The 60,948-nt window shown below is 33.4% G+C and overlaps 3 protein-coding genes across 3 annotated transcripts; 2 read left to right on the forward strand and 1 right to left on the reverse strand.

Annotated features, from left to right (window-relative positions):
- Nucleotides 1-2,775: 2,775 nt before the first annotated feature.
- Nucleotides 2,776-19,972, reverse strand: LOC139526835 (hemicentin-1-like). The gene is made up of 9 exons (XM_071321984.1): nt 19,731-19,972; nt 16,514-16,795; nt 15,381-15,638; nt 14,856-15,122; nt 14,313-14,420; nt 11,267-11,298; nt 4,310-4,480; nt 3,578-3,642; nt 2,776-3,117 (listed from the first exon to the last, which is right to left on the reverse strand). Exons 1-7 carry the CDS (start codon nt 19,960-19,962, stop codon nt 4,445-4,447), a joined length of 1,215 nt encoding a protein of 404 aa, XP_071178085.1. The 5' UTR covers nt 19,963-19,972; the 3' UTR covers nt 2,776-3,117; nt 3,578-3,642; nt 4,310-4,444.
- A 9,826-nt stretch (nt 19,973-29,798) lies between these two features.
- Nucleotides 29,799-39,323, forward strand: LOC139528562 (uncharacterized). Its single transcript, XM_071324595.1, has 7 exons — nt 29,799-30,360; nt 31,295-31,362; nt 31,841-32,152; nt 33,414-33,529; nt 34,776-34,959; nt 37,635-37,739; nt 38,673-39,323. The coding sequence occupies exons 1-7, from the start codon at nt 30,329-30,331 to the stop codon at nt 38,771-38,773; spliced, it is 918 nt and encodes a 305-aa protein (XP_071180696.1). The 5' UTR covers nt 29,799-30,328; the 3' UTR covers nt 38,774-39,323.
- Nucleotides 39,324-42,838: 3,515 nt separating this feature from the next.
- On the forward strand, nt 42,839-60,592 carry LOC139528563 (uncharacterized oxidoreductase YjmC-like). Its single transcript, XM_071324596.1, has 11 exons — nt 42,839-42,986; nt 45,850-45,930; nt 46,374-46,435; nt 46,828-46,881; nt 52,145-52,243; nt 53,460-53,525; nt 54,419-54,479; nt 55,849-55,949; nt 56,666-56,761; nt 57,472-57,582; nt 60,445-60,592. The coding sequence occupies exons 1-11, from the start codon at nt 42,884-42,886 to the stop codon at nt 60,484-60,486; spliced, it is 876 nt and encodes a 291-aa protein (XP_071180697.1). The 5' UTR covers nt 42,839-42,883; the 3' UTR covers nt 60,487-60,592.
- Nucleotides 60,593-60,948: the final 356 nt, after the last annotated feature.

Here is a 60,948-nt window from a genome sequence, read left to right on the forward strand (position 1 = left end):
TATCTACAATGTATCTGAATTTAGTTAAAACTGAAAATTTTAGCTTTTCTGTACCTATTATCTAAGTCCGTAAATTTGACAGCAAAGCACTCAACAACCTGACATACGTTAAGGAAGAGAAAGATTGCATTGATTAGATCTTTGCTCTTACAACATTATTGAGAAGTATATAGAATGAAAGACACCTCTATATACATGATATATCAACTTTATCGATTTCAAGAAAGCAGTCGACAGTTTACACAGAGAGACTCTTTGGACAATCCTTATATCTTATTGAGTACCACACAAGATCGTGACAATGATAAAATGCTTTTAAACCCACGTTGCATGTGCTGTGATACTAAACAAGCAGGAAACTTACTGGTACGAGGTCAAATCTAAAGTACGACATGCTGAATCATGTCACAAATCTAATTCCTGGTTACCATTGACTGGGTGATGAGGAAGACCACGAGTGGTAAAAAAGAGGCATCCCAATGTCAATGTTTATACACCCGAGTGGGCATTGCCTTTGCTGATGATAAAGCACTCCTGTCATTAAAACAAGACCACATGCAGGAAAATATAAATCGGCTCAGCCATTTGCAGTCAAAATTTCACTACAGTTGAACTCGATAAATGTGACTTAGCACAACCTCAAATATAAGAATAAAAGACTTCGACCTATTTTTAAGTTCAAACAATACAACAGAAAAAAAAATAAGACTATTAAGTTAGCAGTTTAAAGATCAAGTCATTTAATATTCACTGAACTGCTGGTTTTCCCAATGTCAGTGTACATGGGCAAAGCAATGACACATTTTATCTAAATTAGTGACCGAGAAGATACTAATGTTTTTTGGTCAGGTTCTTTTCCCGTCTGATTAGGCGACTGTTTCACCCGAACCGTTCGTTGTGGCAATGTTGCAGTTTGCATTTGGTTGCTAGTTATGGAATACCGTTTCACAGATGATATCAGATATGTTTCTTATGTCGTTAAAACAACCCCCTTCCCTTTTCACGAATTTGACCTACCGAATCAGACCGTTAACCGGATTTGTAATAACATAAGCAACACGACGGGTGCCACATGTGGAGTAGAATCTGCTTACCCTTTCAGAGGCACCTGCGATCCCCGCCCTCACCCCTCCCCCAGTGTTTTGTAGGGTTTGTGTTGCTTAGTCTTTAGTTTGTCATTTTGTGTCATCTTTACTATTATTTGTCTGTTAGTCTTTTTGTTTTCAGCCATTGCGTTGTCCATATAAAAAACGAAGATGTGGTATGATGGCCTATGAGACAGCTCTCCACAAGAGACCAAAATGACTTAGACTATCCCTCTGGTATCTTTCGTCCCTCTTTTTAAACCTATTTGAGCAGTTGAGTTATGGTATTTCAGTATATATTTTTATTTTATTTTATTTATATATGATATATTTTCGGTGTGAAACCGTCGACCATGACATCCGAAGACTTTGTTTGGCACCTGACGTTAGTCTAGCAAATGGCGTAGCGATATGAAATTGTATTGACGCAGCATTTCCTCTTTGAGCTGATATGATATGCAAGGGATGTGACTCTGCTGTTGTTCTAATGCATAGGATTGTCTAGCATTAGACCGTTGACGTATTCCTGAATACATTTTTTTCTCTTTTAGTCATATAAATGTAATATTTGAAATCTTCAAGTACTTATCACCATTGGTTTTCATTTTAGGAATTTGGATCTTTCTGGTGAAGAAAAATCGAGAAACGCGTTTCATAACAATAATTTTTTACATGTTTTATTTCATTGTATTTTTTAGATAAATCTATAAGCTTAGCTATAGCAATGTAGTCAACGTTTAATATAAAATATTGCGTTGGTCATTTGATGTCATGCTCTTTTCACTTTTTTTCGATTTCATAATATCTACAATTATGTTTCATATGTGATATGAAGAGGAAACTGTGTCATCAGGAAATGGTTTTAGCATTTCCTTCATGAAATTACTTGAACAATAGGAAATATCCGTTTCCTAGCTAAATATACCTTTTCCTGTGATCGTTGTTTCCATTATAATAAAACACGACCTTATTCAAAACCTAAACACATGTGTTTGTGTTAACTATTTAATGTTTTATTGCATTGGAAACACATACAGCTGTGGTTTATCTATTTAAATCTTAATATATAGATATAAGAAGATGTGGTGTGAGTGCCAATGAGACAACTCTCCATCCAAATAATAATTTATAAAAGTAAACCATTATAGGTCAATGTACAACCTTCAACACACAGAGCCTTGGCTCACACCAAACAAAAAGCTATAAAGGGTCCGAAAATTACAAGTGTAAAACCTTTTAAACGGGAAAACCAACGGGAAAATATATATAAAAAACGAGAAACGAGAAACACGTATAAATTACATAAACAAATGACAAGTACTGTACATCAGATTCCTGACTTAGCACAGGTGCAAACATTTGCAGCGGGATTAAACGTTAAATGGAACCAAACCTTCTCCCTTTTCTGAAAAAAATAGCATAACATCAAAACATAGAAAACAACACGATAAAATATCAATTTGAAGGCTTAACTCAATCAAAAAACGTAAATTAACGCATTATCTGTTTAGCGTGATAGTCAGTCAACTTCAATATCTTTTTGTTCTGTGCTAATTGGTTGTTTTCTCAATGACTTAACCAACATATTTCTTTCCATTCAGATTACTGGCCAAAAACCATACATGTATTGATCTATTCCAACATAATTTGGGATATAACATGTTATACTGTAATAATATGATGTATTAATCTAGATATCATCACGCTGTAAAGCTGACTCAAATATGAGACATGAGATCGATAAGAGTACAAATTAACATAACAAAAATTATGTCTTTCAATTATCTTTATTGTACGTGTGTTGCACACACTTCGTGACTTAAACATCCTCGTCATCATCACTTTTGTCGTCGTTAATAATTACAGAACTACGTGAAGAGCTGCTTTCAGAGCTACTGGGTAAAGGGTCAGCACGGACGTCAAAGTCTATGTGTGCATACGGTGTTCTATGCTGTGCACCTCTGATAACAAACGTGTGACCATTTGGAAACGGATCAAACAACACTTCTATATATTTCAATTGTTTCAAAATCTGCAAAAGATAGAAGGAAAGATACATTAGATAATCGTTTCTTCTTATATATAATTATATGTTAACGTGTTCTATTGCTACATCAAAAGGTGAAAAAAAGAACACTTTTATATGTGTTTTTGTCTTACTGTCTCATTTCCACAGAACAGTAGACAACAATCAGATTAAAAAGTCGTTTTCAACTCATAAAGAATAAAAAGTTCTAAAACTTAAGGAGATTGATTATACGTCCTAACCCTCGAATCTTTTAAGAAAGATTTATTTTGTGGAGGTTTAGATTTCACTTTTACAAAACTGAAAAATATGTAGAAATATGAATTACATTATATAACTAACGTATTATATCGTGCCAAAAACGTACCGGACATGAGCGCCAAATTCTGCCTGATACACAGTGCTTTAACCTTAATGTTGATAAACAAGTGTATATGTATATACTGAGGTGATTTTGAATAAATACCTTTCGATCTAGATCAGAGGTAGAATTTTCATTTCGGTCAAAACTACCATTACTTTCTATATTTTCTGAAAGATTGGAATTATATGCTATACTACCAAAGAGGAAAATGTTTATGAATTACTAAGAACACAAAGTCATATAAATTTAAGTCAAATTGTTCCTGGAATAAATACTAAATATATATATATAAAAAAAAAAAAAAAAAAAAAAAAAAAACGTTATATATATACATATGTATATGATTAGCATATGAAAGTAATAATATACTTATGCAACTTCCAAATTATGATGTTGCATTAATGTGAGATCTTTCAATCTTAAAGTGACTAGCTCATTTTTGCTATTTCTATTAGGGTAACAAATCCATAAACATAATATTAGATCGATATATATATCAGATGTTGGGTAGGCACTTCATCGTTTTTTACATCTTAATAATTCTTTCTGTGTCATTGTGTCCCTTAATCATTGACGTAAATTCTATATTTTCCTATTATTCATGTATCCAAATGTCTTCCTGATTTTTTCTGTCATTTTACCATGTACAAGGTAACTGTAACATATTAGAACAATTATAGCGTAGAAGTTCTCGAGATCTTATTTAAAACATTTCTTTAACGGACTATTTTAACAGTTCTAAAGATGGGCTATAGTTGATTTCAACTGCAGTAAGACATCATAATATACTTTGATTCAAATGAATAAATAAAACTGTATAATCTCTATTCTTACTGTTTTCCATCGTTGTTATATTTTCGTCGAGATCATAAGACACATCGTGATTTGTATATGAAATCCCAGATCGTGCAAAGGAGGAATGAAAATCTGTATTGGGGCCACTTGCACTTGGCTGGTTAAGTAAATCACTCATAGATTGATACATTTGATTGTCTGCAGCAATACCTGTAAATATAATAGATATCAGTGTTTCTTTTAATCTTAGCTTAATAAGTTATATCAAACAGCATAACTGGTGAAACCTTTTAGAATGAATTTTAAAAACATTCACACTATAACTATCAAATCTTTGGTAATGACAGAAAGTGTACCAATGCTGACAAAACAATTCTAAATGATAACCCAAAAATCATGCTAGGGAAAAAACTGATGTATGTTGTCATAGATGAATTAGATACTTAGCTCAGACATTAGAAATTATTTGATTCGGGGGTTAGAACTGAAAGCCTAGGCTTGCTATTATACTAACATTATATAAAGATTCATAGCAAAAGTTTTTATTTGTGGTAAGTAATAAACTGTCTGGTATTGGAACCAAACTAATTTCTGTTGATGCATGTAATGATACAGCAACTAAATAGCACAATCGTCATACACTCTTTGTCGATGGATAAGTGACTTACTTTGAAATGTAATTAAACTAATGTCATGAGTAAAAAAATACATTTGATTATCACATTATTACTACAGAAAGAAAAAAATAATTATAGTCTTATTAGTCGAAATTATCTTAGATGCTCATAAAAAATAACAAGATTGGTATTGGCAGGAAATGGCCACAGCATTTATTAACAGATATGATATATGTACTGTTATATGAAATGCAATTTGTGATATGATATATGTACTATTATATGAAATGCAATTTGTGATACATGTAGATATATGAACTAAAATTAACTGATAAAAATGCATATGTGTCTTTGAAAATGTTATATGATGATCGCCGAATATGTTTGAGGTGGCAGACCATATATGAAAAGGGGAAGTTCAAGATAAGCTATTAACCCTGGAAATCAGAGGCTAATGCTATCATACGATTACAATAAGTCTGTAAACTGCAAATATGTTATCTAAGCGCAGCGAAATCTGCCATAAATCAAGCGACTAACCCTGGATATCAGAAGTTATCGCTACCAACGCAAAGTTTAATAAAAATCAGAAAAAAACAACAACAAACAAATAAATTTCTTTCCAAGTTATCCATTCAATTTCTATATGCATGCACGTCCACTCCTCGTCCAGGATTAATCTTTTTTCTTGAATGACCGTCTCGTCATTAGAACTTTTGTACATCTTTCCACATAGTGATGATTTAATTGATGTAGTCTAGACAATACAATTCTGAAATAAACAAACAAAACCAAACAGCAGTATCTTCCGTAGGAATTGCATTCTACTAATAAATTTAAGGGAGGGTGGGCGGGTTTTAGAAGATAAATCTATGGCTAAAAAATGCGTCTGCTTTTCCTAAATGTCGACGTCAAAAAGGAGGATTATGGGTAAATCAATCACTTGCAAAGATCGATAATCCAACTAGAAACCAAATACTATTACTTGACGATGTAGTATAAAGACGGACAGTGGTATGAGCACTACCGATAACCGATTTAAATTTTAGATTTTAAATCCTATTATCTTAGATGCTCATAAAAAATAACAAGATTGGTATTGGCAGGAAATGGCCACAGCATTTATTAACAGATATGATATATGTACTGTTATATGAAATGCAATTTGTGATATGATATATGTACTATTATATGAAATGCAATTTGTGATACATGTAGATATATGAACTAAAATTAACTGATAAAAATGCATATGTGTCTTTGAAAATGTTATATGATGATCGCCGAATATGTTTGAGGTGGCAGACCATATATGAAAAGGGGAAGTTCAAGATAAGCTATTAACCCTGGAAATCAGAGGCTAATGCTATCATACGATTACAATAAGTCTGTAAACTGCAAATATGTTATCTAAGCGCAGCGAAATCTGCCAAATTGGCGGTGCTGAGACAATTTTAGCCTATAGTTAAAATTTTCACAGAACCGTCAACCGCCAATAAAATTGGGGGGAGCTGCGCATAGCTGTGCCATTTCAAGCAAAATTTGATTAAAATAATTTCTGATAAATGAATATGCCATTATATGATATAAATTGTAAATTAACAAGCAACTATTTGTATTATTTATAAAACAGCCCAATAATGTCGATATTTCGTTTAACTGTTCACTAAGAACATATATAGTAACTAAAAACTGTCAAATAGATATAGGAAGATGTGGTGTGAGTGCCAATGTGACAACTATCCATCCTAACAACATTTAAAAAAAACGTAAACCATTATAGGTAAATGTAGGCCCCAAACACGGAGCCCTGGCCCACACCGAACAACAAGCTATAAATTGCCCCAAAATTACTAGTGCAAAACCATTCAAACGGGAAAACCAACGGTCTAACTATATATATATATATAATGTAATGTTTGAAGACCGTCATTGCAGTCTTGGCAATAAAACTCGAGACCAAATCAAGTTGTAACAGGCAAATCAATATATAACCTTGATATAAATTGAACTAGCTAATGATGAAAGTAACCTAGTTTGATATTTTAAATATATCATTTCCCAATGTGCACTGTAATATAGCTGTATATATATTAGAATAGTCTTCACCTTAGAGCTAGTTTGCCATCGGTAAAAACAAACCTACCATCAAATTTTCACTTCCGACCTTTCAAAGCCAAATTACCTCCTCCCGGTCGTTGTCTTGCTTCCAAAATCACATTCTTAATAATTGACGACCTAACAATCCAAACCCTTATAGGAGAATCGGCAACATACACACAATTAACTGGGAATTCGTATATGTAACGCAAATATGCACCCGCTTTCAAACTACCTAAATAATTTATTGGATAATCCATCACAACGCAAGTTCTCTCCATATATAGATATATGAAGATGTGGTATGAGTGCCAATGAGACAAAAATCCATCCAAGTCACAATTTATAGAAGTAACCATTATAGGTCCATACCTATGTTGAATGAGTTCGACGAACAACGAGAATGTTTAATACCTAAAACATGTAGAGATCATAATTTGAGTATTGTAGAAAATTGGTATTTAGTCAAACTAGCTAACCATCAAAAGACAAAATAGTGGTCCACCTACTACAAGTCTATCTGGCAAATAGCAAAGCAAAAAAAGCCACTGGACAAACACATTTGTCTAATTGCTCAGGAAGAATGTGTATAGTTGTATATTATTTTGAACTGTTTTACCTTCAGACAATCTGTGATCAACTGATAACGTGCCTTGCTATAATTTGCGTGTAATTTTGAACTATATTTATTTATTCAACTTTCAATAATGATACACAATGTACAGTGCATCATAAGCTTATTTGGCTGGCTGTATTACTTGTATATATGAATGTAATTGTTTGTTATAATTCAGGTTGCACTTTAATATTAAGATACTCTATTCTATAGTTAACCCTCTACCAAACTGATCGGTCTTAGATGAAACCAAATGAGTTTCTACATATTTCTTGTAAATTTTGACATCAGTCTTGTTTAAAGCATGATTTGTAGACCATGTATTGCTCATATTTTGAACTGTCAACTCCCCAACCATACATAAAAAGACCACGACAAGCCCAGGAAAAAACAGCCTGGAATATCATAGCTTTCGTATGCAGAACTTCATATACCTGATAATATTGACAAATTACGATGCAATATCTCTCTTAAAAAGTCAACCTACTGTCCATCTGAAGCAACCCTGAACGCTCCAAACCAACGCTTACTGTAAATTTTTAGTAAAGTCTTCATAAACATTTAACTTATTGTAAATGCTTAAGCCAGATCAAGCTGATCGATGTGTACGTATTGTTCAATTAGCAAATCCTAATTTAAAATATATGCAGTAAAAGCACAACGTCCTGCAAGGACATAAGCCATACGTACAATGGCAAGACCAAAAATTTCCCGAAACTGTTTAACAAATGTAAAGCCCGTGTAAACTTTTCGTACTATCTACTACCGAATTGTGTATTTGAAAGTCTATTCCAGTTTCGAAATGACCATATGAAAGTTATGTGTGGTATGATAAATGCTTCCGGTCCCAATGTACGGGATCGGATCACCCGAAAACGAGACAGACAATCTGCAGCTGCATTACTTGAGCCTGGAATATACAACGCTCAAATCTGAAATTAATTACCATTAATAACAAGACTAGAGGACGAATCAACATCCTTACTAACTTTGATATTGCTTGTTAATCATCAAATATAGTGCTTGGTTTTAATATAATCTTAATAAATAATGATAAAAAAATGTTGCTAAATTGAGAGGTTAGAATTATCTTTTAACAAAAATTTTAATAAGATTAAAAATATCTGATCCCAGTATAGCTCTTGATTGATTTTACATGATAGTAATACGAATTTACGTTTAATTCAGTTGTGTTTATTTGAGTCCACCCTTTATCCAATAGATGATACATCAGTTTGTATTCGAAATCAATGCAATCCAACTTCTATACAAAATTAAACATAAGATTAACATAACAAAAATTCTCAATTTGATATCTCTTTAAGATCAATTGTAATAGCATTTGCTAAAAATTCACTTCATATTTTGTCCAATATACGAGTTCGTATTGACGAGATACTGCAACGAGTTGCTTACACATGCCTTAAATCTCGGTCTAAACAGAGGCCTAGTTTGCTTAAATCTTACATTTTTGCCTGCCTTCAGGAAAACAGTCTTGTATGGGACACTGAATCATAAGTGGGTGTTCCTCAAAGCAACTTAAACAAGAATGAGTATAAGCACATGAATGAATCCCGCATAAACCTTGGTAATTGAATGCGAAACATTTTAAGGACCCCATTCTTATTGCCATTACCAATACTAGACGGAGAATACATATTGAGTAGCCATAAGTCAGGGTCAACAACAGCCCAAGAACCAGCTGGATCCTGTGACATTCTGAGACGAAATTTTTCATCGTACGACTTCCATCCTAGTGCGCACCACTTAGCGCCTAGCCATATACTATGTATGTACTTGAGTAAATCTTGAAAAACAGTCGAGTGATCAGTAGTACAAAATATACTAATATAGACTAAAAAACGCATCTGTCCAGTTACCCAATGTACCGTTTTGTTGCTGTCTTGGTTGTATTCCGGGGGAGGGGGGTTACTGACTATCTTTTCAGGTATAACTGTGTCGACAGCACTTTCTAAATCATACCCGTTCTAACCAGAAAACGTTGCAAAACATACCGTTCTAAACAGAAATATTGTAGTAAAAAAATTACCTTCTAGACATGCTTAGAATGCGAAAATGTATACCCTGTTCTAGACACGCTTGTAAAATGTATACCTTAGTCTGGCCAGAGACCTTTATTTTCTAGACTAGTTCAGAAATGTAAATCCTGTCACCAAACAGTTTATCAATGTAATCAAAAAACATACGTGTTTCAATATCCAGTATCCAATCTGTTCTTTTTAATTCAATTGTTTAAAAATTAAACCTGTTCCCGACAGCAGTGCAAGAAAAAGCAACCCTGTTCTAATCAGCAAGACATGAAAATAAGGGGCCTGTTTCTGTGTCACATTCTTACATATAAAAATAAAGGAAGACCCCCCTTTTTGGGGGGTATCACAAGTCCTGTGAAATAACGACTTTCTAATTATCCACAGAAGAGGCCTCTGAATAAGCTAATGGTAAGGCCAGATCAACATATTCGCCTGAAATGATTTAACTTATCGACATTTGTTGCAAGCTCATCATTGTCCTTTATACACGGAGATTAAATTTGAAAAACTGGAAAATTACCTGATTATCATCAGCAGAACTAAAAGTAGCGGTCGTGAATACCGGAGCCATAGTAAGTCATAGACATAACCTCTGAACTGTGTAAAGTTGTTGCTACTGGACCCTCTACATATATGTTAACACTCGAATCTCCATCAATGTTTGAACGCAAAAAGTTTTCTTAGCCTATGTAGAACACATTGTCGCCTCAATCTACCAGATACCTTGAGCATTTTAAACTGAAAAAGACATGCTATGATAAATTATGTAAATATGTATATGAACATATAAGAATTAAAACAATGCAAAAAAAAAAAAAAACCCAACGCATTTGCTGATTCTGCTGTGGCCGATCGTGTCTCAAAGCACGAGAACAAAAAAATGAATATGAGATTTACTAATGCCAATGGTCCATCCATCGTAAAGCAAACAATATTTTATTTTGTATTCAATAATCCAGCAATCTTAACTTTTAACGTGCGTCTCTAATCAACCAAAATAATGCTAAATTTAGATTTAGAAGTTTGCTCTAAATTTGAACTAAATTCAAATTGTCAAAATTGCATATCGGAAATAAAATTTAGAAATAATTCGATGTAGTAGTAATCTATTTTCTTCTCGGAATGACGACAAAACCTGACCATGCCGTCTTTTAAAAATCATAATTTGCCATGACCCTTCGACAATTGTATCCATCGAGTCAAAATAAACGACAATTAAATCATTGATAAATATTATTTGAAACAGTTTTAAAACAAATAAGGTTTTTAACAACTTATGTGTCAGATTGGTTCCGATTTTTTAGAAGATAAATCTATGGCTAAAAAATGCGTCTGCTTTTCCTAAATGTCGACGTCAAAAAGGAGGATTATGGGTAAATCAATCACTTGCAAAGATCGATAATCCAACTAGAAACCAAATACTATTACTTGACGATGTAGTATAAAGACGGACAGTGGTATGAGCACTACCGATAACCGATTTAAATTTTAGATTTTAAATCCTATTATGGTGATTGGTAAAACAAACTGAAACTGTCACTGTGTACAATTATCCACTAAACAATAATTGTCATTTTTATTTATATAGAAAGAGTTGAAAGTATTCGTTTACCGTCCGTGTCTTCCTCTTGCTGTTGAACATCTCTGTAAATAAAAATGATAGAAGGTTTCGCCCGTACTAACTGTAAACGTGTTCATTTTGTTCTACTACGACAATAAAGTTGAAGGTTTTGTTATTGCTCATTTGACAAAGTTCTGTTCAATTTGTTGACAATACGGAAAGTTATTTTTCGGCCTATAACTTACAAAAAATAAACATTATTAAAATATACCTGTAATTAAAACAGTAGACCCCACCTTATCAAAAACGTAAAAGATTGAGTTTCTCTTATTCAAGAATCTGTATTATTTGCAGAAGACAGTATGTCTATTCATCTGATGCATTATAGCTTTACTTTAAAAACAAAAAGCTTTACATCTCAATGCCGACTGATTTAGGGGTTTAGGACATTGCATTTTATTCAGTCTGACTTCACCAATTATATGCATTAGTGAAAATCCGTTTCAACTACAGTTTGATGTATATTGCATTGCAAATAAAAGTAACATTGTTCTGTGTTTAATACTGCAAGTAAAAGATATATAAATACAGATGAGAAAAGGTTTTCATATATTCTCTGTTAGAGAGTGGTCTCATGGGCAACCATATATTAAACAGAAATAAAGGATACATAAAATTGCATTCAAAATTGTAGTGGAGAGGCAGAAATCTAGACGCATCGCAATCTTAGACATAATAAAGAACAGTAAACGTATCACTATTATGATAAGATATATAAGTTAAATGTAAATAGTTTTATTATTTGACAAACCATGGGTTGAATTTGTGTTGAGTCATGCATCTGATGATTTTATTCAACATTTAAGCATGCAATGCAAATGCAAAACCAGACATTATTGAAAAGAATAACATTGTGCAAACCACTAACTACAGGCCTAATGATGTAGATATGAAACAGTACACTGCTCAGATATTGATCTATTCTCTTTTGAATTAGTATATTATGATAAAAGAACAGATGCAAACAAATATCTAGACTGATTGAGTTGATTAAAGGATTCTTCTACATTATATGATTAAAAAAGACTTAAAATTAAACGGTAGTAATCATTTGTGTTTATATTTTTTTAAATTTTAATTACTCATTATTGGCCTGTTGTCTGTTTTCTGAAATATGTCATGAACACACTAATTATAATAACACTTGTACATTTTTTTGCATTTTAAGCAACAGAAGTTATTTTTTAGAATGAAACAATTTCTAAAAGTCAATGTTTCAATGGTTTGACTGATTGTGTTTCATGATACAAACGATGAATTCAGTAACCAAAATTTAAATTTTCCTCTTCATAGTTCATTCGTTAATTATTTGCTATTCATGAAAATAGGTTGCATACTAAAACAATGGAGTTGTTAACTGGCAGTTAGTTTTCTCGTTTCAATTGTTTTACATTTGTCATTTCGGGCATTTTATAGCTTACAGAAAACTAATAAATGTTTTAAAATGATTGTGTCATTTTGGTCTCTTGTGGAGAGTTGTCTTATTGGCACTCATATCACATCTTCTTTTTATATAGCTCTACCTCGCTAAATTTGCAAGTTAACTTAATACACTTTTTTTACCGTTATGTACATAATTATTTGTATCTTACCTCCTATACATTTCTAGGAATGTGATTGGTTAAAAGCGCCCTCGTGGAGACCGTGTATATTTGATATTAGGTTAGTAGGGAGGCGGGGCTTATCCCATACACGGTTAGTAGTGGAGTTACGTCCCTTTATATTCCATATAAGGTAGTAGGGAGGCGGGGCTTATTTCGTACACAGTTAGTAGTGGTGTTACGTCCCTTTATAAAAACAAAACGGTACTGAGAAAAAAATCGTAAAGGTTTCAACAGACGAATAAATTGATGATTAAGATTGAAATAAATTCATCTAACACATTTAAGCCTCACAAGTTTTTATTGTTGGTATCTGTTTTTGTAGGATCAATGGAAGTGGTTTCTTAATACTAACAGTATTGAGGACTTGCTCATTTTGATAGGTCTAAATTTCACACGTTAAGATAGTCGGTAAGATAAATTCGTTACATAGTATGCTAGTGACCTAATACGGTATATAAGGGGTCAGTAAATTTCATATGGGGATTCTAGCTTCGCTCTCACCCCATATGAAATTTACTGACCCCATATATACCGTATTAGGTCACTAGCACACTATGTAACTAATAGTATTCTTGTTAAGAAATGACATTGGTATTAGTCATTTATCTTTCATGAAAGGCTACAATACCGATGGCATTTTTTTGTTTTGGATTATTATTGTATTCATTTTCAACGCACCTTACTCTTGACAGAGTTTGAATTAGGTGATATATCTAAAATATTTAAAAAATCTGTTAAAGAAAATACAGTCAAGCCATGTCTTCATGTAAAACGAATAATATAATCATTTGTTTACACTATCCTCCACACAAGAATATCTAAAAAAAATATTGACTAAGCAACATATTGAAATTATTGCTTAATGGCAAATATAATTAAAGTTTAAGTAATTCATATCAACGATTAAAGTCCGTTTTCATAGTTTGATGATCGACCCTTAGCAAATATCTTGATATAGATAAATATACATTTATAGGGTTGCAATCCCGTTTCCGGAATCTCAGTTGTGACTCAGCTAAATAGGACGAATCACAGATTATCTAATACGCAACAAGTAACACCACAAACGACACTGGTGGAATAGAAGTATTACATTCCAGGATACCTGGGTTCAACTACGACTTTTGGTGGTTTAATGCTGCGTAACAACTAACATTTACCAATGTTAACATTCTATTCATGGTTATGAATTGCTTCTTGGTATCTTCTGAATCATATTTTTGTAACATGAGTAATCAAATGCTTTTAACCATTCAACAAAAATTGGAAACGTGTCTAGTTTAAAAAGAAAAATAAACAAAGAAAAAACAGATAATGAAATACATAAATGTATTTTGAGATATGTAATTGCAACACTTCATCAGTTTACTCATTGGGAATGTCAATTCTATGATACTAATAGCTAAAATCATAAATAATAAAATAGTACAAACTGATTAATTGCTTGACTAGAAAAACTGTCCCAAAAACTATTCCAGCTGTAAATGCTACAATAAGTACTATATATGTGGTGGTAGTTTCATTTGCCTTGGTGTTCATTCCTAGAATTAAAACCATATAAAGAAAATTTGAACATGTTGTTTTGAACTACATGTGTATTTACTATATTTTTTGGGGTTATGTGTTCTCATATTCTTAAGATTTTTGAAATTGGTCACTACGTAAGCAACATTAACCATATGACTCTTGTAATGTCATTTTGAATAGCCATGTAATGTTCATTGCACCCTGATTTTGTCTGACTTGTTTCTTAAATGCTTATTTTTTTTTAAATCAATTGATATGATTGTAACTATGTCTTAACAACTATGAAGATAAGTTCTTAAATGAAGATGACAGTTTAAATAAATTTGCATATCAATACTTACATAGCTAAAAAAGATGATTTGATATATATGATTTATAATGACGTTTGTCTGTTTACCTCAAGTCAATTATACAATTTCTGAAATCATAACTTATAAAATGTTACGAACCTTTAGTTTTTATTTTATATTCTTTTGACACAGTATATCCATTACTTCCATTCACAGAAAGTCTTATAATATAATCCGTTGAAGGGATTAGGTCGCTTATCTGTAATGATTGAAGTACCAAAGCCTTGTCGTGGTATGAAATCATTCGCCACATCTTCGAATAGTGTTGGCGATATTCCATGACAAAAACAAAACCTCTTTTCCAGCTTATATAAATGTTTGTTCCGTCAGAATATAACTTGATTGATGAAAATTTTCTTGTTGGACCTATAATTAAATAGATGAATGAATACAAGTATGATTATTTTGATGTTTTTTTTAGCTTTTGTAATTTTTTTGTTTAATGTCGAGGAATGGCGTTTTGAAGTTGGAGTTCTAAGTCTTTAAGTTTTGTTGTGTGTTTCCCGTCCCCTTATATTGTTGGTAGTAAAGAGAGTTACCGTGGAAGGGAAAATAACGAAGACATTTTAATGTTGTTTAGCCAATAAAATATTGACATATGATACCTTGAAAATTAATTCTTACATAGTTTATCCTCATGTAAAATCAAAGTATCGTTATTGCTCCCAGCTTCATTTACCCCAGTACATGTGTAGCTACCATCAAGTGACTTATTTGAAGTTGTAAGAAGTAGTATATTGGATGTCTCTAATAATCCAGCTTCATTGTATATCCAATGGTAACTTTTTACTTCCTGTCCCGATGTTTCTAAACAATTGAGTATTACCGTCATGTTCTCTTCCATACACATCGTCGTCATATTAACAAGTATACTGGGACGCACTGTGAGAATAATAAACAAAACAGCCATCGTTAATTAATGTATTCGTACCAATGTAAGCCCAAATGAGAAAAGAATCAAACAAAATTATCCTTTATGAAGATACTAACTAAAGTATTGTGATTATATATCCATTTAAAACGCTTTTGTTATTTTATTTTCGACAGACAGTTTTTCAATTAAACTGAACGCATCATTTGTTGCAGTTTGACAAGCAGTAGACAAGTTATCCATGTAATATATATATATATTTATTTTGAAACTACCCCTTTACAACGGGGGCACTTGCGGACGGGGTATCCACAAATGCGTCTAACAGCATATGAATATATACAGACAAGTAAAAATATTCATAAAAAAATTTCAGACTTAAAATTGGTACATTGTCAAATAAGACATCATCTTTACATAAGAAAAATAAACATTATGTACAGCATACAAATATGAACTAAAAGTAATGTAAAAAAATAATATTTAAAGTTTAGGTTCCAAAACCAATTGTCTCTTAGAGTACATTTCACTGAACATCTTTTTACTTAAACTGTCCAATGTTTTACTAATGTAGGGATCAACCTGATAAAAGCAATCACCAACCTGTATTTGTATTTTATCGTAGAACATGATAGTTTGTATCAATTTTGAGTTTTACACTTTCCTTTGAAACCCATGATTAACAACCGTTTATGTCCCGGCCGTTGTCGACGGGGTACTACACTTTATACTTGGCCGTTGGCCTTTCTATTTTCTGTCCGTTTGTTTCCGTACCAAAGCTTGCGCAGGAGTATTATTGTATTCAGACATATTTATCTCTAACTTTAATTGACATATATACTCGTTTATGTCAGTACACTTAGATAGATTTTTTAGATGAACTTACCTGTGAGTCTTAGTTGTATAATTTCCACCAACGCCATACTATTCAATGTGTTATTAGCTCTACATGTATAGTTCTTAAAGTTATCTTCTCGTTTTGGAATAAACGTGTACAGTAATCTTCCAGGTCCCCCTGATGAGACTACTTTTCCATCCTTAATCCAAAACATCGTCTCCATTGGTTTGCCGCTTTTTAAATTACACGTAAGTGTCATTTTGTGACCTTCAACGCCTACAACTTGTCTCTCTGATGTAGCTTCTGCAACGTTCATATTGGATGGAGGTGCTTATTTAGAAATAAAAAGTATTTTGATAGATATTTTCTCCGGACAATTCAATTCTCTGATTAACTATTAGTTATTTTCATAAGATCACAGCCTGTTAATCGAAGCTGTCCTAAATTTGGTCCTCAGACCATCTTAGGAAAAAAAATGAATAATCTTAATTTTTGCTAGTGTCCCTTGTCTATGCTTTTTTGTTGTAACTTTGACACGTAGTCTTTTTATGAAGAATGAAACTGTTAACTAGTAGACATGTTACGAAAAGGTATTTTCTCGACGCTGAGGTTGACAAGTTATACTTTAAATTTGGGGACGGTGTCAAAACATTGCTTACATATTTCAAAAGGTAAAATTTAAATCCTGTGCCTCTTGGTTAATTCAAGTCACATTCATCTAGAACATCATTATTTAAAATCATATATGACAATTGCTTTTGTTATATCATTGCTGGCTATCATAAGATGTGAAAGTTGTCCGCGTGCAAGAGTAGGTGGGCTAGAAAAAAAGGGGGACTGGGCTGAGAGTTATACAAGTTGATTCTATTATAGATTGATAATATATACGCAGTAATCCAATTAGAAATTAGTTTTATTGTTGTATTACAGTTCCTGAAAAAGTTCAATCTGTTGCTCCACTATTCCCACACACAGCTCTACAATCTGGTTGATTTTTTCTCTCAGGTGTCTCCATAAGCTTTTATATGACTGATTTTATTAAGTGCCTTACAGCGTGTTCGACATATACCCCACATTCTGATATACGCAAATTCATATTTTGTTTAGCTCTTACGGTTGATGGCGTCTGATGGGGGGGGGGGGGTTAACGAGGGGCGATCGACATAGAATAAATCTTATATTATTTCTATTGTCCACAATCACCACAATCACCTGTGTATGAATGCAATGTGTGTGTCTTGTCCGGAGTACAATGTTCTTGAGACTTCGTCTATGGTCTGTAAATGGTATGATCGGTTCCATGTCAAACACCGCGTAGTTGGTGCCAATTATTACCGTATACAAGTAGTTGGCTATAAAAGATCCCGCAAAAGGGAAATAATCTAAAACAAAACTATTTACGAAGAACAAATATACCAGACAGTAGCTAACGACAACCAATGAACTACATGCCCCTGACTTAGGACAGGCTTATGAAAAGTATTGCGGGGTTAAACATGTGTGCAATATATATTTCCTGCCTTTTTCTATCGCCCTGTTCTCTCCGGACTTTTTTTATCAGTTTATCCTGCCTTGTTTTTTACATAAATTGTCATCCTGCCTTATTTTCTTTTTTGTCAAGTTGCATATTCTGCCTTTTTATTTAAAACTCAAAACTCCTGTCTTGCCTTTTTCAAATGTAATCATAGCCTCCCTCCCCCTCCATGAAATAACAACTGGTACTTCCGTAGAGTAGTAATAGGTACACATCCAACAGATTTAATATAAAAACACCATAGTAGTTTTAGAGAAACCCTTAGCATTGTTATCTTAAATAGAGGAAAGACCCATCGGTCATCGGTGTTAATTTTACTATTGTCATTTTCTTATGAAACGGTTGTCTAGTTTCCAAAAAACGTTTCAGGAATTTATAAAATACAAAATATCTGCATAAAGTGGTGTTTATGTGTTAAATCAAAGTCATTATGCAATGCCTTTGAAACGCTGCAAGGATGTTCATACGTGAGAAAAGACTCATATTTTACACAAACCTCTTATCGTTCTGAACATGCATGAAATATTTGCCACTGGAATCAATCACAAACCCCTTATAAGGAAAATACAAATTGAGCTGAAACTGTTTAAAATAAGACAAATTAAGTTTGAAGGAAATAAAGGAGGAAAATACTCTGAGGAAAATACATGCATTCAAAGCTATATGACCGGGAGTAAATTTATCTAAAACTATAATGCAACATGTTTCAAGTTGAAATGGTTTAAAAATCGTGTTTTTAAAACAGGGCCCCGTTAGATAACAATTTACGTGGCAAACAACTGGATCAAAATACATAAACACCTTTGTTTGCTTTTCATAAGTTAACTATATAAAAATGACAGTTACATATATATTCATGAGTAGGTATAAACCAGATTATAATAAGGGCTCGCCGAAAAATTCAAACATATGTACCCCGTGTCTCCGTTGCCCCGCACATTTACTGCATTTACATGACGGTCAACCCCCTTTTTTGAATTGCAGTAGAGTTTCTTAAAAATATTACGGTATTGCCTCCAAAAGGCTCAGTGCAGATTTTAAATAATATTTAATGTATACACAGGTAATCTCTTTTGTGTTTTGACACATTCCCAACATTTAAAGTGTAATTAGTCAACCTCAGCGTCGTGAATATACCTTTTTGAAACATGTCTATCACTATGATTCTGATGATTTTGTTAAGAAAAAACTAAAACTCTTTTAAAACTTTTTAAAAAGATTGTTCTTCTGCATTCCAAATGCAGAAACATGCTTTGCATTACCAAATTATGAAATTCATCACATCTACTTCAAAGATTTAGACTGTACTGTGTCATGTTCGTGTCTGTTGTGCTTGAATTAACGAAAGATTTAATGTATAATTTACATTACTTCATTTGTGTATATACAGTATGTTATATATTATCATGATTATCAACTGCACAACTTTTTCATCGGCGTCTTTGTCTTTTCACAGTCAACCACAGACCTAATTCTAGTTCAATTTACTGTCCATTTCAACATCATTTTACTGCGTCTTTGTTGCAATTGGCTATGAATACAGGTTTAAACCTACTTTTGTCGTCTGAAAATGTCTGCATCAGGTAAAACATGTCACAGTTGTTTTTCTGTGCGTTTCGTTTGTTGGTGACGTGTTATTTTGTGAGTTTAAGGACTTCCTGTTTTTGAACTCACCTTTGAATTCAATATTTTATTATACTTATATATTTATTTATTTAATTGCATACTTACTAGGCATTGATATCTTGAAATCTTTAAAACGTGGGGGAATTCCACGAATAACGCAACGGTAAGTTGTAATGTAGTCAGTGATGGTAACTCGTATTTTCAAATTGCAATCTTTTGTTTTCAATTCATAACAATATGAAACGAAACTGTGGTTTAATTTTTCCCAATGATCGATTTCCTTGTTTTGACATTGCAAAATTATGATTTCTCCTTCGGTGGCATATAAATCCATCATATCGCTTTTACTGAATGCTGCAAATATAAGGGCAATGTGTATATTTTGTTTAATTACATTACGTCAATTGTTTCGTCTTACACTATGCAATTAACATAATAATACGATGACTTTTAATTATTCCGGTAGATATCTTCGTATACGTAGGTAGTTTGAACAATATATGACATTAGTCACTATCCCTGCAGCTAAAAAAACATGAATCACTTACGAAGATTCGTTATTACTTTTCACCAGAATGTTCATCTAATGTGATCCAACAGTAAACTGGATTAAAAAAAACCCACTTACATATAATAGCCAAATCAATCTAAGTTCATCTGTGAATGAGGAAGTTAAACCCTAGTTTCTTATAATTTCTTAATTCATAAATGGACAGTTTAAGAAAGGTTTGTTATGTATGTACCAAAGTGTCGAATACTGATAGTTTACCAGCAGTTTTATCGACCAAGTGCTTTAAAAATGAAAAAAAAAACATTTGATAAATTTCATGTATTCGAAGCCTTTTTCTTGATTGACCTTCAACAGGAGCGTTATAAGTCACTTATTTGAAAGCCAAGGATAAATAAGTTTTCTTTATTATCTTTGAACTTGTGCATCTTTAAAAAATTGAAAACAACACGTTTAATAATTCTATGCGTCTGACGCGCTTTTCTGGATTTACCTTCATAAGGAACGCTCAAAGCCAAACATTTGAAATTCGAAGATGTATAAGTACCGAAACCGTTGAAGAGCTATATGACAAACATACTAAAATAAATAGCCAAATTCATCTAAAGTCAACTTTGCCTGAGGGAGTTGAAACTTTAGTTTCTTAATAATATCAAAGTTTATAAACGGACATTTTTAGAAAAGTTTGTTAAATCATTTGTTTAAGTTGCAACTGAGTCGGAACTCTCCGACTTAGAAAAATATCTTGACGTTAATAAAGTAAAATACTGTTCATCTGCATGTTGAAATACGGAAATATGATCATTCAGGTAAAAATGAAATATCTGAACATTTCATTGATATGTGTTTTGAAAAGAAAAGATTGCAGAAGAAATTTAAAGATATAAAATAACTAACCTTCTTTTGAAAAATATACGAATGATAGACAGCAATATTGTAACCAATTAATCATACTTGAAACAACGAAACAACTCTACATGTATACTAGTCGAAAACAAACGTCAAATATGTTGTTAACTTTTTTTTTTTTTTTTTAATTTGATCAGAACTATGCCTCCCACATGTATTGATTGTTGATGTATTATTCATTGACCAGTTAAATGATTCATTTTATAAAACAGGAATTGACAAAATGTCTGATACACAAAGTTAGATTTTTTATATTGACATTTTTTGAAAATTGACATTTTTTGAAAATTGACATTTTTTGAAAATTGACATTTTTTGAAAATTGTCATTTTTTGAAAATTGACCTTTATTAAAAATTGACAATTATTGAAAATTGATATTAAATTTTATTGAAAATCAATAAATGACTAACGAAATGTTCAAAATCACTTCATATGATTGAGTAGTTCAATCATTGCGTATGTATTTTATTCGGAAAACATATCAATATTTTATATAAATTTAACATAAGAAGATGTAGTACAATTGACATTGACATACCTCTCCAACAGAGACCAGATGATATTCAAAGTCAGTAATGTCACAAATGTCTCCTACTTTGATAAATCAAATAAAAAGGGAAAACAATAAATATGAAACTTATTAGTAATTTCACTTTGACTGCCTTCAAAGATTTGATAAACACTATTTTAATAGATGTCGGAAATCAATGTGTGTTGATGGTCCTTTCTTGTAAGGTAAACAAAATTAATCGGACGTTGCAGCTTCCATTTTGACGCCAATCACATGCAGTCAATATGACTATGATAAAACTGTAACATGTAAGACATCACGGACCATCCATTTGCTGTGCATGGCGGCATAAAGGTTTAAAATTGATTGTTTGATTCACAAAATCGTTTTATAAGGTAGGGAAATGAAAAATGAGCACTATTTTCCGTTTTAAAAGTAAAAGTAAATAAATACAAAAGTGGGTTTCAACTCATGTACCTGTATTTTATTGAATAAATTGTATACTTATTTTTTTTTTTTTTATTAAAGTCGGAAAATTGTTTGTCCAAGGAGAATGTCTTCCTCTCCATTCCTTTAGTACAAACAATGACTGGTCAATGCCGAAGCAGAGTAATGAAGAAACTCGGCATGCAAACATAATTGCATTAATATAAAATGTGACAAAAAAGTTTTGTTGCGAATGTCAAAAATTCAAAATTTTACAAAAAAACGTAAAATTTTGAATAATTTAAGGTAGATGGAGTGTCTAAATTATAATCCATAGAATCTTTTAATAATTTGCCAAAATGTAGTCCATATCCTGCTTGTTTAAAAACATTAATAAAAAGAATGGGTCACCGGACTTATTTTCACGCTACAGGTTGTTCAAAATTGTCAAGAATTTGTATAGATTATGCATGGAAAACCCATTTTTCCGCCCTACAACGCAAACCACACCATAAAATTTTGAGATCAAATATGAGAAGATAGCTTCAATATTATGCTTTCAGATAAGAAAAAGAAAAAATGGGGTCACCGGACTCGTTTTCTTGCTACATGTAAAAATGGGTAAATTCCTAACACATTCCATTGTAAAAGTAACACTATCTGGATTATCTGCCCTTGCATTTGAGTTGCCTCCCCTTATTTGACAAAGTTGGAAAAAAATGAATCAAACAAAAGAATTCTAATTTTTGTAAAATACAATCATGAATATGATCAAACATGGCATTTTCTATATTATAATGAAAATTCTTACACATGAATTACCTACTACTATAAAAATTTGCACATTTCATCAATGATCTAGACCTTGTTTTCTAGTATTTCAAAATCCAAGATGGAGGAAGACACCATATCTACCTTAAGACATATTTATCAGTGGCGGATCCAGAAATTTTCATAAGTGGGGGCCCTCTGACTGACCTAAGAGGGGGACCGCTCCAGTCACGCTTCAATGATTCCCTATATAAGCAACCAAATTTTTTCCCCAAAAGGGGGGCCCCCCTATAAATCCGCCTCTGTTTATCTTGTATAGCCGCGATAACTATCCGATTTTATGGAATTATATAAACTCCTTTAAATCATCACCATTATTAACGGTTACAAACATTTCATGTCCTGGGGATAAAGGCAACGGTAAACCATCGGCAATCAGAAAGTTCTGTCGTTTCTGATTTGAACGTATTTGTACAACCTGTCCTCAAGGTTCAGATTAAATTTGTAATCGTCTTTTCATCAGAATTCGTGTTCTTCGAACAGGTTAAAATCAAAACCTTTATTGAAAATATGCCATTGTATGAATATTCTTGTACAAGTCGACTAAAATCACTGTTTGATAAATAGAAAATTGTATACAACTTCCATTTGAAATTACCTTTCAAGTTGTGACTACTTTATCTTTTAACTTGGGAGTGTACATCCTATCTTATTAACGTCTCCTCATAGACGATATTAATAATTGAACGATGGACAGTCAGTGCGTGAATGCTTCTTACTACCTGATTGGAAGATATTACGAGACGTGAATACTCAAAGTTTATTGATTGGTTAGGACAATCCCTACCTAGAAAATGTCCTTCAATCCCGTAGAGTATCGGATTTGTCCTCTCTAGTTTAGCAATTAGATTTTGCCTCGTCATTCATCATGCATATTCATGATATTGGTACACAGGTAACTTTTATCTATAAATAGCCGAATCTTCTGGAGTTTTGTAAACAACAACGTTAAACGATATATACTACTTCATAACGTGTGACCTCACGTGTGTGGTAAAATTTGTTGATTGATACACGTGGCTATTCTAAATAAATTAATCTACAACATGTACAAAGCGAGAACACTTTCAATGTTCATCAGCTAAGAGACGGCTAGTCCTTTTTTAAAAGGCTAGTACTTGTCTGTTTATATGTCCAAAGACCTTATCCTACTGCAATTCTCAATTTCTAAAAACTGGATGCCTAACGCGAATTTAACAGACCAATCAAGATAATAGAGTACAGCGCTCAGTTTGCTTCAATCTAGATGTGTTTATTTTATCTTTGATATCTTCATATTTTGTTTCATGGATGCTTTAAATTATTCTTATTCTCATTAGAGCTGTCTGTACTAGTAGAAAAGGTGCAATAGAGAAATAAAAAGTCCAATGTCCATATGAAGTGAAAATCTGTGACATAATTATAAAAAAAAGTATCTTTGTCTTAAAAGAAACACACCAGCTTCAAAAGAACCTCTTGTGTACTGACAATTATTTTGGTCGGACAAAACCCTTCAAATTGGAGGATTTTCTGAAATAACTTAAATTAATTCAACAGGAAAACTTAATTTTGTTTTCATAGGTCTTATAAATACCCGAAAATGCACTCAAAAGAGCCAATTTATATAAAAAGATAATAGTTTTTAAAAACCAATCAAGTCATAATGAACAAAAAAAGACTCATCAGTGACGCTCGAGCATAACAAGGGGAAAGAAAATATAGTACAAAGTTTATAAGCATTGAGGACCCATACTTCAGAACGGTTTTGCAAATAACAGTTAAATTTCATAATAGGACAGCCACTGAAAAAGAAAACAAAAGATCAAAAACATAGATATCACAATATCAGAGTACCACAATAATGAGCATGCTTCAAAATCACGTCAAGCTCGTACTGCTATAACCTGAGTTCAAATCTAATATTCTATTAGTTGAATTCGAACGTCAAACTGTCTACATAAAGTGGTTTGACTCCAAATTCGTTGCGATTCAATCAGGAATTTGTATGTCAACGTAAACCTATATTGAATATTTTGAATCTGATCTTGTGATTAGAAATAATATAAATAGTGATTATCAATAATATTATGTAAATAAATGGCTAGACGTTTTTTGGGGTAGCTGGTCGACAAAATGCATACAATTTTTAGCATTGCAAAGATTAAGATGCTATAAGGTTAAGCTATTAAAGTCATATTATATTATTTGTTTTTATTAATAGATATGGATCTGGTTTGTTGTAAATTATTTTCATCAATGTATTCACCATTACAACCCGCATGATGATAATGTAACACTATAATAATGACTATTAATTGAATTATATTCGGTGCTTTGCTTTTGCTTTTGCATTTGCGCCAAACACCATATTTCATTTGTTCTTCAATGAAAGATTTATAAAGTCTTTTGTAGATTCCGTTTCTGAAAGAAAAAGAGAAATATAATATATCAAAATATCTATTTACAGAAGTATTTAATGTTTTTGCGCCAAACAATTCTTCCTGATTTTTTAAAAGTGTATTTTTACATTTGAAGGTAGATAATACACATTGTAAGTACTATTTTAAGTTTAACCTGGAAAAATTAATTTTGACTCGCATATTTTAAAAGCAATATTGTATCGCATTTTTATTACTGATAAATTTAGTTGCAGTTTAATCTTTATTTATTTTAATGAACATTCCTTTAAACAGAATATCATTTGTTTAATTATCTATCTGTTTTTAGACCCAAGATAAATATTTATTAACTGTTATGTGGTTTTGTTCATTTCCTGTTTCCGTTCTGACATTTGCTGATGCTATGATGGACTTACAAATATGACATGTTAAACGTTCAGAAATAATCGTTTCTTTTGAGACATAATTTAATTTCAGTATATTATTCCCATGTTTTTTGTCACAATGCACAATAATATCACGTTGTAATTAATACTACAAAAACAACACATAGGGACCGCTAAAAACATAAGTTATATAATTGCAATCTCATTATACTTCTTATCGAATACTTTCTAATGCAAATGTTCTGTCAAAAGCAAATAGGCTGGAATATATATAAATGGCCTTCAACTGCAATTAATTTTTATAATTTTTAAATTTCCGATCTACAAATGAACTTTAATTTGATTGTTGAAATATTAATTCAATGTCACGTACGCGTGGTAACATATCAATAGAGGGTCCGTTTCGAGACGTCCGCAAATCTTGTTTCCGAGGATATTGAAAGGTTCATAGAGGGTTCCAAAACTCACGAATATATAAACGTGAATCCCTCAAGGAGTTCACGCAAAAACAACACCCACCCCTAAGACAGGTTTTTCATAAAATGATCAAAAGTGTAATGAAAGTTAGGAAAGTTGAATGAAGTTTACATCACATGATAAACGGTTAGTAATAAATATCAAAGACTACCACTGAAGTCGACTCTGGAGACATTATTGCTGTAAGATATCAGCTATTTATTATCTTTGAATATCTGTAAGCAAGTACAACGATGGCTGGATAGCATCATAAAAGGTTTGTATCTATTCCTATCATATCAGATACGGTATCATTAGCCTGTCGTCAGTAAAGTTGTGAGTTAAAACTACACGTGTCACGGGTGCGTTGGGCTCTGATATTGCCACTTTCCTGTCGTATCCTCAGGGGTTCTCTCCATCTCTCCCCACCAACACTAACACAATATGGCCGCGATCATATGATTATGAGTAATGAAAGTGGCATTAAACACCAACAATAAGTCAATAAGTCAATCAAGCAGTCACGAATTTTGTTACATCAATAATTATTCAATCTAATGTGTGATTATACACATGTAGTTTTTTTTTTTATTGAACCACACATATATGTATGCATGTATATATGTGTGAATTTATATATAATATTTATAGTCTCTCAATTTTTTTTTTTTAAAGTGGCTTGTAATTTATATCTGAAATGTAATTCTATCTGAATGTTTTGTACGAGTTGAGACTCAAATAAAATACCGTTTTGACTTGTCTAAGTCAGTGTTGTTGTTTTTTTTAATAATCTTCGGAAAATAAATCACGGATATGAAGATAATCATCAACCATCTTATAAATATGAATGAAGTTTCGTCCCGTAAAGTCGTTGGACCATGGTTATCGGCTGGATTTTTTGCTTAGCATCATGCTTTTATAATGGTATTCTCTAAGTGGGTGGTGAATGTGGTGTCATTAAAATTTAACCAAAAGTTTCAAATGTTAAAGTTGATAAGATGGTGACAAGGGAACATCACCTTCTAAAACAGATGCTCAACAATATCATAAATTTTGGCATTAAGCTTCCCGTTAAATATATAGATATCAAGATCCATGAAATGGAAGTGTTTATTGATAGTATTAATTTTACAGTAAAGTCAGTTCGGCAGGATAAATCTCTTTAGAGTACATACTGCAAACCGTCATTATTGAGAGCCAATATATCATCTAGATATCTAAATGTGTTATTAAAAATTTGAATCAGATGTAGTTTCGATGGGTCTGTGCTAATTAGGGTCGAAAATTGTAACTCATAACCATATAGAAAAGGTCTGTAATAAGTGGTGCATCCTTGTCTTTATAAAACCTTATTATTATAGGTGTCCATCGTCGTTCAAATATATTTAACTTCTTAGCACTGAAAATGTCACAGATTTGCGTAATTTGTGTAAATTCTTATATAATGCACGTATTCATAACTGAACTGTAACAATGTAGTGGGCAATACTTGATATGATTTTGCTTCTCTTGTGTATTAAGTCATGTTGTGTTATAAAAATGTATTTGAATTTACTGCACTGATAAGCATAATGTGCTTAAAGTAATAAATAATTGAATTGAATTAGTTTATACCTATGACATTTAACGGTGTGATAGGATATTACAATTCATAAAAGATGTCTTCTGTTAATGACAGAAATTCTACTTTTCGAAAATTGAAGGAAAACCCTATCCTAAAGTAGCAATGGGATTTTAAGTTATGATGATTGGAAGTAAGAAGTTTCAAAAAATCTTTCGTCATACGTGTTTATATTTAAATAGCCTTGACACATTTTACTGCATATAAAAGCAGGGATTTAATACGGTGAAACATATTTACCTTCAAGGCTTAACAGGTAAGAAATCTGATTATGTGATACTCATCATAATTAAAAGTTAATGCAATACAAAATCAACGCACGACATTTGTTAACTTGCGCAATAGACTTATGATTTATCTAAGAAAAATAACGATACATTTGGAAAAATAATATTTAAGCCGAATGAAAACCAAGCATATAGTTTTTACTCATATACTTTTCGCGTCTTTTTGTAGTTACCTTATCAATAAATATTTGAGCCAGTAATTATACATAGCTTTGCTTATCAATTTTGATACAGCCATGGTGATCCTTAAATTGTTTTTGCACAATTGAAGCAGTTTGTTTCCCTAATTTCTACATTTAATTCGGTATTAAACAAGCTGGAGTTGTCGCAATAGCCAATTAGAACAAAATTGTTTTGTGTTTTTTTTAGTGCCAATAAATTAATTGTGGTAGTTTAAGGGATAATATGGATTATTTAAAACACATCACTTCCAAAACACTGGCAAATGGTGGATATTCATAGTACCCTCTAATTTTGATACTCTATCTGCAGCAAAATGAATAGTTTAAATCCTGCTGTACACATTCCTAAAAACATGTACATTTTTCCTTTCATCTGATTGCCCAGAAATTTTTACTTAGATCATTAACACATCTTGATACATATAGAATAATTGCATTTTTTTATCCTGACTTTATCAGCAAGAATGTCAAGCGAGCCCGCTACATATTGGTCATGGAATAGAATAGAATAGATATTTCTATTAATACACAGTGCTTACAATTTGAAGGATAATAAGGTCAGATCTATTGCATTTTTACATGTAGTATGCACGCAGTGGTTCAAATAAGATCGTTAGAATTTAAATGGAATTAACCCTCTATCATGTCTATATGTTGTTTATAACTGTATAGAGGTATCCTTCTATTGAGGTATATTTTTGTTTAGACTGGATATAAAGCAGTAAAATTGCAATATGTAATTTCCTAGTTATATTGACTTTAATCTATAGTACTATATTATCAATAATTGCACTCTACTAGAAATTGAGATATATAGTTTCTGCTAAAGTGAAAGAACTTGCAATCTATTGTGTACCTATGTGAACACCTGCTCAACAACAAAAGGGACATTTGTCCTTTAGATTTTATGCTAAATCTAACAATATATAAATAACACATAGCTGAGAAGGTGATAGAGCATATTGTTACCCCGAGAAAACATTGTCAACCGCGGCGAAACAAAGGTTGACAATGCTTTTTCGATGATTTATTTTTTTATTTTGACAGTCAAATAATAAAATCTGAGCCAAAACGTAGAAACTTTCCCATTGTCTTTAACAACTTGATGTAAATTCAATTCTTTGTACTTTAAATTATCAATTTTTGATTGGTCTGGAAGAGAAGGTAACATTCAGAAAAATTGTCACCCTCTCAGCCATGTGATAGAGTAAATTAACACCCTCGTTTCAGCCAATCAAATATGGCATTTTAACTTGAAGTACAATAATAGAATTATAATCATTGAGGCATAACTGAGCGGAATTTACCTGATCATTACAGCTTTCAACTATATTGTATATTCAATCAGTTTTGCATCTGGGTATGTGCATATTGAATTAAGTACATCAATTGGTGCATCAAATGTTGAAGATTACTGTCATGAAAAGAAGAAAATGCCATTGAGCGATATCGTCAATTTAGAATTGCTAAAAAGTGTTAACTGAGTACGACAAATATTTTTTAGGCAGTACATTGGTTAACACACGAGATAAAACAAGCCTAATTGTTTTAAAGTATTTGTACTTTAATTTTCCTTAGTCACGAAAATAGTTAATAATGCCAAAAAAAATGCATAATCGATAAACGTTCAACATATAGTTTAAGAAGATGTGGTATGAGTGCCAATGAGACAACTCTTCATCCACGCGAAACTTTCATGTTCTGTTGCATGTTGCCTAAGAAAGGCAAAGAATGCAAAATTTATCCAAAAATGCATACACACTACACAGAAATGTGCAATTTTGTTAAAAATAAACAAAATCCTCGCCGAAAAACTGATTCTAGAAATAACAAGTAAGTCACCTCAGGGGGTACAACAGTCAAAGAAAAGCAATCGAAGAGAGTACATAAACTTTACCCGTAATATCTTTAGGTTAGTTTTCTTTGAAAGCAGCAATCCTCTGTTAAAGAAAACATCATAATTACTCTATATACAAGTGCTGCTGTTATGTAGCGTCAAAGAAGTGAAAAGTTTACGATTTGAAAATAAAATGATCTTTTTTGTCGTAAAGTAAACCTCATTTTCATTTTCTAGTTTTGACTAAAAATATGTAGCACACTTATTATAATGACTTTGTCTGTGATATTCTCTGTTTACAGTTCAATAGGATATTGAAAGCGACCATACCTGGAACTATTGGTATATATTTATGTTAGGATAACATCTATGACAACATATACACAGACTCTGAAGTTAAGGTATGCTGTAAGCTTCTCTCCGTTTTTCGTTAGAGGCTTGGGTAAGAATCATCAATCAAAAAGACGACGGAAATTGTCAAAAACAATTCAACAGAACAATAGAACACACTAACTACTAACGCCCCACTCTCCGATCAAATACAAATAAAAAAAATGGAACCACTCGCAAAAAGAAGACCACCGATAGCATGTCGATTATCATTTATTAAGCAAATCGACTAAAATTCAACAAGGGTGTGGTAGACACTAAAAGGACAACAAACGCTAAGAATTCCATTGCAAGAGAGGCCAATATCGCTATGTGGAGAAAAAACAGTAGTCTACAAATCGTAACATACAAAAATAGGATTTTTAACAATATTTTTTCAATTGAATGTCATGATTCTTAAAAATAACCTTTTATCAATCTTAGTGGGTTTTTCTTAAGTCTTTTTTCCCTTCCTAAATTCCTATTTACTACGTCTTCTATTCGGAACTTCTTGTCTGCACTGCAAAATACAGTTAGATTTACTCCTTTCGTGGATTGTTTTCTATTTTAAGCTAAAGAATAGTGGTGTAGAGCAGATTCTTTAAATATGTTTTATATGTTTTATACTATTGATTGTTCAAGGATGGAAACTTGGATTATTTGTACGCTAGCAGCTCTGTTGAATTTTATTTACAAATTACAATTCTGATACATCGTTCTTTGAAGTCGGGCTTTCATAATGTAGCATTATGTTTTAGACCAAAGCGGTCGAGCCTGTTCAAGATGTTCAATTAGTGAAAAAGCATATTGAATGTAAAGAAACGGAGCGTTGAACTATTTTCTTGTTTACATTTTTCTCCATAGTGTTCCATAAAAATTCGAAATGTGTGTGTAAGAGAGTGATCGATAATATTTATTTTCCAACTTAAGTTTGATGTCATTAATGTACTTACTATGTCTTTGTAGAATATGGAAACATATTTATACTGCATTTATGTTTGGTATGTCCAGTCTTCTAACAACACATGCATCAGGTAAGATTTACACGGATATCTACACATCTTATTTCACGTCATGGTGTGTGCTCTCAATTCATCCATTTATCAGTTATGAGTGAATTGTGCCAATAGGTTTTAAGAAATCTGGCCATGCGGATTTATTCGATATTTTGATAATTAATAAGGTATTGCCACTAACTGAATGTTAGCATTTTTAAAACAAATGCGTTTTTGATATTCCTCGCTATAAGTCAATGTTGAACCTTATAAATATTTATCGGTTTGTATGGTTGTGTCGCACTTTATGATTTTTAGCGTGTAGCTGGTACTAACTCGGATGATCCATGACGTCCTAAAATGTCTGTAGAAAGATTGAATTTATACAAATATTCAAAATGCAATATAATAGAAAATTCTTGAGTTTTGATCATGACTTTAAAATATATTTTCTTAATGTAACCACACAGTACTTTTATATGTTTCGTGTCTGATTTCTTTTTACGTCAATTTACAGTAATGTGGAAAATTGAAACAAATCCAATAGTAATAGGAGAGGATGTGACTATAAAGTGCATTGTATCAAATGGTGCATGCCGTATAAATGAAACAAGACAATGGACAGGAGGAAAAGGATACAAATTAATCGGTTTGAATGGACATTCAATAAATAATTCAAAATATGAGATGAAAGTGCACACATCAGATCTTAGCTTTGACTTAACTGTGAAAAACTTTTCGGAAGATGATGCTTATAGCGAATACACATGTCTATGTGGTAAAGAACAATTTAGAGACATGCTTATGTTGAATAAAACTGAATATATACGTAAGTGTGATTTTATATAACGTTTTAATTTTTTCGAATATCATAGACATGCGTTGATATTTTAATTTCAAAATAAAAAAAAATCCCGAGATTAGAACTACAGTAGATGTGGGTTATAAAACAATTCGACTGCAAACCAAAGATTCAAATGAACATTTATGATTTAGCAAAAAGGTGTAGTAGTAAACTGCAAATGGACATCATAATAAACTTCTAAACATAAAAATGAACCAAATTTAATATTAAGTTCACGACTTACAAATGCTGAAGGCTCCTGACTTAAGATAGGTGCAAAAATGCGACGGAGTCAAATGTTTATAATGTTGAAAAGAAACAGATTCATGAGGTGGGCATCAAAACAATTACAATTAATTTTGAACTTGCCATTTCTATGAAACAACATCCCATCATACCTGTATACGGAGTATATATCACTCAATTGATAAGATATTCCAGGGCTTGTATATTCAATCACGGTTTCCTTTATTGCTGCTCACAAAGAAGCTAATAAACTAACAGTTCCAAATGGTGAAGTTGAAATTATCTTAGCGTAAATTTTACGGACGCCATATAACCGTTTCACAAATGATATCTGATATGTTCCTTATGTCGTAACGACAATCACCTTCCCTTTTCACGAATGTGACTTACCGAATTAGACGTTTTACTGGATTTCTAATAACATAAGCAACACAACGGGTGCTTCATGTGGAGCAGGATTTTTGTTTTTAAGTGACACCTAATATTCACGTATTCCAACATCAATCCTAATTCCGATAGCAAAATATCTTATTCGGAAGACTCCGTATACATACTATTAGTACTTTTTTTTTCATTGCTTTGCTCTTCCGGAGCACATGAGATCACCTCAAGGTTTTGATAGAGTTTGTGTTGCGTAGTCTTTAGTTTTCAATGTTGTGTCTTATGTTCTAATATTTGTTTGCTTGTCTATTCTTTTCAGCCATGGCGTTGTCAGTTAATTTTCGATCTATGAGTTTGACTGTTTCTATGGTATCTTTCGCCCATCCTTTACAAAACATGTCAAACTCACGTAGCTCATTATTTGAAACAATGAAACAGTAATAAAAAAAATCACCTGAAAGACGTTCAAAGTTAGTAACAATATTAATGGACCTTACGCACCGAAAAAATAGAATATCACTTAAAAGTCCATAGAAATATCAAAATACTCAAGATTTGAATATGGCAGGACATATTCTGCTTAATCTATTATTACAGAAAGTTTTCCCTTTTATTCCAGGTATGCCTTCAAAAGACGATATTACTGCCCAAAGCTATGTGAAAGATAATAAACTATATATCAAAGTTACACTAGTGAAAGTGCACCCTTTACCAAGTTGTTCTTTGCAATATCATGTAAGTATACAATGCCATATAAAATGAAAAAGATATGGTATAATAATTGCATTTAGCACACAATTCCCCATACAATAAATGAATTACAAGTACGCAACTATAGATCTACATATAGGTCTTCAAACCGAATTCAACAATGCATAAATCGCATACTATTGTAACCCATGGAATACCCCAAAACAACAGAACATTTCAAACACAAAAACCGGAAATCTAAGATATAATAAATCAACAAGAAGAAATATGACTTAATTTTAAGCTTCTAACTTAGGACAGGCACATATGGAATGCATTGAGTGTTCAACCCTTCCCTAGAGTGTGATGTAGAAGTACAATATAACCACAAATACATAATCATTAATAAAAGACTTAACTCATACATGATCGGCACGAAGCAAAAAAAAACTAACAAAGGGAAAAAAGATGAAAGACCCAAGGTATCGATCTATAAATATATGTACCTGCAGATACTGAAAAACTACTTAAAGGCCTTTAACAAGTTAATAAATCTCTAAACCAAAATTAAAACATTGTTATTCAATTCCCTGAATTGTATTGACATTGTCTCCTTTTGTTGAAAAGATTACCAGAGGAAATAAAAGTTTAATAACTATAAAAACTGTCTTCCATATATCTACCTTCAATGGAATTGCAAAGGAGTAGGTCCGGTAAGGGCCGGTTTTGGCCTCAAATTTCAAGTTCATCTGACGAAAGATTTTGGACACTTTTTCAACACTTAAATGTCTATGTCAATTGATTCAATTATTTTTTGTGAAAGATTTTAACTGATTCACTCATTAAAAACGCTCCGATTCTAGCTTAAATATGAAAAATCTATCAAATATGCCAAAAACTGTCACTTTTTATATAGTTTCTGTCAAAAATGAAAGTAGCCGCATCCGTGTTCATCCTCGACCTTTATACATGTTATGTATTATCATTAAACACAACGTAAATTTCAATATCAAGAATGAACACGAATGCGGCCACTTTCATTTAAGACGGAAACCGGCTAAAAGTTAACTAAAATACTGAAATTGTGAAGATTTCAGTAATTTAGCATGACTTAATGATGCAAGTACCCGATATGTGTGCATTGTAATGCCAAAAACAGCCAATGTTTATGTAGCACAGGCATTATACCTGACAAAAAATAACTAAAAGTTTACATTTAAACAATTTTTTAAAACTGTTATATTTTGGGGCCAAAAAGGGGTCTTACTGAACCTACTCCTTTCTTTTATAGGATAAAACAAAAATATTGAAAACAAGTTATTTGAAAAAAGGACTTCACACATATGACATAATTAGATATAATGAAACTATAAGTGTGTTCAACTTATGCAGTATAACTTGGTTTGTTAAATGCATTGTTGGTGAGAAAAGCTTTCAAACAAATCACAAAAGAGATGAATGTGAAACAGATAGAGGTAAGATGTGTTTTACGATCATGATAATATTTTTTTTTTAATAAATAGCTAAACAAATCGTATAATAAAAAATTAATATAAATGAGGGTGTTATACATTTGTTTAATGTGTTTGAGCTTTTAGTTTTGCTATTTGATTAGAGACTTTTCGTTTTAAATTTTCATCAGAGTTCAGTATTTTTGTAATTTTACATTTTTTTTTTAATTTGATGTATGCCTTTTACTGCTTCTTTGTTCTATTTGTTTGTTTTATAGTGCTTGAGATGATTACACAATGTTGCCTGTACCCTCATTTTTTATCTTTTTACCTTTTGTGTCTGTTTGTTTTGTTCACTCATCGTTGTCAATATAATGGAATTTGATGCGACTGTCATACAAGTGACATGTTTAGCTAGCTATAAAATCAGGTTCAATCCACCCTTTTCTACATAAGGAAATATCTGTACCAAGTCAGGAATATGACAGTTTTTAGCCATTCGTCTGATGTGTTTTAGCTTTTGATTTTTGGCATTTGATTAAGGGCTTTCCTTTTTGAATTTTTCTCGGAATTCAGTATTTTTGTGATTTTACTTTTTTCGTAACATCAAACTGTATAATTTATCATATTTGATGATTATTATTGATAATACAAAACTGTCCCAGAAATGTAGTTTGTGTGAAATCGTAACTAGCACACACTTTCATATAATAATTCCAAACTTTCATCGACAGCTTATGCGTTCAATTGCAATCGATATAGTTTGATTTTGCTTTCTGAAACTGCCTTCATTTATTTTGTTTACTATAAACTAATACCACTTCACAACTGCAATATATTACAATATGGATATAAAACAAGCTCAGCTCTGGAACGCAAAGAGGCAGAAGATACCAAGAGGACGTTAAAAGTTTAACCAAACAAATCCAGGCGAAACAGAAATCGCTATGAGAAAATAAGGAAAAGTCGTCAAAATACTATAAAGAACACTAAAGAATGAACCAAGCTAAAACCTATACAAATCATATAATCGGATCCTGACCAACATCTGCCACCTGTCTGTTATCTTCTACGAAATATTTTGATAAGATAAATCAAGTATCAAGCAAAACCGGTGGTAATTGACACTGACTGTTACCTTACCCTAAAACAGCATTACATTTGGAATAGTCACGTAAATCAGTCCTAAACAATTTGACAGGGTTTCGAAATTGATACATGTCTAGCAGGACAAATCTATCATAAGGATACATAAGACTTTATATAAATAGCACATAGTTTAGATAGTGATAGATAAGATTGTTACCTCGAGAAAACATTGTCAATCGAGGCGAACCCAGTTTGAAGGTTAACAATGCGTTTAAAGGGGTACCAATCTGCTGTATAACCCTCTCATGTATGTGCTATCTAATTTATTATACTGAACGTCCTTTTATTAATGTATTTTTCTATGACGTCAAGTGAAGGAAATTTTATTATACCTCCGTCAGTCTGTCAGTCAGTCCGTCCGTCCCATGAATATTTTTCGTCATATTTTTCTCAGGAACTACACTACCAGGATTTCTGAAATTTGGTTTCAGGCTTGATATAAGTCAGCTATACCGTGTGATGCGTTTTCAGATTCATCACTCAACAACTTCCTGTTTACCGAACACTTGTTTGATTTTACACATGATACCCAAGTTGAAAATGTTTCGTCACATTTTTCTCAGGAACTACAATACAAGGATTTCTGAAATTTGGTTTAAGGGTTAATATAAGTCAGCTATACCGTGTGATGCGTTTTCAGATTCATCACTCGACAACTTCCTGTTTACCGAACACTGGCATATTTTTACACAATTAATATTATCCACTTGCGGCGGGGGTATCACCAGTGAGCAGTAGCTCGCAGTTTCACTTGGTTTTTTTTTTATTCTGACAGTTAACGAAAAAGTTATATGCCAAAACATATAACTTAAAAATTGTATTTAATTACTTTATGTAAATTCAATTATTGTCATTTAGATAATGGATTTTTTATTGGTCGTCACCAGAGGGTTACATTGAACAAATTGTTTCCCGCTCAGCCATGGTATAGAACAAACTGTCTCCCTCGTGTTAGCCAATACAAATCTGTCATTTTAATGTGTGAAGTATAATACATTGTCTTGTTTGTTTAAATACATGCACCTGTTATTTAGTTTTTTTAGATCATTGTTGCTTCTTTTTTAATTTTGATATTTAAATGTGTCGTTGTTTTATACAGAATTACTGGTTTCATATAAAAATATCACTCGATAAAAACAATTAGACGTCATAAAGCGGCGGTAATAGATATGCATTATTTAAGTAGAAATTTTGACAGAGTTGTGTGTGCGATTTTATGTTGACAACCTATCGCATTCACCACATAACTCTTTCTAACAAAGTGTATAAATGAAATAGGTTCTTTCGATTCGCTCCCTTTACAAAAACGTCATATAGATATAAGAATACTGCTGAACATTCATTTTAAAACTGGTGTTTAATGATAGAAGCGCATAGAAACAAGAACAACTTACATCAGAATGGCGATACAAAAACATGATTCGGAAGCCAGGAAAAGCCGCTTTTGGTTGTTTAAAGTTCTATTATCAATAACGTAATAATAGCAAGGAGTCGAATCATTGTTAAGGCAGTTAGTAAAAAACCTGTAATAGTATTTTCGTTTTTTACAGATACTACAATTAGGAATTTAGCTATTGGAATTTCCGTTGCTGTATTTACATGTGTATTGGTATTCGGGTTATTTGTATATCTAAAAAGAGAATACTGTTTTAGACGTGAGTACTGTTTATTCAGAAAGTAGGAAATAACACTTTTGAAAATGATTGATGTGTGCTTTGAGAATCATCATGTGAATTAATTATCAACGTTTTATAATTTTACTTGGATAGACTTATGGTCCTCAATGCTCTTCAACTTTGTACTTGCTTGGCTTTCGTACTTTTTTTATCGGAGCGTCACTGATAAGTCTTGTGTAGACGAAACGCGAGTCTGGCGTATTAAATTATAAACATGGTACCTTTTAATAGCTATTATTTGTGTGTTTCTCTGTCCTAAATGTTTTCCCATTTATTTGTATTGTAGTCCTGTCATGTAATGTTGTCATTTTAATGTTATATTTAACATTGCCATCAAAGCGGGAGGTTTGGCTAGTCACAAAACCAGGTTCAACCCACCATTTCTTTCTTAAAATGTATAGTACTAAGTCAGTAAAATGGCCATTGTTATATTATAGTTCGTTTCGAAGTGTGTTACATTTTAGTGTTGTGTTTCTGTTGTGTCGTAGCTCTCCTCTTATATTTGATGTGTTTTCCTCAGATTTAGTTTGTAACCCGAATTTGTTTTTTCTCAATCGATTTATGAATTTCGAACAGCGGTATTTTTCTGTTGCCTTTATTTATCAAATATTCCAGAGTTTTAATTTATACGTCAGACGCGCGTTTTCGTCTATAGATAAAGGCAACAGTATAAAAGATTCATCAGTGACGATCGAATAAAAAACAAAGTTACATGTTACTGGTCAAATAAAGCAGGAAATGGAAGAGCATTGAGAACCCAAAATTCCAAAACAGTTAACAGGTCGAGACACAATTCTGTTTTAGACGTAGGTTTCATAATTTCAACAGTTCCTGATTTCAATGTTTATGTGTAGTCTTGTATTGTTATTCCCTATAAACAAACATTACACTCACGTTAATATGTCTTTTAAGGTAATGCTAACACAGAAGAAACAGAACAGCAGCCAAGCGCAACTACTTTAAGGCAACAGGAAGACATACCCATGTTGACAAATACCAATTCTACAAGTTGAAGAGCATTTCAAAACGTAACCACTATTGATTTGAGCGGAAATACGTGATTTCATGGTGACATGATCACTGCATGTTGCAAAGCATGATTGCATGCCGGTTTATATTTGTCAAATAGATGTACATATTGTTCATATAAAGTTTATTGAAATAACTGAATATTAATTTTATAAAATTAAATGGTCAATATACATGTAGACCCTTCGTGAACCTTTTCGTTTAATTGTGCAGCAATTACAATTCAACTTTTGTATACAATTTCAGTGTGTATTGCGCCATTCAATACTTATAGAAAGTTGATGGAAGAAATCATACTTACATTATTTTTTATGTTAAAACTTTTTGTTATATTTTTTGTGTCGCTCATTAGGCAGCAGGAATTATCTTACCGTCTTTCAGTCATTTAATTTCATTGACGTTTCATTTCATCTAACATACTACATTTACCCAACAGTTGTATACATGGAAAAGTGTGTATTACTATACAGTAGGTTTTATTATAGAAACATTTGTTATTCATTCATTTATATTAAAGTGATTTTTTAATTTGAATTTATTGATTTTACTTCGACCTGCAGCAATAAGAAACAAATACCTCAAGAAGTTATTTCAATAAAAATGTATCAAAATGAATTGAACTGCTGGTTTTAAACAGTTATATTGTTGAAAATAAAGTTCATATGAATAATTGTTGACTTTTCAAATATTCCCTTGAAATGTGATTATAATACACTGAAAATTATCTGATATTGATAACAGGAAGAAATATAATTCCGGGCTAATCACCATTGTTCCTTACTGGTTTTCTTGAAAATAAGAATAGATATGAAAGCAATTAAAAAAACTATAATTTTAAAAAAAAATCAAAATGCAAGCAAAGTTAAGCAAAACAGATCACCAGTAGACAAGAAAAAATTAAATGACAAAACAAAATAGAAATATTAATTGAAAGTTATGGTATGCGACAACGAATAGCAAGTTACAGAAACAAAAATGAGGCAAATATGGATGAATTCATTAAATATCTATAGCTTCTTTACTGATTTAGATTATTAATTTGTAAAAACAAAAATTTGTAAAAACTAAAGATACATTCACCGAGAGAGAAATCCACAAACATACATTTTGTACATGCCGTCCCAATATAAAGGAATGCCACATTTGTTATATACTGAGAGGAACCCAAAACACAATTCGGGAGAAAAATAAATAAGAGGTATGGAATTCATGGTAATGATTCTGCGAAAGTGTTCGTAAATTCTGAAATAAAAGGTGAAAAGATTGTAGGAAGGTTTCATAAAATTATTTGCATCAATATTCGATCAAAACAAATGTCTTTTTGGTCAGCATATTGAAATAAATATTGCAAATAATATGTTTGGGCAGTTTTCATGAAATTATTGCTGTTATTTATATGCATAATGATAAAATAGAAATAATTGCATTTTCCCACAAAATACAGTAATGAACAGTTTTAAAAGTGCAAATACACGAAACAAATAATTTATTGATATTCCATTTGCATACATACTGTTACATACTAAAACACGAAAAAAAAGTACAATTAAAAACCAATTGCTCAGAGAACAATTGAAGGCCTTTCCACATCAAAGAAATTTTGAAAAGAAGCTAGTTTCTTCAGACTGATGCGATAAATAATGGTTTTGATATATTTGAAAGTGAACTAAAGGAGATCATATGCTTCTTCCGCACCGTGTATCATCAGTACACCGGATATAGGTACTAAGCAAGCGGGCATGATCGATTTTGACCTTATCCGGTTAAGTAAATGTTACTTTTGGTCTCATATGATAGCTCCTTTCACACTGATGCATGTTGGTGATTTATCTCTAAGTCTATATCTTAACAGTAAAGAAAAAGAACAGATCAAATGAACATACTACGTTACAAGTACGAAAAAGGCCTAATATAGTGTCACAAATAAATAATGAACTGTAAGGCAATATTTGTGCACAAATGAATAAGAGTTTCTTAAACTTTTTATGTTTTGCAATATTTTTCAAAATTAATGAAAGATTTTGTTTTCTAACTTATTTCCTTGATCAAAGTTTATTAATAAATAAATGCTGGTTCGTCGAGGGAAGGGTGAATATGCACGTTTAAACATGTACATTTACATACGTTGCAGCAACTGGTTCTCGGGGTTACGTTGAGAATTCTTACTGTAATTTTTATGATAAACTTTGTCCAATTTTCGTTATTTTTGTTTTTTGTAAACTGAGGATACCTAGTAATCTCCAGCTGTTAATAAAAAAATTAACAAAAGGTGCATCTTCATGCACCTATGTAAACGATGTTTGTGTTGCGTACATGTTACTCAATTTTTTACTTTTTTTCATTCCTTGTTATCAAAAAGTACAAATAAAGTTGTATCTCAATGCACAGCTAAGAAGTTTAGGAAGTATAGATGTTCAACTTATATATACAAAAGAAAAAAAATATATCTAACACAAAGAAACAAACTTTTTTAATATCAAAGCATATCACCAAATAAACAATATAAATTCAGTATTCTGTTTAAATAATTATTCTATATGCTGTCAAAATTCAGAATAAGTATTTCTGGATCTTGAAAAAGATAGTTAAATTCGTTAATCAAGCACATGTTAACAAAATCTGTTTCGGAGTTTGGTGTGACCACTGAACTAATAAACTTTTTTAAGAATCTAACTGAAGCCCGCCTCAGGGTGTGGGATTTTCTCGTTGTTTTGAACTTATGGGCGGTCTTGTGCTGTTTTCTGCTCTTTGATCGAGTTGTCTTTTTAACACATTTCCCGTTTCTTTTGTCAATTTTTCAGTTTTACCTGTTTTTATTTTTTTTTAAAACATGCTTTCATATACAGCCAGCATTCAACATATTTAATATTCTGGAACAAAATAATCAAACTAGAACATGTTGATTTCTATATCCGTTACATTTTCTGTCGTATCATTTTGCTCGTAACAGAAAACAAAATAAACATATAATCTGTCTATCATGTCTATGTATATTTATTATTTGTAGACTAAATACCCCACAGTACGTTTACTAAATGAATTGTAGACTTTATCGTTCATAGATAAGAGTCTGGGTCATTACGTGATATAATACATGTGCACATGTATTATCATACCATCCTAATTTAATGAACTTCTGTCCTACATACTGGACGATAGACAAACATGGAGGGTTTCGAAATTGTAATTCCAAAGGATAATGTTCACAATTTTATCGTAAGCTCATTGGAAGCTGTTGGATTAACCCCAGCACGTGGATCATTGGTTGCAGATATACTAGTATCGGCAGATTACAGAGGAATCTATAGTCATGGGGTCATATTACTTGGTAGCTAATATCTTATTTCAATAATGAGGGGTTAAATTTTACGGAGTTAACTACCAAACAATGTGAAGTCATTATTGTTTTGTTTGTATTTTGTTCTATTTTGCAATGTATTAACGAATCAATTGAACACATATACGTGTTTAAATTTTGATCGTGATATTTATAAAATACTTTTGTTGAAAAAAGTTATTATCTTTTTTAGAATAGTCTCGGTCTACTTTTCGTTCTTTAATATCTAGTCCATATATAATGCTAATTTAGGCAGAAACAATCTAGTTGTTAATTCTGTGGCATTTGGTCTTTTGTTAAGAGTTTTCTCATGTGGGAATTATACCACCGCTTTTTTTAAATACATTGTCAACAATTAGAAATAAACGCATTGTTGAAGGTCGTACGGTTGTCTATAATTGCTTACATCCATTTCATTTGAACTATAGTTAATACAGTTGTTTCATTGCCAACCATACCACATCTTTACTTATTAAAATGTACTTGTTAGTAGGACTAAACGTTAGGGGCTAAATCTTCATGTTTGTATTGTCTTCCAACCTGATTTTTAGATGTAAGATATAATAAAGAGCAGTAATACTATAAAATCTCGAAATCATTTTTTTTATCTATACATTTTGGTACCAAAATGTATATTCTGGCCTTGATTCACATTTATTGAATTAATGCATCAGTTTATGAATTGTCGGTATGTGTGATGTTGAGTGGAAACTGTAAGACATACTAATTTTGAATGTAGCTTCTTTTAGATAAATATATGGACGAAATCAGATCAGGTGTTGTATCAGTAGAAGACAAAGAACCAACAGTTATTAAAGAATCAATAGGAACGGCACTTGTAGACGGAAATAGTTTAATTGGTAAGTTATTTAAGATTGTGTTGACTGTAATGAATCAATTATTGCAAGGAAATTACATGTTATCGTCATTGGTCACATTCTTTATTTCGTCCTCGGGTTACACATTTGTCTTAGAATGCGTGCTTAGACCTTTGGTTTTCCTGCTTGAATGCTTTTGCACTATTAAATTTTGGGGCCCTTCATAGCTTGCTTGTAAGCCAATGATCCATGTTGAAGACCGTACTTTGAACTATAATGGTTTACTATTACAAATTATGAATTTGAAAGAGAGTTGTCTCATTGGCACTCATACCACATCTTCTTATAGAATAGAAGAATAGAATAAGAATAGTTTTATTTGTCAATCAAGATGCCTATGGTATGAAGAGCAGAATAATCAATACAAATTATGATATATATGTAGGACTCTATAGTGCAATGGTACTCTAAAGTGCGATGGTCATACTAAAGTGCGATGGTCTACGCTAAAGTACGATGGTGTATCACGCTAAAGTGCGATGACTGTTTGTTCGCTAAAGTACGGTGGTGTATCACGCTAATAAAAGTGTGATGGACCAAAAGGATAATGTAAAGAACACGGATGTAATAAATAGTATTTTTGCAAAAGCTAGTATGATAAGGTTTTATAACATATGTGATAGGCTTTATAATTACCATTAGGCTTAAAAGTGATTGTTTCTAAATGAAGAAGAACGACTACGTAATAATTGCTAAAATGGTAAGTTAGGTGTGACAAAAATCTTTATATCCTATATATATGATTTTTAGCTCACCTGGCCTAAAAGGCTGCAAATGAAAACAGGATAAAGGATACTTATACGTATACTTTTGTATCTGTATAGTAAGATAGTCGACTGCAGGACACAAGTCCTTCTTCCAGCACCCGAAAAAAAAACACATTTGCCTCAGCCGACAAAGCACGGTCATGTTTAAATTGAGTAAGTCATGGACATTTCGTTTAAAGTTGTTAATCGAATATTCTATATTTATCTTTCAGGATGTTCATTTTTTGTTTGTATAAACGACTGTTTACGTCATAATCCATGGTACGTTTATTACGTCTTTTCTTTCGCAAAACCATCGCACTTTAGCGTGTAAAGGCATCGCACTTTAGCGTAGACCATCGCACTTTAGCGTGACCATCGTACTTTAGCGTCCCCATCGCACTTTAGAGTCCTACATATATATGTATATATATGATAAACATAGATTTTGTTGATTGCTGTAATGAAAACAAAACCCAGAAAAACACATTTGTTATGGTTTATAAAGGAATTAAGTCATATACAGTGTCCATAAGTCTGCATTTTATTTATTTTAGTGGCAGCCCTTTTTATTAAAAAGATTGTTTAATTTGTGAAATGTCCGGTGAAAAGTATTTCATAAATATCCAGGCCGAGAACACAGATCTATATAACCTGCCAACTGAGTTCAGCAAAAAAGGTCGACTGTGATAGAGAGCTGTAAAGTTGACTGATATTGAAAATTTATTAGATAAGTGCCGAAAGTTTTCCCTGCTCAAAACACGTAGACGGAACCATCCTGCAAAACAGTGTATCAAGGTTTCTTTTAGTTGCCTTTAGAAACAAAGGCGGATTTAAAAAGGGACAAGGGTGCGCCCCCCCCCCCCCCTTTCTTCCCATTTATGAGAAAAATATGGTTGATTATATATAGTAGGAAATCACTAAAGTATAATTGGAGTGGCCCCTCTCTTAGACAGTGAGTGTCCCCCCTCCCTTTGAAAATTTCTGTATCCGCCACTGGCATATCAATTTCCTCGCAAGAAGTCCCTAATCCGATCAAAATTTTCCTCATTTTCCCCATCCAGTCAAATGACGGCCCTTACGACTGGGGTGATGGCCTATCAATTAATCAGGAGTACTAGATGGACTTAAGATAATTGTTTACACTCAGTCATGCCAATACTTATGGAATACCTAAAATATCGACCAGATGAGGAAAAGAAATTGAATGAGAAAAATACTAGGCAAGTGATGCCAATAGGGACAAACTGTCAATCAACCATTTTATCTGTGTATATAGGTCATTAATTATTATAAATCATAACGAAGTTGCAGTGGTTGGTGCACTTTCGTAGAGCTTTAAAAACATGTACATTCAAAGTGATCAGTCTTAAAAAATTAGTCATAAAACAGAAACGATATTACAGGCAAAGCCCTAAAACCTACTTAAAACCATGAAACAAAAATAACACTGATGGTGATCACGGATACTATGAACGTGCGTTTGGTTTCTGATGCTTTAGTGGCATCTATAGTTTTATTCATATTAATATTATGCTTTTTGTGAATAGTTGTCTTCTTGGCAATCATACTTAATCGTCTTACTTCGAATATACAAAACATACAGAGAATATGAATGTTTTACTACGCAGAAAATAACACCCAATAAGTGGGAAAGGACATTTATTGTTAAAATGAACTGAATCGCAACTTTGTCAAAAGGCATCGATGTATTGGTGATCAAATAACATAGATGCATATCGTATAATCAAATATAAAAGTATCGTAGTGACCAAATGTATGATATCAAACGAAGGATTGATTCATGACAAAACAATTAGCGAAAACAAATTTAACTGGCAGCAATAAACAAACCAATGAATTATAGACTATTAGTTGATACTTTTATCCAAACAAATGTACCTTGCTTCCTTAATTCTTCCTACATTGTGCGAAAATATTTTTTGAATGTAAAATAGCATACGAGCCTAGTACAAATTGATTTTAAATCCTAGAAATAATCGATCGAAGTCTAGTACACCAATTTCACGTATAATTACTGGTTTCATAAAAGTTCAATGCTTCTCTGAAGGTACTTTTTCCATCAAAAATATTTTCAGGTGCGTATGTTGCCCGGTACTGTATGGATATTGCAATCAAAAAAGCAAAAGAAGCTGGAATTGGATTTGTCACGTGTAGAGGTGAGAATATTGTTTCAGCTTATCATGGCATTTAATTAACAGTTAATTTACAAAAAAAGATACATCGCTTCGATAATGTTTAATGTCAACACATACATGTTGACTAAAAGATTGCTGACACACAGGATAAAAAAGGCCACTAGCAGTAGACTGCCAAGTCCTATACATTTGAGTCAAATGCACTTTTAGTTGATTAATGCGATACTGGTTTTCAGTTCACTTGTTGCAAACTTCGTGTTGATATTTTTCTTCTACTGTATATTTGCGCTTATTTTTTATGTTGTATAACTTGCTATATGCTTCTTAATTTTTGCGAACAACAACGTAGACATAAAAGAAACATATAAAATTACATTTAAACGTGTTATTCGGTCGCAACTGATAGGCGTTAACGCTGCTTTTTCTTTTATTGATGTAATCATTATTTTTTTTTATGATTTTAGGAGCAAATCACTTCGGTATGGCAGGATGGTACAGTATGTATGCGATGGAACAAGGATTTGTGGTAAATTATATTTTCAATATTTAATTGATGTGCATGTGTTGGTAAAAACAAAAACAGTTTCCATTTTAGTCTCGATAAAAGCCAAACATTTATCCTTTCCCTTATTTAATATAAAACAATTGCTGTACAGTGTACATGTATGTACTCCTTAATATGATTTTTTTTTTTCGAATGATTTTTTTTCTCTGTTTAAAAATACTATTTTGCATTATAAATACATGATTAGAAAGTATCAAATTGGTATTTCCCGTGTTGTTTTTAAGGTCTGTTTCTCTATCAATTCAGCTGTTTCCTTTTATATGCAGTTACAGACAATAATGTCATTTTTGTCATTATTCATTATCATCAATTTATATTTAAGATTATTTATTTTATTTCGTACTCAATTACAGGGAGTAGCTTTATGTAATACCAATCCTCGAATGGTTCCCACTAGAGGGACAAGGGTAAGTACAGGAATGGTTCCCACTAGAGGGACAAGGGTAAGTCCAGGAATGCTTCCACTAGAAGGACAAGGGTAAGTACGGGAATGGTTCCACTAGAGGGACAAGGGTAAGTACAGGAATGGTTCCCACTAGAGGGACAAGGGTAAGTACAGGAATGGTTCCCACTAGAGGGACAAAGGTAAGTCAAGGAATTAATGGTTCCACTAGAGGGACAAGGGTAAGTACGGGAATGGTTCCCACTAGAGGGACAAGGGTAAGTCCAGGAATGGTTCCACTAGAGGGACAAGGGTAAGTACAGGAATGGTTCCCACTAGAGGGACAAACGTAAGTACAGGAATGGTTCCCATTAGAGGGACAAGGGTAAGTACAGGAATGGTTCGAACTAGAGGGACAAGGGTAAGTACAGGAATGGTCCCAACTAGAGGGACAAGGGTAAGTCCAGGAATGGTTCCACTAGAGGGACAAGGGTAAGTACAGGAATGGTTCCCACTAGAGGGACAAGGGTAAGTACGGGAATGGTTTCCACTAGAGGGACAAATGTAAGTACTGGAATGGTTCCCACTAGAGGGACAAGGGTAAGTACAGGAATGGTTCCCCCTAAAGGGACAAGGGTAAGTACAGGAATGGTTCCCACTAGAGGGACAAGGGTAAGTACAGGAATGATTCCCACTAAAGGGACAATGGTAAGTACAGGAATGGTTCCACCTAGAGGGACAAGGGTAAGTACAGGAATGATTCCCATTAGAGGGACAAGGATAAGTACAGAAATGGTTCCACTAGAGGGACAAGGGTAAGTACAGGATAGGTTCCCACTAGAGGGACAAGGGTAAGTACAGGAATGTTTCCCACTAGAGGGACAAGGGTAAGTACATGAATGGTTCCCACTAGAGGGACAAATGTAAGTACAGGAATGGTTCCCACTAGAGGGACAAGGGTAAGTACAGGAATGGTTCCCACTAGAGGGACATGGGTAAGTACAGGAATGGTTCCCACTAGAGGGACCAGGGTAAGTACAGGAATGGTTCCCACTAGAGGGACAAGGGTAAGTACAGGAATGGTTCCCATTAGAGGGACAAGGGTAAGTACGGGAATGGTTCCCACTAGAGGGACAAGGGTAATTACAGGAATGGTTCCCCCTAAAGGGACAAGGGTAAGTACAGGAATGGTTCTCCCAAAAGGGCCAAGTGTAAGTACAGGAATGGTTCCCATTAAAGAGACAAGGGTAAGTACAGGAATGGTTCCCACTAGAGGGCCAACGTAAGTACAGGAATGGTTTTCACTAGAGGGACAAGGGTAAGTACAGGAATGGTTCCCACTAAAGGGACAAGGGTAAGTACAGAAATGATTTCCACTAGAGGGACAAGGGTAAGTACAAGAATGGTTCCCACTAGAGGGACAAGGGTAAGTACAGGAATGGTTCCCCCTAAAGGGACAAGGGTAAGTACAGGAATGGTTCCCACTAAAGGGACAAGGGTAAGTACAGGAATGGTTCCCACAAGAGAGAGAAGTGTAAGTACAGAAATGGTTCCCACTAGAGGGACAAACGTAAGTACAGGAATGGTTCCCACTAGAGAGAAAAGGGTAAGTACAGGAATGGTTCCCACTAAAGGGACAAGGGTAAGTACAGGAATGGTTCCCACTAGAGGGACAAGGGTAAGTCCAGGAATGGTTCCACTAGAGGGACAAGGGTAAGTACAGGAATGTTTTCCACTAGAGGGACAAATGTAAGTACAGGAATGGTTCCCACTAGAGGGACAATGGTAAGTACAGGAATGGTTCCCCCTAAAGGGACAAGGGTAAGTACAGGAATGGTTCTCCCTAAAGGGCCAAGTGTAAGTACAGGAATGGTTCCCACTAGAGGGACAAGGGTAAGTACAGGAATGATTTCCGCTAAAGGGACAAGGGTAAGTACAGGAATGGTTCCTACAAGAGAGAGAAGTGTAAGTACAGGAAGCATGGTTCCGACTAGAGGGACAAGGGTAGGTACAGGAATGGTTCCCACTAGAGGGACAAAGGTAAGTACAGGAATGGTTCCCACTAGAGGGACAAGGGTAAGTACAGGAATGGTTCCCACTAGAGAGACAAGGGTAGGTACATGAATGGTTCCCACTAGAGGGACAAGGGTAAGTGCAGGAATGGTTCCCACTAAAGGGACAAGGGTAAATACAGGAATGGTTCCCACTAGAGGGACAAATGTAAGTTCAGGAATGGTTCCCACTAGAGGGACAAGGGTAAGTACAGGAATGATTCCCACTAGAGGGACAAAGGTAAGTACAGGAATGGTTCCCACTAGAGGAATTAGGGCAAGTTCAGAAATGGTTCCAATGTAATAAACACGGGAAGTATTGTCGATATAAATAGACAAGTAGAATATATGGTTCCCACTAGAGGGACAAGGGTAAGTACAGGAATGGTTCCCACTAGAGGGACATGGGTAAGTACAGGAATGGTTCCCACTAGAGGGGCCAGGGTAAGTACAGGAATGGTTCCCGTAAGTACAGGAATGGTTCCCACTAGAGAGAAAAGGGTAAGTACAGGAATGGTTCCCACTAAAGGGACAAGGGTAAGTACAGGAATGGTTCCCACTAGAGGGACAAGGGTAAGTCCAGGAATGGTTCCACTAGAGGGACAAGGGTAAGTACAGGAATGTTTTCCACTAGAGGGACAAATGTAAGTACAGGAATGGTTCCCACTAGAGGGACAATGGTAAGTACAGGAATGGTTCCCCCTAAAGGGACAAGGGTAAGTACAGGAATGGTTCTCCCTAAAGGGCCAAGTGTAAGTACAGGAATGGTTCCCACTAGAGGGACAAGGGTAAGTACAGGAATGATTTCCGCTAAAGGGACAAGGGTAAGTACAGGAATGGTTCCACTAGAGGGACAAGGGTAAGTACAGGAATGGTTCCCACTAGAGGGACAAGGGTAAGTAAAGGAATGTTTCCCACTAGAAGGACAAGGGTAAATACAGGAATGGTTCCCACTAGAGGGACACATGTAAGTATAGGAATGGTTCCCACTAGAGGGACAAGGGTAAGTACAGGAATGGTTCCCATTAGAGGGACAAGGGTAAGTACAGGAATGATACCCACTAGAGGGACAAGGGTAAGTACAGGAATGATTCCCATTTGAGGGACAAGGGTAAGTACAGGAATGGTTCCCACTAGAGGGACAAACCTAAGTACAGGAATGGTTCCCACTAGAGGGACAAGGGAAATTACAGGAATGGTTCCCACTAGAGAAACAAGGGTAAGTACAGGAATGGTTCCCATTAGAGGGACAAGGGTAAGTACAGGAATGGTTCCCATTAGAGGGACAAGGGTAAGTACAGGAATGGTTTCCACTAGAGGGACAAGGGTAAGTACAGGAATGGTTCCCACTAAAGGGACAAGGGTAAGTACAGGAATGATTTCCACTAGAGGGACAAGGGTAAGTACAGGAATGGTTCCCACTAGAGAGACAAGGGTAAGTACATGAATGGTTCCCACTAGAGTGACAAGGGTAAGTACAGGAATGGTTCTCACTAGAGGGACAAGGGTAAGTACAGGAATGGTTCCCACAAGAGAGAGAAGTGTTAGTACAGGAATGGTTCCCACTAGAGAGACAAGGGTAAGTACATGAATGGTTCCCACTAGAGTGACAAGGGTAAGTACATGAATGGTTCTCACTAAAGGGACAAGGGTAAGTACAGGAATGGTTCCCACAAGAGAGAGAAGTGTTAGTACAGGAATGGTTCCCACTAGAGGGACAAACGTAAGTACAGGAATGGTTCCCACTAGAGAGACAAGGGTAAGTACAGGAATGGTTCCCACTAAAGGGACAAGGGTAAGTACAGGAATGATTCCCACCTGGTGGACAAGGGTAAGTACAGGAATGGTTCCCACTAGAGGGACAAGGGTAAGTACAGGAATGGTTCTCACTAGAGGGACAAGGGTAAGTACAGGAATGGTTCCTACAAGAGAGACAAGGGTAGGTACATGAATGGTTCCCACTAGAGGGACAAGGGTAAGTGCAGGAATGGTTCCCACTAAAGGGACAAGGGTAAATACAGGAATGGTTCCCACTAGAGGGACAAATGTAAGTTCAGGAATGGTTCCCACTAGAGGGACAAGGGTAAGTACAGGAATGATTCCCACTAGAGGGACAAAGGTAAGTACAGGAATGGTTCCCACTAGAGGAATTAGGGCAAGTTCAGAAATGGTTCCAATGTAATAAACACGGGAAGTATTGTCGATATAAATAGACAAGTAGAATATATGGTACTATAATTCTGGCTTTTATTATACATTGAAACGCTTGTATAGACTTGGGCGAGACAAATATTTAAAATATACAAGGAACAATTTACAAATTTACTGATCGACAGTTAAAGTAGATTAAGTCGACTAAATCAAATTATTGTATTCCATTTAAACACCAGAATAATGGTTAAATGGTTAAAGTTAACAAGAAAATAGTTCGGCAAGTTATCAGCTGACAACTAGACAGTACACAGATAGTACACAGATACTGGTCAAGCAGGATATCGCCCAGGATTTCTCAAGCTTAAGTTATTAGTTATGATAAGAGCTCGAGTTATCTGTATATCCTTCTTCTGTCAAAATATTCAACTGGTTCCTCCGAATATATAATCAATCTTCACAACTCTATAGATGTTCCAAAAAAGAGCAATACTTGTATGTAGGAATAGTGAAGACGTTCCCCCAATAGTTCCGAATAAAGCAGCAATTGTAAATATGGATAATGATAACAATCCTCGAATAGTTCCGAAAAGAGATACAATGACAAGCACACATGACCTAAACAATCGTTTAATGGTTCCGAATAGAGCATCAAAGATAAGTTCTTATAGCCTAGACAACATCTAAATGGTTCTAACTTCAAGAAGAATAGTATGTAAACAAAAAACGTCTGAAAATCTGTTAGTATTTAAGACTAGGGGGGATACTAGCGTTGTAAGTACAAACAGTTTGGACAATCCGAAAATGCTTCCTATTAGATGAACTGCAGTATACATGTGTTTGTTGTTTATTAAACATTTGATGCCAAAAAATCATTTATATAAAGGTTAAAGATTAGAATGCTTACAGGATTTTATGGCCATAATTATCTTTTCTACAAATTAGTCATTATATAATGTACTTAATTCTTCAAAGTCAAAGTAACATTCGTTTGTTATTGTTATTTTTTTTTTTTTTTTTTTTATCATTTTTGAAAATCAGAAAGAATATCATTGAGTTTTATTCAAATGGTTTTTTTCACTGAAGTCCACTTTAGGTACAAATCCAATCAGTATTGCAGCTCCTGGAAATCATGGTGACAGTTTTATCCTAGATATGGCTACTACAGTGGTGGCTGCTGGAAAGGTTAGAATGTTTGTCTTATTCGTGATAACATACGACTATCCTTAAGAAGTGTTTAAGTCAGTTCAGAATGCATGTAACAGTAGGTTACCGAAGTCCAAATCTGACTCATCAATCGAGTTCAGAAGACAAACTAAGGTAACTAACACGACTAAGAGAAATACTATTTAGGGAGCTACCATTTGATTTTTATTGGGGGGCTAGGATGAAAAATTTTGTCCTGCATTTTTTTTTAGTTGTAATCTCTGTCCTGCCTTTTTATTTTTCACTCTATTCGGTCCTGCCTTTTTTTTATTAGTTTATCCTGACTTTTTTTACCTAAATTGTCATCCTGCCTTTTTTTTTTTGCAAAGTGTCTCATCCTGCCTTTTTTTTTTACTCAAAACTCCTGTCCTGCCTATTTTTTTCAAATTTCATCCTAGCCCCCCATAAAAATCAAATGGTAGCTCCCTTACTAGTATTCAATAATACTTTTACAAATTTGTGTATTCCATTCATCCTTACACAAATCTGACGACCTTTTCATAGCATTAATTAACCTTATTAAAAAGTGTATAATCCGGGAAAACAAAAACAAGCCTTGATTACGACAGAAACTATCACCGTCAGTGAACCACAACCTGCATCTAAAAAACAAAGAGTACTTAACGAAATAACAAACAAACACACTAAATTCAAGTCTGGATGATAATCCAGCTTAAATGGGTAAGTGCATTAGATTTATTTTTAATTATTCAGTTTAAATAGTTAAAATCAATTTTTAAAAATCATTTACATCGTCGTCTTTCAAAACGGTAAACAAAAATGGCCGGTATTTCAGCATAGCAACGTAACTTGGGGTTATCGGTAGTGCGCATAAATTTTGCATCTTCCAATTTCCGGAGTCCGCTAAAACAGATTCTTCCCGAATACAGTCTTTTTAATATTACCTGATTATACTGGGAAAAAAATGTAAAAGATCAGATTTATTCTCTTCTAAGCATAACTTAATATGCGTGATTAGGTCCATAGTATCTATAAGAATTGCATATATATCAGTAAGGAATTTATTCAAAATATGTATAATATGCTTGAAAGAAATGATGCCCGTTCATGAAGTCGTCTTTATCTCTAACAATTTCATGTAGTAAAACATAACGTGTTCGTATTATTTCATAGATTACGCGAACGATTTGATTATAAAAACATGGAAAACAATTGTTCTCTCTTTTTGATTCAGTTGAAGATCATGGCTTTAAAGCATAGTATTCTTCCAGAAAATATGATTGTTGATGTGAATGGGCATGTGAGTATCCATACAAATGATTATATTATATGTATCACCATTATATTTAAAAACATTCCAAAGATTATATTATCGATTTCTGTAAACATCTTGAATTGTAAAACGCACTAGATAGTAAGCAATTGCCCAAGTTTTACTGTAATGCTGATCCAATATTTCATTACATTCCTGTTTTATCATCTTTAAATCGAAAAACCTTAACTGAAGGGTTTAACCGAGATAGAGCTTCATATTTTTTCATTCTCCACTATTAAGCAAATGATGTAAATTTTTATATTCAAGATGGCCGCCGAGAAAAAAATCAAAAACATGTTGGCTATAACTCTCTGAAATGATAACGTACACCCTTAAGAAGGTCTTTGCCAAATCCTATGCGTGTATCACCATTTGCATGATTTTGTCAACTTTCATTTAAGCCGCCCAACCATCAGCTACGTAAATCCGTGAATGATACGAGAATGTTGGTGATAATAAGGAAAAGAATGATGTTTGGCTTGCCTGCTTGGCAATGGATTCTAAACTATTTCTAGACAGAAAATTACAGATTCACGTCTAGAGTTGAACTTACTGTTTCTATATGGACTAGACTAGTATGGTATCTAGTGGCACCGAGACGACTATAAACGCCAAAGCAATCTCTAACAACGATTATTTACAAACCCAAATGAAAATAACATTAGGGAGCACCGATGTCAAACAGAACAAAACAATAGGATGACTCTACTTTAAAATACTTTGATAATAAACTGTTGAAGATATGACACTAGAGGATCATCTAATCTTGTATACTAGTTAGTCAGTGTACTCTATGTTGACTTGACTGTAAGTTATGGCATTTAATCAGTTGGTCGCCATCAATACCATAATTTTATCTTATCATTTGATATCTATAGGAAAGCCGTAAATACGAAGATTTTAATGGTGTGTTTCCGGTCGGAGGTAGAGAAGAAACTGGTAGGGTATGCAGTTAATAAAGTAAAGTTAATATTTGTTTAGATATATATCGGGTATATTCGTTCAGTCAATATGAAGACAAGTTCTCAGTTACTTCAGTCAACATCAGTGATTTTGTAAATTTCTTAGTCAACATCAGTGATTTTGTAAATTTCTTAGTCAACATCAGTGATTTTGTAAATTTCTTAGTCAACATCAGTGATTTTGTAAATTTCTTAGTCAACATCAGTGATTTTGTTACCTCCATAATCAATCAGTGATTAGTCAAATGATGTTTACTTTTACATATACAAGCGAAACAAAAAAAGTCCCTTTTCCTTATCCACTAAAACACAAAACCTTGAAATATAATGCTCCAAAACAACACAAAACACATGTATTTTTAAAAATTTGACAGTTAGTGCATACTTCATTTGAGCCTGCAAAAAGTCTGTTTCATATGATAGCGAGTTGATTGATTGTCGATGAAAATACAGGTGTCCGCCACCAAACTCAACAACTTACAGCAATCCGTCGTACGAACTATGCTTACGTTAACGGGTTTATTTATATAAACTTTAAATTAGAGGAAAACTACAAATAGACGTCGACATGGTATGTCGTTTGTTATTAAGAGAGAGAAAATAATCAGAAAGACATCATACTATCTTAGTCAAATGAACACTAGACGAAAACATCGTCAACTAGTGAATTATATTTTAGATATTTGTACATTAGGTATGTCTAAAAGTCATATAAAAAGGATATGTGGTATGATTGCCAACAGGTAACTATTCAACAAAGTCAAAATAATGTGGATTACAGCATTTGCACATGACACTCAACACCGAGCAAAACCCATTCCGTATAAATGTGAAAAAAACGAAACCACGAAGAAAAAAGCCTTCGGCCTTATCTATGACAAAACATGGATTAACAAAGTCTTCCACCAATCATCTGATTTGTATGACAATCATTCACAGTTTCAACTTCTTCTGAATAGATATAGTTATTAGACTGATTATTTCGAAAATAAACTCATCATATATACCAAGTTTGTAATTTTTTATTTGCGTCAAACGCCCGTTTCGTCCACAAAAGACTCACCAGTGTCGCTCGAATAAAAACGTGTAAAGGCCAAATAAAAAAGTACGAAGTTGAAGAGCAGTGTGAACAATTTCCTTGAACAAAGATTTATAGAATTAAAAAAAATAACAAATGTGTTGCTTCTGATCGTGCCTGCGAAAGACAGGGAAGTCAAATTATTCGGACATGAAAAGAACACAAGATTTGATTAATCGCTTCTCAGGAAATACCTATGAAAGACTAACTGATTCATGGATTATTTTCACATCTAACATATGATTATTGATTTTTTTTTCCTCCTTAGGTGGTTATAAGGGGTTTGGTTTGGCCATGATGATTGATATCCTTAGCGGTGTTTTAAGTGGTGCAGAATTTGGGGCAAATTGCAAAGGAGCAGGAAATCTGGTAACATATTTAAAGAACTTTGATTTTAACGTTTTTGTTTATAAGCAAATACTATTTTTCTGCTCTTGTGTGTTTAAAAAGGTTATTATATCATATTAACTTTTCGAGAACATTTAATTTGATTGAATCACATTCTTTATGCTGATTTTCCCCGCAATATATTTTCTGCTATCTACATGTATATATTATACAAATGATTCGTGTTTAACCGAACTTCTTCGTTTGTTTTTTGATTTTTAGAATTGTATTTGTAATATGCTATTTTATACTGTTTTTATGTGAAGACAAATATGCTTTCCGTACTCAAGGAATTAACCCAGTTACGAAATTTGATGACTTATGTAAACGAATATACATCATGTTGACAATTCTCTCAAAAGAAAGGCGAAGGATACCAAATGAACATTCAAACTGATAAGTCGAAAATAAACTGAAAATGCAATGGCTAAAAAAGAAAAAGACAAACAGACAAACAATAGTACACAAAACAGAACATAGACAAACTAAGTACTGAGCAACACGAACACCACTCAAAACTTGGGTGATCTCATGTGCTCCGGAAGGGTAAGCAATGTAAACATCTCAAGCTTTACCAAATTTTGTTTTTAATTTGTACTTAATTTGATAATTGTGAAGAATATAAACGAGATACCGTTATAAGGGATAAAAGCCTTGATTCTTTATGATTATATCTTTTTCTCCATTTTTTTCAACAGGGTTTAGGTTTTATAGCAATTGCTCCTAATCAATTTGAAGATGGTTTTACAAACAGAATGCAATGTTTGATAGATGCTTGCAGAAATCAACCGTCTGTATGTCATTGACTTCATTTCTTCACAATAACGTTGATAAATACATGTATATCAATATAATTTAATTTTTGATGTAATACGTCTTCTGATTGGCTGCAATTATTATGTCTATCAGCTCATATGCATGATTGTTTTTCTTTTCATGAACTATACCTTGAAATGGATTATAAATCAAATTATGAGGAATGACTGTAAAAAAATCTGTACATTCGGGAAAATCTCCCAATTTGTGGTGCAAACTTTAAAATAATTCGCTACGCGTACACACACACAAATATTAAGGTGACTTATTCTATAAATGCATTTGTTTACTGTGTTCATATGAGTTAAAATGTAAAGGTTTCTCTCCGAGTTTTGATGAAATCGATACACTTAAAAACAGTGATTACCATGGTTAATGTTATATTCTTCTCATGTTTCTTTATTATTCAAAAATTAAAAAAACAATTATATATATATTGATATAAAAATGTCTTGAAACTCATAATTTCTATGTCGCTATTCATGTTAAGGTAAGACTTTAGCATGAAGATACTAAAACGTTTAAACAGTTTTATATGAATGTATTTTTGTAAATAGCGACAGAAACTAGTTCGAAGAAATCGCTGTGTGTATATAATTTAAAATGTGTACTGAACTATTACATAAATTTGTGAAAAGGCGATTCCTTAACATCAACATTTCAATATAATATTTCATTGACTTCAAAGGTTCACAAGGATCGTCCAGTATTGGTTCCAGGGGATCTAGAAAAACAGCACATGGAATTGTGTGATAAACTCGGTGGTATACCATATGCAAGAAATCATTTACAGTTTGTTGTAAGTAAATAAAGACAAAAAAAATAATTGCTTCTGGCTTAGCTTACAAAACAGGAGTTATCCTGCAATTTATGTATGCTACCACAAAATAAAATTGCGAATGGAAATGAGGAATGTGTCAAAGAGACAACAACCCGACCATAGAGCAAACAACAGCAGAAGGTCACCAACATTTATACGAACCCATGGTAAACAGTATACTATTAAATAAGAACATAAAGATATGCGTGGTACATGTAATATAAGTATAAATTGTCTGTGTCACTATCTTTTTGTCACTTCTGTGTATTATGCGCATTCCTCTAAAATGACGTTACGAAGGAAAATATTTAATGCGATTAATCAAAATCAAAGTTTTGTGACGCCAGAAGATTGAGGTAACACAATATTTGACATGAAACTAGTCCATTACACTAAGTGATGATACTTGTTATTTTTGTATCCATCCTCTCATGGTTGGCCTAGTCATATAATTAATACGAGACTAAAACTAGAGGCTCTCAAGAGCCTGTATCGCTCACCTGATTCTACTTGGGTTTTTGAAATCATATAAAAAAATATAAAATTTGGCTAAAAGTGACAACACAACCTCATTTATAAGGAAAGGAACATGTTTAATTTCATTCAAAAGTCCCCCACTGGCGGCCATCTTGGATGACGGATCGGCTACAAAGTAACAACACTTTGTCAGTACCTCATAAGGAACATTCATGCCATGTTTGGTTTTATTCCATTCAGTGGTTCTCTAAAAGAAGTCATTTGTATGCATTTCCCATAGGGTCCTATGTTAAACTAAGTCCCCTGCTGGTGGCCATCTTGGATGATGGATCGGCTACAAAGTAACAACACTTGGTCAGCACCTCATAAGGAACATTCATGCAATGTTTGGTTTTATTCCATTCAGTGGTTCTCTAAAAGAAGTCATTTGTATGCATTTCCCATAGGGTCCTATGTTAAACTAAGTCCCCCGCTGGCGGCAATCTTGGATAATGGATCGGCTACAAAGTAACAACACTTGGTCAGCACCACATTAGGAACATTCATGCCATGTTTGATTTCATTCCATTCAGTGGTTCTCTAAAAGAAGTCATTTGTATGCATTTCCCATAGGGTCCTATGTTAAACTAAGTCCCACACTGGCGGCCATCTTGGATGATGGATCGGCTACAAAGTAACAACACTTGGTCAGCACCACATAAGGAACATTCATGCCATGTTTGGTTTCATTCTATTCAGTGGTTCACTAGAAGAAGTGATTTGTATGCATTTCCATTAGGGTCCTATGTTAAACTAAGTCCCCCGCTGGCGGCCATCTTGGATAATGGATCAGCTACAAAGTAACAACACTTGGTCAGCACTCCATAAAGAACATTCATGCTATGTTTGGTTTAATTCCATTTAGTGGTTCTCTAAAAGAAGTCATTTGTATGCATTTCCCGTAGGGTCCTATGTTAAACTAAGTCCCCGGCTGGTGGCCATCTTGGATGATGGATCAGCAACAAAGTAACAACACTTGGTCAGCACCTCATAAGGAACATTCATGCCATGTTTGGTTTCATTCCATTCAGTGGTTCTCTAAAAGAAGTCATTTGTATGCATTTCCCATAGGGTCCTATGTTAAACTAAGTCCCCCGCTGGCGGCAATCTTGGATAATGGATCGGCTACAAAGTAACAACACTTGGTCAGCACCCCATAAGGAACATTCATGCTATGTTTGGTTTTATTCCATTCAGTGGTTCTCTAAAAGAAGTCATTTGTATGCATTTCCCATAGGGTCCTATGTTAAACTAAGTCCCCTGCTGGGGGCCATCTTTGATGATGGATCGGCTACAAAGTAACAACACTTGGTCAGCACCACATAAGGAACATTCATGCCATGTTTGGTTTCATTCCATTCAGTGGTTCACTAGAAGAAGTCATTTGTATGCATTTCCAATAGGGTCCTATGTTAAACTAAGTCCCCGCTGGCGGCCATCTTGGATAATGGATCGGCTACAAAGTAACAACAATTGGTCAGCACTCCATAAGGAACATTCATGCAATGTTTGGTTTCATTCCATTTAGTGGTTCTCTAGAAGAAGTCATTTGTATGCATTTCCCATAGGGTCCTATGTTAAACTAAGTCCCCCGCTGGCGGCCATCTTGGATGATGGATCGGCTACAAAGTAACAACACTTGGTCAGCACCCCATAAGGATAATTCATGCTATGTTTGGTTTTATTCCATTCAGTGGTTCTCTAAAAGAAGTAATTTGTATGCATTTCCCATAGGGTCCTATGTTAAACTAAGCCCCCGGCTGGCGGCCATCTTGGATGATGGATCGGCAACAAAGTAACAACACTTGGTCAGCACCTCATAAGGAACATTCATGCCATGTTTGGTTTCATTCCATTCAGTGGTTCTCTAAAAGAAGTCATTTGTATGCATTTCCCATAGCGTCCTATGTTAAACTAAGTCCCCCGCTGGCGGCCATCTTGGATGATGGATCGGCTACAAAGTAACAACACTTGGTCAGCACCTCATATGGAACATTCATGCCATGTTTGGTTCCATTCCATTCAGTGGTTCTCTAGAAGAAGTTCAAAATGTAAATTGTTAACGACGACGACGACGGACGACGACGCCGGACGACGACGACGACGGACGACGGACGCCAAGTGGTGAGAAAAGCTCACTTGGCCCTTTGGGCCAGGTGAGCTAAAAAATGTTTAGAACAAATCGTGAACAGGGAAAACATTCCGAAAATTTATGGTTTTGAAATTTAGAAATTTTACTGACTATACTAGATTTATATTTTTTATGTTTGAAGTGAATAACATTTCATTTGTTCTAATACATAATGTTGTGTTTTGTCTTTTTAGGAACGTATTGCAAAACGATATAAAATCACACCACTACTTTAGAATATAAGAGATATATCAATTATACAAAAAGAGGAGCGACATGATAATAATAAATATTATTTTGCACACCTGATGTTGATTGTTTTACAAACGCGAGCGTAATCTATAATTTCTATTTTTTAATGTGTCATTAGACATTATTGAAGAGGATAAGTAAGACATTATTGTCTCTGTTTAAGAACTTCATTTCAGTGCTGAAGTTTGCTGACGTTTGGGACCAAGATCGATATACTTTCATATAAGTATGGACTCATGGTCAGTGTTATCATTTTAAACAACCATTTTAAAATTAGAAAACATTCAATAAGTATTCAGCTTCCTTTCATTGTTCTATATACGATACTGGTAAATTGTCAATACAGGTGATAACTGTGAAAAAGAGATTTATCTACATGTGGCTAAGTGTTTGTTTTCAAATCTCTTTGGCTTAAAGGACGTTCGCTAGTAATGTTTTGACTTTTG

Source organism: Mytilus edulis, chromosome 6 (assembly GCF_963676685.1).
Source record: "Mytilus edulis chromosome 6, xbMytEdul2.2, whole genome shotgun sequence".
NCBI classification, from domain to species: Eukaryota; Metazoa; Mollusca; class Bivalvia; order Mytilida; family Mytilidae; genus Mytilus; species Mytilus edulis.

Bases quoted from the DNA above. Each gene is read 5' to 3' on its own strand.
- LOC139526835 (XM_071321984.1), bottom strand. From the start codon at position 19,962: ATGATGGATTTATATGCCACCGAAGGAGAAATCATAATTTTGCAATGT. The intron at 16,796-19,730 runs GTAAGTATGCAA...TTTCTAAATAAG, and splicing joins TTTCAAGATATCAATGCCTA to CACCTCCATCCAATATGAAC. The intron at 4,481-11,266 runs GTAAACGAATAC...TTATATTTACAG, and splicing joins GCAAGAGGAAGACACGGACG to GTATTGCTGCAGACAATCAA.
- LOC139528562 (XM_071324595.1), top strand. From the start codon at position 30,329: ATGACAACATATACACAGACTCTGAAGTTAAG. The intron at 30,361-31,294 runs GTATGCTGTAAG...ATGTCTTTGTAG, and splicing joins ACACAGACTCTGAAGTTAAG to AATATGGAAACATATTTATA. The intron at 32,153-33,413 runs GTAAGTGTGATT...CTTTTATTCCAG, and splicing joins GAATAAAACTGAATATATAC to GTATGCCTTCAAAAGACGAT.
- LOC139528563 (XM_071324596.1), top strand. From the start codon at position 42,884: ATGGACGAAATCAGATCAGGTGTTGTATCAGTAGAAGACAAAGAACCA. The intron at 46,882-52,144 runs GTAAGTACAGGA...TTTTCACTGAAG, and splicing joins TTCCCACTAGAGGGACAAGG to TCCACTTTAGGTACAAATCC. The intron at 53,526-54,418 runs GTGAGTATCCAT...TGATATCTATAG, and splicing joins TTGTTGATGTGAATGGGCAT to GAAAGCCGTAAATACGAAGA.